This window comes from Chelonia mydas, chromosome 2 (genome assembly GCF_015237465.2).
Source record: "Chelonia mydas isolate rCheMyd1 chromosome 2, rCheMyd1.pri.v2, whole genome shotgun sequence".
Taxonomy (NCBI): Eukaryota; Metazoa; Chordata; order Testudines; family Cheloniidae; genus Chelonia; species Chelonia mydas.
Window position 1 is genome coordinate 180,565,970 of NC_057850.1, and position 72,089 is coordinate 180,638,058.

Genomic DNA, 72,089 nt, shown 5'->3' on the forward strand with positions numbered 1-72,089 from the left:
AATGCAAGCGCAGAGTGTGACAAGAATGTGAAAAGAGGGGCAGAGAGGGAACGGTGGTGGTGGGAAATAGGGTGTAAACTGAGCAGAGAGCTGGAAGAGCCAAAACCAAAAGGAGTAGAGGGTGGAGCAGGGGGGAGGAGGGGCCAGAGGTGGGAGATAGGGAGAAACTGTACTGGATAAAATACTGTACACAGGACACCTTCTTGTGCCAATCTGACTTTTGCAAGATTCTTCTTTCCCTACCATGGACTTCTCTATAGTTAGAAAGACATTGTTCTTTTTTTGTTTCAGAACTGAACCGCTCTGGAGGAGGGGAAATTTTGATTTAAATAACAAGGGGAGAAGTTAAAACCCTTACTGGGTCTACAAACTGAAAGTCTTTCAAGAGACTAGCAAATATCAAACACCAAAAGAGGTACCCACAATGCAGGTGATATTGGCCCTGGGGATAGGTACCATCCGCACAAGAATTATCAATACTGTCACTGCCTCAAATGTGCTACCTGATCATTAAATAAAGCTGTTTGGAGACAGAGCCAACATTTAACGATCAATGTGCAATAATTTCTTAATAAGACTAGAATTGTTTGAATAACATGCTTGATACAATGGAAATAAACAATACGCCTATACCCAAACAAAACTACATTTGATGTTTTAATGCGGCTGCCCCCTGCCCATTCCAGGGTATGGTCCCTTCTGGTAAGCCCCAGGTTTTGATTGTCTACGGTGAGATGCCCTTAAACTAGACTTCGGTGGTCGTGTTATCGTCACACAAGGTGGTGGTGCAAGCATTTCTCCTCTCCCAGAGCTGGTGTGGTTGCTGTTTCTTGCTGTACTTCCTCCTTTCTCTGCAGGGCTGTTTCTTCTGGTAGAGTCTGATTTGTTCTCTTGTATCAGGAAAAAAATAGATTTAAAAACAGGAGCCAAGGTGATCAAAATTATTTCATTTAAAACAAACACTCCTTCCTCACCTCCCTCCATAGTTGCTCCTGCCATCACCCTGTTTATATACAATAACCCTATCTGTATGTGTGTTCTTGTAGAAGTCTACACTAAGAAACCAAAAGTACAGATGTTAGCATCTGTATTCTGGCCAACATCCAGTTTAGGTATCTACAGCCTGTCTGCCTAAGTTCCCTTTGCAGTTTTATTTTGACAGATATAAAAGGCAATAGTTCCAGTGTCCTTCCTTAAGCACAAAGGTAGAGATGTATTATTTATGATGATTATGCATTTGTAATATTGGTTTTTATTATATATTTTTATTAACATCCACAATGTGCAAGGTGCTTTCCTAACCTAAATAAAGGCACAATCCCTACTATAAGGAAGGATGTATCACAAACTGATTTGAGAAATTTCAAATTCAGTAGGACAGAAGGGGGAAGATCCAAGAGATGCTAATGTGTCTAACTGTAACCACCAGCTAAAATTAAAATGATAAATAGCATCAACCTTCTTTATTCACTATCACTCCATTCAGTTTCATCAAGAGTTACTCAGCTTGGCACAGGGCCTTTTTTAGCAGTTTTAAAACATGTTTCCACTTCAAATTCTTGATACTCCCTAGCCCAGAATTCACTGTTTTTTTTTCAGAATATTTTCGAGGCAATTTCACCTGACACGATAAATAGAGATTGGGCCTGAATCAAAACCCTAGATGCAAACTCTCCAAAATGTTGGGCAACTTCAGATCAAAGTATTGCACAGGCCCATCCCCTGTTTTAAGATTCATTTGTACTTCTCCAGAATGAGCTGTGTTATGGCATGTGTAGGAATAGCTGGCTGTATGCATAGGCTTAAGGATGGCTTAGCGTACTCTGCTGGCACACCTCCAGGCACACCTCCAGGCAATGTGTTGGAGATTGGATGCTTTTCTAAAAGATATGCTCTAATTCAATGAGGAATTAACTCAAAGAATTCCTATGGCCTGTGTTATATAGGAGGTCAGACTATATGGTCACAATGGTCCCTTCTGGCTTTACGCTCTATATGTTTTAAGTCCTGAGTAAGTAATATTGCATTCAATGGTTCTATTACAGAAAGTAACTTCTTTTGCCAACAACCCACATTTGGATGATTGTTTTTAAAAAAAACCTGTTCTCACCCATCCAGATTTGATTCCTAATTCTGCTTTTACTCCCCAGTCTGAGAGGAGCTGGGGTTGCTGTTGAGTCAACAAACTGCTGCCCCATGGGAATATCTTGTATCAGTAGCATCTCTTAATAATAATTCCCTTTGGGAAGCTGTGTTGAAAGGATTCCTCTCCAGGCACTGGGTAAGGTGAGGGATTCCAAGACCTTTGCTAAGGCTTTCTCTACACTACCACTTTTGTCAGGAAAACGTGTGTCTGTCACGGATGTGAAAAACACACCACAGCCGACATAAGTTTCAACAGCAAAAGCGCTGGTGTAGACAACGCTATGTTGGCAGAAGAGCCTCTCCTGCTGACATAGCTACCGCTGCTTGTTGGGGGTGATTTAATTATGCTGACAGGAGAGTTCTTTCCCGCTGTCATAGAGTGGCTACATGGGAGACCTTTCAGCAGCACAGCTGTGCCACTGTAAGGTCTGTAGTGTAGACATAGTCTAAGGTTGCACAGGATATGCCCATTAAAAATATACTACTTGATTCCTCCAGTATTGCAGGGAAACTTAGTCAGACAAAATCTGCCCTTAGTTATGCTCATCCAATCCCCTTGCACTAGTGTGTCTGAGGACAGAATTCAGCTCAATTTCTTTATGTCCACAGCCATTCCATGGTAAAAACTGAGACCGATGTCAATTTCCAGCAATATCCTGGACAAACCTCACTGAATTAAGTAAGTATTTTAGGAGTCCATTGTATTAAAAATTACATGATGTGGCGTTGTAGGGTTCTATGTAATGTTTTGAGGAGACTGACTAATGTAAACCTTGGGAAAATGTTAGGGACAATACGTGTGAAGTAGAATTCCTAGGAAGTACTGGGGAGGAGGGGATTGCAACCTCCCACCAACTATCTCAGCCTTTGCAGCTTTACTTCCGGGGTGACATTTTGTCTGCTGATCACTTGTTACAGGAGGACAGTTCAAAAAGACAAACTAGATTCTCCAGGCCCCAACAGACACAGGAAGGACTTTTGAATCAATAGCCTGAGTTTAAACTAACACGGGACCGGCCCCAATCCTTAGGGAAGGGTTGGAAGGACGATGAAGATTGCGGGGGAGGGAGGCGATTTCTAGTACGGTGTGGTGTTTTTTCTTTTTCTTTAATGTTTTCTCTGTAACACACCTACCTTTGCAATGCTTCTACCTTGCTTAGAAAAAGCAGTGTGATAGCTTAACTGTGCGCAGTTACACTATCGGTCTCTGAAGAGAAAGCAAGCAGATCTGCTTAGGCAGTCTGTCTTTTGCTGGGAATAACACAGTGCAGGCAGCGAACGGTTCAGCTTAGAGATACCTGGTCACAAGGGGAGAGAGACGCATGTCTCACTCAAGAGAGGCAGCAGCCAGGGGAGCCTGAGAGTGGGTGTTCTTGCTGGACCACTGAGGGGAAATACAGGTGCAGTTGCCCTGAGCTGTGACAAAAATCTGTCTAATATGTTTTACCTTCTGCTGGTTTGGGCTGACTCACACTCTTTGCACTTGGATCCAGCAAGTCGTCTAAGTCTTGCATTGCAGAACTAGTCGTAGCTTTGTTGTTCCTCTTGTTTTTCTCCTCGTCACGTTGCTGCACAAATTAATACTGTTAGATTTCATTTGCAATTGGAGACATGATTTGTGAAATAGCGGCTTGGTGTCATGTGTTTTCTGAGGGGGAGTTACCTATGCACGAAGAGTCACAACATTTGATGAGGTCTCTGTCTCTGAGTAGCAAGGTCTTCTCTTTCGTGGCCCCTTCTGTACTGATTCATGATCACTTGTCCCACTATGGAGTTGATTTGTGTAGCTTTAAAGAGCTCATGTGCCTCTAAAGGCCACATACAGTGGATCTAAGGTTTGGTCCATATCATATTTGAGAAATTATATAGACACACACAGCTCATATTTTAAACTATGGGCAGAGCTGAAGTTGACAATTAGCCTTAATTTCTGGAGGCTGCTGACTCCTGAGTGCTCATTTTCTCACCCTTAATGTTACATCAATCCCTAGGTATATTTTGTGGAATATATTTTATGCGGCATCAATTTTTATTCTTCTTCTGACTAAGATCCTGTGTCATACCAGTAAAATGGCAGATGCAGCCTCTTGCAGGTCTAGACTCTCAAGAGACCTGGGGTCTATTCCTAGCTCTGCTCCTGGCCTGCTGGGTGACTATGGGCAAGTCACTTCACTGCTCTATACTTCAGTTTGTCTTTATGTAAAATGGTGACAATGATACTGATCTCCTTTGTAAAGTGCTTGAAGAGCAACTGGTCAAAGATGGTATATAACAAAGACCTAGGTGTCATTGTTCTTGTTAGCAAGGCTGTTTGCGTTGTAATTTTTATAAAGCCTACATGTTATGTTGGTAGCACTTTATCAACCCTGGCAAATCTCGGCCTCCTTTTGGCATTCACTATACTAACATTAATCACGCTGAATTATTTGGGCATGGAATTTGTTATGTGGGTATAAAATGCAGTTCTCGGGAAATTTCATTTTAATTTTAGCATGAGTTAATATCCACTTATTAGGAAGTGTTACTTAACAGTATTGTAATTAGATACTGAACACTGCCAAAGTGAAATGCACAATAAAGAAAATTCACTTTTTTATCATGCAGTTCCATAACATGGTTTAAAATGAAAAGCTATTTAAAAATAATACTCTAGGTCAAGATGCAAGTGCATGGTATTTTAGAAACATCTGTACTGGATAAATCACATACATACCATTTGCATTTTCTTCTTCAGTTCTGTGTTGGCGTGCTGATATGCTTCAGCCACAGCATTCAGATAGTAGATGGCTAGGCTACAAATATTTAAAAAAAAGATACACTGACAGGATAGTGGAGACATAGGCCCATCTTGGAAGGGAGGTGAGCAGAGAACTCCTCCACCTACTGCATGTGCATGAATCAAGGGATGTGATCAGATTAAAAAAACACTGAAAATTTTTTCAAAGGGGCTGAATTACACAGAGAACCTTCTAAATAAGCAATGCTGCATGAGTTTACTCTCATTTGACGTGTTGCTTGCCAATTTTGGAAAGTACAAGAGTTGTGTTAGAATCGGGGTGCTGTCTGATGCAAAGCACAAGCAGCAGGACCAGTGGGAACAGCTGGCATTATCTGTGAACTCGTAGAATGCTCATGGCCAAGTCACTGCTGTGTGTTTGTGGTTGGGTGGGAGTGGGCACTTACTAGACAGTGTTTCTCTAGTTAAAAACCTTTAAAGATATCCCTGGCTATGAATAGGAACAAAGGCTAACTCACTGGCAGCACCCTAAGTCTCAAAACCCCTTCCTCCCTATTCTACCTTCCACAAATGACCTTCAATCTATTTTCCCCCAACTCGCTCCATCATCCCTTCCCCAGTCACTGCACTCAGATGGTAGTTAAATTGGAGACTATTATACAAATTGCCTCTTCCCCCCATGCAATAAAGTAAGTCTCCCTGTTACAGACTGTGTGGGTTCCAAAAGCCTGTTTGTAAGCTTATTGTGCAAAAGTGATGGTGGGCCAGTAAAGACTGGGAAGATGATACTGAAGTTATCTAGTGATAAAGACCAACCCCCAAAGACTACATTTAAAGAGCCAAAGGACTCTCTGGTGTAGCTCTGCTAAGTTCATGAGAGTCACACTAGGGATGAACATGGCCTGTTTTGAGCAGTCATTACTTTCACAGCAGCCCCACACATACTGTAAGAGAGAACAACAGCATGCTGATGTGGATATTTATATGGCTTCTTTCACTGTAGTCCTGAGCATCTCACAATCTTTAACATCCCCATGAGCTAGGGCAGTGCAATTATCCCCATTTTACAGATGGGAAACGGAGACAGAGAGGCTAAGTGACTTGTCCAAGGTCACAGGAAGTCTGTGGCAGAGCAGGGAACTGAGCCAAGCTCTTCCAAGTTGAGGCTAATGATCTAGCCATGGAAGAGTCTTGCCTCTTCTACAGGGCACTGCTCCAGTCCACAGCCTGCAACTGAACTGTTACTTACTGGCAAAGGTTGGGAAACCAGTGTAAACCATAGCCAGTTTTGAGTGGAGTCGTGGGCTTTGGGCTTGATTCTTTCTCTCACAAAGAGGACAAGCCCCCAAAAATAAAAAATAAAACAAAGGTAGGAGCCACACTAGAGGGAATCAAAAGCCAAAGGGATCAGAGGAGATGTACTGGCAGTGGCAGGCAGGCTTTGGCTCACAGAGAGGTACATATTTTAAAACATGCTGAAGTGTCTGGGACTGTCTCATCCCCACTGCTGCCAGCCAGCCAGTAATATTTTGGTTGTCAAAAATGTCGTCTCCTGCTTTTGCAGAATGATTTTATTCCTTTAAAATCCAAACATCATCTGCTCAGTGACTCCAGACCATTCCTGGAAAAGCACCATCAATTTGCTGCTACTGCTTTAAAAAAAAAAATCTAGTATCTAACAAGGAATATTGGAACAGCAGAGCTTACTGACAGTTCATAATTTGACTGTGTAGCTATGGCTCAGATTCAGTGAGCTGGAAACCAAGTTAGAAGGCTGTTTGTAGGGTAGATTTAAAAAGAGTGAATCCAAACACTGCTAGACAGGGCAAGTCTGTCGAGGATGACTAGTTTCTTTTGAAGTCTTTTTTTTTTTTTTTTTTTATAGTATACTTCCTGGGTGGGTGGGTGAATAATGTGTATATAAAAGGTCTGTCTGGAAAGAACGTACTTAAGTTTGCAGAGCTCTCTCTCCTGCATAATCAAGACAAACCTCCATCTACTCTAGATAAGTGATGCAGATTTTTGAAAATGAATGTTTTCCTTGTGCTTATGGAAACATCTTTTGGTTATCTGTAAGCAGATAATAGTTTCCTATCTACATAACCGAATCTTATGATTAACCTAAGTCTGTTTTTTAAAATCTGTTGCTTTTGGTTCTAAGGCCCTCCATGCATGTCTGGTTTTGACCTGACTGCACTTAATTGCCTGAAGGAACCATGTTTTTGAAAAAGATCACTGGGATCTGCTCCTTCAGAGCCCTTGTGGTCTCCACTGGCTCTCTGTTTTCTCTGTCCCTTATTCTCCAGATCTTTGAGTTACTCTGAGTAAATCAATTTTCCTTTTTGCAGATTCCAGTTTCCTTTTCAGTCCTGTGGCAACCCTTCATTAATAGCGGTCACCATCTTCAAAGCTTGGAACTTCTCCCCATTTAGCAATTTATTTAACAGATGAATCAATAGATGTGAACTTGGTTAAATTTTTTTCCCATCAGGGCATTAATGCATTCCCACACTACTTGAGGCATTTTGTCAGCCTGCGTTCCCTCTCTCGCATATTTCTTGCAGTTGTTCTGGATTTGCTCCATTTCCTCACTGTACCTTATGGCTCTGAGTGAAATCACTGTGGGCATTTTAGGACTGATCTGCTCATACAGCTTCTGATCCTCACTTAAGGGGACTTCATGGAGGGAAGGAGAGGAGGGGGAACACCATGAAAAAGGGTGGTGGAGAAGGCTTTCTGAGCAGCTGCATCTTAAACATTATCATGTGATTCATCCCCCCAGTTGATTTTTGTGACAATGTAAGTAACTTGCGCTAGACGTGTGTGGACTGCTGTCCCAGGCTAGTGGCTGGTCCGCATACGAGGTTTGAGTTTGCTACCCCTTTCCATAAGGGGGTGAGTTCTTTAACTCCAGCAGTAAAGGTCAGATTTTCAGCTCTGTTGGTCCTGAGTTCAAATCCTACTATTGGCACACGTGAGGGTGGGTTACCTATTCATAAACCTTGTTTATGTAAAATAGCTTTCCCCAGAAAAATGAGGCAACTAGAAGTAGAGAGGAAACCGAGACAAAACAATTTCCCTTAAAGTGTAATATCTACAATGTACTCTCTGGCAATTGAGGCAAAGAGTGTAAATGAATTGGAGACATCTCAAATTGTTTTTGGAAAAGGAGGGGGAATTGTGAGAGTGGGTGGAGGGGGAACAAACTAATTCAGTTCTTAGAAAGGGAGAGCACATTTTATGAGTGGCTGCCTGCCACTGAAACCAAGCTAATATAAATTTATGATTCACCCGCCACAGTTTGCAGAGGTTATTTATTGTATTAAGGCTGCATTGCAGGTTGCCTTATCTGCTTTATTTAGGAGGGAGAGATGAAGTATCTTTCAGAGCTAAGTGAAATGCTGGCAGCTGCATTTTCTCTTTTTAATCTTGTTATAAATTGGAGCAGGATCAATGTAAGGGACTGGCCCCGGTTTGGATCTATCCAACTGTATGTACAATAGCAGGGGTGGTGCTAGCAGCTAATGGATTATAAGGAGGGAGGCAGGAAATCAGGGACTATAAATGATTCAAAGCTACCTAATTATTCCTGGAGAAAGAAGTGGATAAGACATAAAACCAAGGCTGTGGCCACTTGCAGCCATTAATTATGGCACAATCAACGGCGGTGATAGTTTTAGCTATGTAGATGCTTGTTCACACTACCCCTACTGAAAAATTTTCAGATGGTAGCTGTTATGTCTCTGAAAATCTGATAAACTGAAAGGCACAGTTGGCTTATCTGCCACTTTAATTGGCTCAGAAAAACACCAAAGAAATAAAGCAACAAAAAATAGACAAGTTAAAGCAGTGAGAGGGGTTCTTAGTTCCAGGCTACTTCATTCCTAAATTCCAACTGCAACCAACTCCGGCTGCTTTCAAGCAGCAAATCTTTTGAACTCTGCCATGCAGAATGTTCCAGACATTAAAAATGTAGAAACCACAAATAATCACAATAGTCCTTAAAGCTACATGGGTTAATCACAGCAGTGACTTTTAATCACTGCTGATCTAGGCTATCTAGTTGCAATCTAGAGATAAAAGGCTGTGTATCTCATTAAAACCTCATGATCTCTCAAGTCTCCCTTCCCTCCAAACCTGTATTATTGCAAATATAACTTACACCATAAGCAGAACTGCAGGTATAATCAGTCCCGGATTTGCCACATAACTGAAGATCTTGGCTATAAAAAGTGGAAAATCCTGCTTGATGGTCTCTTGGATGACATCATACATTCTTTTCTTTCCACTGGAAAGATAAAATGACCAATTACGCATTGTAGCTGGTTACTGAAAGGCCACAGTAGTGCCTTGTTAAACAACTTTAAAAGATTTTATAAAGAACAATACAATTATTTCATTGTCTGTCAACATGTTGTTTGCTACTAAGACTTTAGATATTAAAATACAGTTGAAGTGACTTACTTACAAATATCTTTCAGTCCAGCCACTCTTTCTTGAGTTCTAATGATCTGTCTTTAGTGGTATTGATTATGTGAATGACCTCTACAAAGGTAACTTGCTTCAAGCACTAATATATATGTGTATGTTACCGCTCCTAGTTACTTCATGAGCTCTACTTATTTATTTCCCTTGAATCCACACAAATCCTACAGACTTTAAAAAAAAATAATCTGAGATTTGTGACTTTCATATCACATTGAAGATGGTCTTTTTGTTGTGGAGATAGCTCTGCTTCTGCAAATCAGTGCTTTCTTAACTAATGAGCCAACTTCAAGAACAGCTAAGTAAGATCAAAAATAGCAAGCTGTGATTATCACTTAATAGGAAGCCCACTGAGTAATTTTAAAGTAGGAGTAATTTTAAACTACACTGAATAAAGCATTAGAGAATATGCTGTGTGCAAATGAAATAATCATACACAGGAAAGAGGATGGGCTAGATAAGCTAGGAGGTTTCTTTCATAGCATCCAACACTTACGATTCAGTGTTGGATTCAAAGAGTGACCATTTCTGTGGGTAGTATTAGCCCTACTCATAATCCTTAGACTCACTGTATTCTTGGTTATTTAGGATCTAAAATAATTATTCTGGACTCCAATTTGGAAGAAGTCACAGTCCATCCTCATGACAAGGGTCAACAGAGACAGACAGAGGCTGAACCAGTGCCACAATTTCACCCTTCTTCATTAGTCAAGTATGGTACATTACTAGCAAATCCTCAACATTATGGTGGGAGCTGTGCTGAGGGGATTGAACAAAGCAGATAAGAGTGGATTTTGAGAAAGAGGCTTCAAGGTTTGAAATAATTCTTTAATGCTTCAGACAGTGCTTGGGGATTGTTGTGAATTGATTTATGGACTTTGAAAGTCTCTTATGGTTCAGGTACACCACTCACAACTGCCTATATACAGATTCTGTCGTTGAGAATAGTGCATGACTGTGTGCAAGTACCATAGTTGGTGGTATTGGGCTTTTTACTTTCATGTGTCCAGGGCTGGCCTTATAGTTGATTGCGCTCAGTGCCAACTTTCATGGATGCCAACTCGGGGGCGGGGGCGAGTGCTGCTCATGGGGCATGAAAAATGTTTTCTACCTTGGGCAGCAAAACACCAAGGGCCAGCCCTGCATGTGACTGTAATGTCTGTGAAAGGTGTTGGCTCAGTGGCTCTGGAGATTGAAGTACTTGTGTCTTATAAACCAGGTACAGCATGAGGAATGAAATGTTTCCTGCATTGTTCCACTAACATACATCAGCCTAGGACGGGGTGGCCAACTTGTGGCTCCAGAGCCACATGCGGCTCTTCAGAAGTTAATATGCGGCTCCTTGTACAGGCACCAACTCTGGGGCTGGAGCTACAGGCGCCAACTTTCCAGTGTGCTACAGCGTGCTCACTGCTCAACTCCTGGCTCTGCCCCAGGCCCCAGCTCCACTACACTCCTTCCCCCTTAAGGCCCCCACCCCTTCCCCTGAGTCTGCTGTGTCCTTGCTCTTCCTCCCCCCCCCCCCCGCCCCCAAAAGCCTCCTGCACACCACAAAACAGCTGATCACGGTGGGCGAGAGGTGCAGGGATGGAGGGTTAGGTGCTGATCAGCGGTGCTGCTGGTGGGTGGGAGACACTGGGGGTGGGGCAGAGCTGATGTGAGGGGGCGGCACTGCTAATGTTTTACTGTGGCTCTTTGGCAATGCACATTGGTAAATTCTGGCTCTTTCTCAGGTGCAGGTTGGCCACCTCTGACCTAGGAAATAGAGGGCCCACTTCAGGGGGGTGGGTGGAGGCAAAAGGGGGAAAGTAGTTCAGTCATCTCTCCTGATCTGCCAAAAAGTTTCCAGATAGTCTGGTAGCTTTTGTGATATAGAACCCTGCAGTGGGAGGAGATTGCTAACTCATTTCAACATAACCACTCAACAATCATCAAATGGTAACAAGGCACAGTTGCTGGTTCCCTATGCTAGACTGAACTGGCAACCTCAACATGAAAGCTTCTGTATCTCCTCACTAGTTCCCCTGAGCCACCTAGTAGCTGATGATATACAAGTTACATAATAATGGGTGTTTGTGTATGTGAGGGCAGGATTGAGTACACAGGGCTGGATATTGTGATGTACTTTTAAAGGGCAAGATAATTAAATCCTGCTAGTCTGGTCTATAAATTAAGAACATCTTGGTATTTCCTCCCATTCTCCAACTCTCCATAGATTTCTACTGACATTCTCCATTAGCAATTGAAGAACCTAAGACAGTGCAACTAAAGAAACAATTTGTTCCAATCTGGCTCCTTGCTGAGTCAGACTCCGTGTGCACCAGGAAATAATGTTACTAAATCAAATCAGAGCTCATGGGCATATTAATCCAGTCCCTTGAACACTTTGTGTGGTGCTGGTTTGGAAACACAGGGAGAAATACCATTAATAAAGTAGCAACAGAGAAGTTCAGAACAATCTGGTTTCTGTTATTCCTCCACCAAATACAAAAATGATCACATGTTGTGGTAGCTATTGACTATAGAGAAGCCCTGGAAAGATGGCTTTTGGGACTCCTCTTTGTTTGTATAACATTGAAATGTGTGTCCGAGACTTTTTGTTCTAGGGCACCATATTCAGACACACATCCATCCTCCATGGATCTGCTCCAAAATCCTCTGGTTCCTACTGCACTTTATCAGGAGGAACTACAGGAATAGGTGTAGGGGTTTTATGGGATACTTTGGTTTTGGAGATGGCAGGAGACTTAGTGAATTCTGTTATCTGGAAGATAGCAGACGTGAACTAGGAGTAGGTTCGTCACCCCAGATGACAGTTTGTTTGCAACTCAGTATTGGTCATGATGCACTGGTGCATGTTCTAAAGAAGAATGTAACTAGACCAGAATAAAAGTATTATACAGTCCTTGTTGAGCGACATGCCTAACTTATTACAATATTTTGTACATACAATCAGAAGAAGAATTCAGGCTTGTGGTTATTTCATACCTGAATGGTCCACAGTCAAAGGAAGGAGGGAGGGACATGATGGTGTAGGCCACTGGCAGTAGGCTTAGGAACAGGATCAACAGCAAGAGTCCCATATAAAAATTATTGGATTTGGATGCTTTGAACACGCGTTCATGAGGGACATTGCTACTCATAACCGCCCAGCACTGAAAATACATGGAGGTTAGTAAGCGCAGCACGTTTATGCCAACCAGTCCAGGTGCATAAAAAGATCCCATCCTAAAAAAAACAAAACAAAAACCAGGAGCACTATTTACCTAGACTAGGGTTCTACTTCAGGATCAGCAAACACGTTAGCATAGGTGACGGGTATACATGGAACTGATTACGGCTAGGTCAGTTTATGCTGCTCTCCTTTCCCTTCCACCCTCCACATGCACACCGTTGAGGAGAAAATGACCACTCCTGAAAGAGCATCCTCCCACCGCCGGATTAAGCTGCACGAGGCACATGTGTAGAGACATGAGTGCATCAGAATCTAACCTTTAATTTAAAACAAAGTTTCTAGCCTCCATGGTTGGGAAAGAAAAGCATGAAAATGTGAACTGAGTATAACTAGTATAGGGACATCTGCCTAAATCTGCAGACTGCCTCCAGCAGAGGGGGCAGTAGTAACCACTAGAGCCAGCTATTCATCACCAGAGCAGACTAGGTTCCTGCTGCTTTGAGGGGACACCTGCCACTGCTCCCAACACTGTGGAGACAGAAAGGGGCCACTACTGGGTGATGGCTGTGCAGGTCCCCATGTTGGGCTGTGCCTCTGGCCCCTGATTACCTTATTCCAGCCCAATCTCCCACCCAATTAATGCATCTGTTAATGGTCAAACTTGTACCATCTGGTAACACGCTCAAAGCATGCAGATCTCCCTCCCCAACAGAAAAATCAAAAAGGCTTATAGTGTCATCCTTAAGAGATTTATAATCTGGGGGGAAAGGTCAATTTTATCATCCAAAAATAATCCTATAAAAGGAGTAGGTCAGGGTCTGCAGTACTAATTTGCATTTAAAATCGGCCAGATATTTTTGTGAGGATGAGGAATGGGCTGGGTTTTTTGTTTTGTTTTTAATAGCAAGGAACATAGAAGTCAAACTTTTTTAAAACAAAACAAACCCCCCCATGCAAATCAGTCCACCCAGTTTGGAAAGTCTAGGTGCATTACCAATCTCTTGAATTCTTAGTGCTGTTAAGGACTTTTCCATTCTAAGGGTCGGGGGGCGGGGGGAGAGAGTGGGAAAGCAAAGATATCTTACCAGATCATTCCTTGATTGAAGATCAAGCCCAACACGTTACCACTAATATCAAACTCCGCATAAGAGGGCTATATGAAACGAGAGGGGAAAATAATTTATGTATAAAGTATCTGCTCTTGCTTGGTCTGCCAAGGTATCAAGGTGCTCATTAAGTCCTAGTGTGTTAGGGGATTCCAAGTACAGCCTAGATTCCCTGTCTATTGAGTAGGTAACCTGTGCAGCTACGAAAACAAAGGGGCAGCTATGCACTGTGGGTCACCTCTCCTCTCTTGGCTTGCTGAAAGCTGGAAAGGCCTCTGGTGGCGGTTACCAAGTGTTTGGAGTTGCTTTGCTCTTGTTTTGAATCTTTGAATAATATAGTCAGCTATGAGGAAAAAGTCTACACCGTGCGAGTTTATTTTACTTCTCCAGCTGCTGTATCGACCCACTGGCCTAGTTACATCTTGGCAAGATGTTTGATGTTTGAGTGGTTATAACAAGGTTGAGAGTGAAAAATTTCCCAGAAGCAGGCTGTGAGGTGGGGGTTGGGGGGGGGGGGGAGAAGGGCTGGGGAGGGGGTAGTTCTGAGAGGACTTGTGGCTTGTCCAATATGTGGTATCATTTTGTACTGAACTACCTAAATACCAAAGTTGTCTGTAGTGTTGTTGTAGCCATGTTGATCGCAGGATATGAGAGACACAAGGCAGGTGAGGTAATGTCTTTTATTGGACCAACTTCTTTGCCAAAAGAGTAAAGCTTTCAAGCGCCACTGAGCTCTTCTTCAGGTCTTTCACAAACAGAAGTTGGTCCAATAGAAGATATTACGCCTCACCCATCCTGTCTCTCTCTAAATACAAAAGGGCAGAATTGCCTTGTGTGAAACGGAGTCTCTTGATGTTGTAGGAGCTGAAAGTGCTGTAGTATTCCTATAGTATAGATATGTATTTGATCTACCGGATGGTGGCATTCAACTCCAAGGGGAAATGGGGAAAGCCTGATTGCTCGGGAAATTAAACTGGACAGAGGAAACAATAGAGGAATATGCTCCAGAGTACAGTTCTGTCCTGGATTCAGAAAAGGGTGCTGGTAAAACAGACTAGACAAGCTAAAAGGTCTTTTCTCTCTCTAATGTTTGTGATTCTGTAAATTGTGTGTGTGAGAGACAGATTTTTATCTATTAAAATGCTACAGGCAGGTCAAGCATGATGCATAATTTTGTTTTGTCAGTAGAAATGCTACTCCCTGAGAGAACAGCATCTTGTTTCCGTGAGGCTGCCAAGGGAACAGTAGTCCTACAACAAAGTGTAATTCAAAATGCTCAGTCTAACGCCATGTCTAACTACAAAGTTTTGCCAACACAAGTTACGTTGACATACAGCTGCTGCAGTTAGTACACTACTTGTGTGTGTGTGTGTGTGTGTGTGTGTGTGCATACATGGCTCCTTGCATTGGTGCAGCATGTACTCACCAGCAGTGTTTGTGTTGATTCACAGTGCAGTGTACCCTGGACAGGTATCCAAGCTTGCAACTTGCCCCTGTTCATCACACTCTCTTCTGGGTAGTTTTGGCAATGCATAGTGGGACAGAAATGACTCACTCAGTGGTGAGTGGGAGTGAGGGGGTCAACTTCCCATAATGCAATATTCTCCATCCATAATATCATCTCTGTCCCATAATTTTCATGCCTATTTTAAATTTCCTCATGAACCTGCGCAGTGCTTATCACTGTCTGCCATCTCTGACAGAAGCATGGAGCCTGCATGGCTCTGCTCTGTTGTCATGAGTGTTGCAAGCACAGGATGCACGATCCTTCAGTATTTGTAGAACTGCAAGAACAACCATAGGGAACATGATGACTTCTAGGTAGTCAGTTTGCTGTGGGACATAGTGAGAACTAATTGAAGGCTGTTGGCAGTGTTCATGTTCCTTTTAATCAGAGTGAAATACCTCTCAATGGCTATGGCTAACAAACTAAAAGTAGGTTTCAAAGTAGCAGCCGTGTTAGTCTGTATCCGCAAAAAGAAAAGGAGGACTTGTGGCACCTGAAACCTGTCATTATGCAAGGCACTGAATTTAGCCGTATGGAGTGGAAATCTATCAACTTCATGAAAAAACTCGTACAGGTACAGACAGACATCATCTTCCTTTCCAAATGCAAACAGATGGACATCATACCAAAAGGACTGAAGGTAAAAAATCCATTACAATCTACATACTGCACAGACTATGCTGACAGCTTGTGCCACACACTCTCAAAGAAACTGCGGAACCACCTGATCAACATCCTCTACAGCAAACAGGGAAAGATTAAGAATGAGCTCTCAAAACTGGATACTCTCCTAAAAAACCAACCTTCCACACAAACTTCCTCGTGGCTGGACTAAACTAAAAGTAGAAGCTCCTAAGACAACGAACATATCGTCTTCTCTAGGAAACCAAATTGTGTAGGACAGGCTTAAAATTCTCTTTGCAGACATAAGAACATTTACTTTGTAAACTATTCCAGCTAACAGATCACAAAAAGTTAGATTGCCACTTTAAAAAAAACAACCACCCATCTACATATGGTTGTGAGATTAGCTATTTTTCCAACGGGCTCCCAATACCATCAAGTTCTTGTAGGCTACACCAGTGCTACTCAAAGTGGTGGTCCGCGGACTGGTGCCGGTCCGTGAGCCATCGGCTGCCGGTCTGCACGCACATTGGGGAAAAATATTTGCCGGTCCCCCACATCAGATAGTTTGAGAAGCACTGGGCTACACCACTACATATGAACAGAAATGCAATACTGGTTAAGTCTATGTGCCCAGTTGTCTGTATAATTATAAAAAGAAAAGGAGTACTTGTGGCACCTTAGAGACTAACCAATTTATTTGAGCATAAGCTTTCGTGAGCTAGAGCTCACTTCATCTGATGAAGTGAGCTGTAGCTCACGAAAGCTTATGCTCAAATAAATTGGTTAGTCTCTAAGGTGCCACAAGTACTCCTTTTCTTTTTGCGAATACAGACTAACACGGCTGTTACTCTGAAACCTGTATAATTATAATGTAGCACTCTCAGAGAATCAGCTTCTTCATTTCCTTCAGGGGTAAAATTAGGTGCTTCCATCGTTACTCATCAGACCTGATCGAATAGTTCATCCTCTGTCATACAACAGTTGCATGGTACTTTCTTTAGCCAATAGTTTGGGGCCAGCATTTCACAAGCCCATTAGCCTCCCTCCCTAGGTAAGGAGACACTTCTGTCTGTGTCACAGTAGGATGAGGGGTAAGTGGGGGGAGAGGAGAGATGCTGTCAAAATGGAAGTAGGTTGCACTCTTTGTTTTGTATTATTCTTGTTATTAGGTTAGTTTGTCATCAACAAAAGGCATGTGGACAGCCTATTCCTCTAAAAAAGGAGGAATATAGGCAGTACGGTACCGGGGCCATTGCAAAGTAGCCCAGAACCCCTCTTAAATCATGTCCTCTTCTACTTCAGTTGTGCCTTTTAAATTCCCCACAGGCCCTCTGCATTAGGGTGTTAGTCATCATGACACCTCTAGTTTCAGTAATTTCTGAGGTCTCTCATCTACTGTCTTGTATTTAATGCTGTAAAGCATCTGGGTTACAGCTTGTATACAAATAAAATATAAATTGTTGTATAAAAACAGAAAAATAATTCTCTAGGGCCCCTGGAATGTAATGATAAACAGATTTCTGCCTTCCATTAAACACATAGGCTTTAGGGTACACCCCACAGGTTTAAAACCCTGGCTCCTGACAGGAGGCAATTGTATCAGAAGCTGGTGGGAGTTGCCCAGGCTGCTTGGGCGCCTGACTCTCCATGCTGTGGGAGCTGGGGTGTTGGCTAGCTGCTCCCTGTGCTGGGCCACCCCTGCATGGCCAGGCACCCTCCAGGCAGGGTGGGCGGTACAGCTCTGAGCTGTGATCCTGACGCCCTCTTGCCTTTCCCGAAGGAGCCAGCTCCTGCCCGCAGAGCCCGACTGCCATGAGATGCTCCCCACGGCACTTGGTCACCACTGTGGAGCAGCAGCAGAGCCATGAGCACCAAGGCAGCAGTGAGCGAGCACTTTGGGGAGCATCTCATGGCGGTCAGGCTCTGTGGGCAGGGGGTGTCACCAGCCGGTGCCAGGCTCCTTCAGGGAAGAGGCAAGAGGGAGTCAGAGGTGCAGCTCGGAGTTGCCTGGGGAGTGCCTGGCTGTGCAGAGGCAGCCCGGCTTGGGGAGCAGGGTAGGGAGGGTGGATATAAATGGTGTGCATTACGCTCCTCCATGTACCTGAGGTTAATTCTTGCACTTACTATTTATTCAGCCTTGCACTTACTGTTTATTCATGCGTACATACAGCAGAAGGAACACTGTATTCAAGGGCAGATAATATTGCATAGGATTCATATTGTTACTTAAGGTATCCTGCCTCATCCATAGTGGGCCCTATAAATAGGGAGGTCCTGGGGCTTGAGAAGGAGACCTAAATGTGGAGGACTTGAAGGTTCAGCTAAGCAAATTTCAATCTGCAAGCAAACACATAATTGATTCCTTGTGAACTCAGTTGCATGGTTTAGTTCATGAACACCAAAAGGGACTGAATCTTGCAGGGTTCAGTCAGTCCTTATCTTAGTAGGACTAGAGCAAGGTGGGTTTTTCTTAAGTTTTTGTTGTGTTGTTTTTTTTAAGGTGAGCTTTATTGACCTGCAGAGAAATGTTGCATGGATACACTTCATGAATTAAAATATCAAATTAGATTGTAATAATGCTTGATGCATTAAAAAAAATCTATTATAAAATGGCTAAAAATTGCTTATATCCTTTCAGCTTTAAGACACTGACTTACAAATCCAGCCTCAAGGTCCCAGCACCAGCAGTAGTTCACAAATCTGACAAAGCAAGCACGCGTAAAATCTCCCACCAGGATGGTTACGTAGGTCACCAGAATATCAGACACCGTGAGTCTTACAAATTCCTGCAATTGAACACAAGGAAAGAGCAATTAGCTACTGTAATTTAAGTGGTGCATCGGAAGACTGTATCCTCCCTTAATCGGTCTCTCTCCACGAGTGCCCATTAAACAGAGTAGAAGTTGGGTCTTTTCCCTGTCTTCTGACTTTTGGTGATGCTCACCAGCTGTGTATTTCAAGAAGCACAGGCTGCATTACAGCCACCAACTATCAATTGCTGGCTGGCCGCCTTGATCTAATTTTGATTATTTAGGGCTAATGTCAGTCGTTTTGTTCTCATTTTGGTTGTTTGGCTTTACAGTGCAGATGCTGAGTGCCGTTGGCAGGCTGTGATATACAGGAGGTCCGACTAAGGCCAGAAGGGACCACCAGATCATCTAAATTCTATGGCAGTGTTGTTGTAACTGTGTTTGGCCCAGGATACGAGAGAGAAAATTTGGGTGAGGTATTATCTTTTTAGTGGAACAACTTCTGCTGGTGAAGGATACAAACTTTTGAGCTCCCCAGATCCTCTTCTGGAAGTCTGGGAAAGTTAATCAGATTGTCAGAGATAAATACAAGGTGGTACTGATTGTTAAGCATAAGGAGTTAACACACATTGCAAGAAACCATTCAAAATGAAGTGGGCAGGTAACACCTCTGCAGTCATAGCACAAAGGAGAGTTAGTGGATTACAGATTGTTGTAATGAGACATAAAATCAGTGTCTCTATTTAGTCCATTTTTTGTGTCTAGCAGAGTTTTTGTTTTTTTTTTAATTTTTTTATGAATTTGGGCTCCCTAGCTCTTTTTTTTTTTTTTTTTTTTTGCGAAGGTGTTGTGCAGGTTTCCTTTGAGGACTGAAAGGTCCAATATAGAGTGATTGTTTTGTGAAAGGTGTTCGCTCACAGGTGACATGCTGGTTTTGTCTTGCATTATTTTTCTGTGTGAGTTCATTTGAAAGTGTAGTGCTTCTCTCATTTCACCTACATAGTTGTTGGGGCATATGGTGCACTGGATGAGGTACACTATATATTGTCATAGGCTTTTGTAGGACCCATGAATCTTGAAAGGTGTGTTGTGGGGGTATTGATCATCATAGCGATGGAAATATGTCTGCAGGTTTTGCATGTGGTGTTATGACAGGGGCTAGTGGCACTTTGAGTTGGTGGGTCCTGGTCTATGGAGAGCTTGCTTCAGATGATGAGGTTGGGGGGTTGTTTTGAAGTCCAGGAGAGGAAGTTCAGGAAAGATTTCTTTCAGGATGTGGTCCCCATCAAGTATGTGTTGTAATTGTTCAATATCTTGTCTGAGCTCCAGTGTGGGGTGGGGGTTGATAACTAGGGATGTGTGGTCAGTGGCTTTTATGCTATTTTGAAGTAGGTTCTGTGGGGAATTAGTGCTCTGTTCCATGATGTGATCTACTTCTCTGGTGTACTGTCCTTGTTTTGGTGAAGGTGGTTTTAAGCCGATAGAAGTTGATCCAATAAAATATATTACCTCACCCACTTTGTCTCCCTTCTACATTGTGATCCCAGGAAATAGGAGCAGGTCCAGTGCTAATTTAAAACATACACATGCTGAGGTGGTTTTTTCTGATTTACCATATAGCATTCTGCAAATATGCTCACAGAAAACTCTGAATTAATGTGGCTTACCCCATAAACTGTTCTATTATGAATTTCATTTTTCTGAACAAGTTGTGCTAAAACTTCCTTGCAATTTGTTGGTTGGTTTCAGAATCTCCCTTTGCATATTACCTACTCTTTATATTAAATACTGGGTGAAAGGTGAAACATGGTGAATAATAATAAATTAGAAGCTACTCTTTAATGTATGACCAAATGGATAATACAGTCTACATCACCAATTGCAATAGCTTCCAGTTCTGGCTGCTCAGGTTTTCTGAAAACCAGCCTTCTTGAAAGTATCCCAAGTTGGATACTTGGTGGCCACTCCTGAAAATTTTGCCCCAAATGAGCTTCATCTGTGAGGGGAGGAATGCCTGTAATTTCCTCTGTCAGTGGTAGTTTGAGCGCTTCCATCAGCTATGAGGAGGTAGTTGGCTCTTTGCAGGCCCCTATGCTGTACAGCAGTGCTACTGCATGGAAGTTTTTTAAAGCACCCCATATTGGTCATTTGGGCATCAAACTTCAGACTCTGGTAAAATTAAAAACAACCAAAAAAAGTATCCGCTAAGAAACTTCTACATATTATCATAGCTGAGGTCCCCAAAACTGCTTACAATGCCCACAGTTGTCTCCCAGCAAGGACCTCGAGGCATGTCTGCGGGATCAATAGGAGGTGGAATAACCGCACTGTCATTCATTGCAGATGAGTTATAGTAGCTAAGCAGGGTCCAGTGTGTGATGTTCTTTATCACTACTTCTTCAGTCAGCTAAAACAGAAGAGACACATGCAGCTGAAAACCTCTAGTGTTGGGCCTAAACTAACACACCAGATCAGAGCACACCTACACGTAGGGCAAATTCAGGCTCCAACCCAAATCCAGATAGGCCCAAGCTGTATAGTTTTTAATCTATCTAATGTGGCCACCACCATGATATGTAGGTGCCATCTTTAATGTAAATAGTGACCTACAACAAATCACAGCCAGCGTTTCACCCTATCTGTGATTTGGGGGGGGCGTGTCATAAATATAAAGGGAAGGCTAACCACCTTTAAATCTGGGACCAGAGACCCCCCCCCCCCCCGCCCTCCACCACCCTCCAGCTTTGAAAGTATCTTGTCTCCTCATTGGTCATTTTGGTGAGGTGCCAGCGAGGTTGTCTTAGCTTCTTAACCCTTAACAGGTGAAAGGGTTTTTCCTCTGGCCAGGAGGGATTTAAAGGTGGTTAGCCTTCCCTTTATATTTATGACAGTACATATGAATGGAAAAAAATCAGTAATATCCTATAGCAAGGGAGTCTTTTGTTCATGTTAGCTTTAAGAATTATGATCACACATGTTGGATTCTAGAACATATTATGGTTCTTGTTTTCTCTTTCATTATAGTGCTGCTTACCTTTTCATTGACATCATCCATTAGGGCCAATAAAAAGGTATAGAGGTTTCCAAGAAACAGAGCAAAGATACGTCCCAGCTGCCATTTCAATCCAATGCGAGGATGGTACTCCTCTAAGGCAGCAATGGTTTCAAACAGTGGAGGACAAAACATTCCTAGCAAGGACATAACAATTTCAACCTGCCAAATGAGGATACTGCTGTTAATAATAACAATAATGATATTTTCAGCACTTATCAAAAGTAGGTCTTACAGTATTTCATATATGAAGGCCGCTTCACTTCCTATGAAGAGAAAGCTGACATCTCTTTTCAGAGTCTGCAATTTTCCGTTAATGCAGGTCAGGAAATGTATTGTGATAAAGTTCCTCCTCTACCTTGGTGGGTCCTGCGCTTATTGGTGGATTTGCTCGCCTCAGAGATTCACAGTAGCCCTCAGTTTGGCCACTTTCATGGCTCAAATCTGCCTTTCACTCAGATAACCTCATCACTGGCCAGCATGGGGAAAAAAGAGTGAGAACAATCCCCGCAGTCTCTGCTGATCCACCATGTGGGTCGGGGAACAGCCTAGAGACCTTCCCCTCCAGTGGAGCCTCCTGTGTTGGATCAGGAGTTGGGAGGTTTGGGGGGGAACCCAGGCCCGCCCTCAACCTGGGTTCCAGCCCAGGGCCCTGTGGACTGCAGCTGTGCAGAGTGCCTTCTGGAACAGCTGTGCGACAGCTACAATTTCCTGGGCTACTTCCCCATGGCCTCCTCCCAACACCTTCTTTGTTCTCACCACAGGACCTTCCTCCTGATGTCTGTTAACGCTTGTACTCCTGAGTCCTCCAGCAGCACGTCCTCTAGCTCCCAGCTCCTTACTCACCCCTCACTAACCAGTTGCCCTGATTAGCCTGCCTTAATTAATTCTGGCAGCTTCTTGATTGGCTGCAGGTGTTCTAATCAGCCTGTCTGCCTTAATTGTTTCCAGAAAGTTCCTGATTGTTCTGGAAATGGGACCTACTTAAACTGGGGTTAATATATCTGCCTTCTATCACTCTCCTGTAGCCATCTGGACTGACCCTGTCACATATCTTTTCCCCCCCACCGCTAAACACCACAGGGTTGGGCAACTTGGGACGTTAGGCAGTGTACCAGTGACAAGCCAACTGCATTGCCATGGTGGCTTCCAGCCTGGTATTGTATGGTGAACTGGAAAAGTTGTAGGGACAGGAACCATCTGGTCACCCTTGCGTTCTTCTCTTTATTTCGCTGCATCCATTGGAGGGGTGAATGGTCAGTCACAAGGGTAAACCATCGTCCCAGAAGGTAATAACGTAGTGTTTCCAGGGCCCATTTCACAGCTAGGCACTCTTTCAACCATGACATACTTCTGCTCTCTCGGGAGGAGTTTCTTGTTGAGGTAGAGGATTGGGTGTTCTTCATCTCTGACCATGTGCGATAGGACAGCTCCCTATCCTACTTCAGATGCATCTGTCTGTAAAATGAATTCTTTGTTGAAGTCTGGGACTATAAGCACAGGGTTACTGCAGAGGGCTGTCCGTAGATCCATGAATGCTTTCTCTGTGGCATCTGTCCACTTCACTATGTCTGGACCCTGGGCTTTTATCAGGTCTGTCAGGGGACTCGCTCTGGTAGCAAAATGGGGAATAAATTGTCGGTAGTACCCCACCGCACCCAGGAATGCCCGGACTTGCTTTTTCCGATTTGGCCAGGGCCAATTCTGGATAGCCTCTAGTTTGTTTAGTTGGTGCTTGACCATGCCCCTTCCTACAATGTAGCCAAGGTATTTAGTCTCAGCTAGCCCTACAGCACACTTGGCTGGGTTGGCTGTGAAGCCAGCCCGTCTTAGCGTGTCCAGAACCACTTCCACTTTTTCCAAGTAGGTTTCTCAGTTTAGGGGTGTGAATAATCCAGGTATGCCGCTGCATAACTCGTATGGGGCTGTAGGAGCTTGTCCATAAGATGCTGGAAGGTGGCAGGTGCCCCATGCAGTCCAAAAGGAAGAACAGTATATTGAAACAGACCCTCTGGGGTAGAGAATGCCGTCTTTTCTTTCGCATCTTTGGCAAGGGGAATCTGCCAGTATCCCTTTGTTAAATCAAGGGTGGTCAAAAATCGGGCATTGCCCAGGCAGTCAACTAACTCATCGATATGGGGTATGCATTGAATTTGGATATCTCATTCAGTTGGCAAAAGTCATTACAAAACCTAGTGGTTCCATTGGGTTTGGGCACCAACACAGTCGGGCTTGACCACTGACTGTGGGACTCTTCGATGACTCCCAGCTCCAACATCCTTTTTACCTCTGCCTTGATCTCCTCCCTTTTTGCTGCTGGGACCCGATAGGGCCTTAAAGTTACCTTTGCCCCAGGGTCTGTGATAATGTGGTGATATTCTTTGGTGGTCTGACCTGGTTTGGTTGAAAACACATCCTGGTATCGGTTGATCATCTCAGTTACCTCTTTCTTCTGGTTTGGTGTCAGATCAGTGGATATCCTGATCTGCTCCTGCATGTTATTTCCCTGGATCGGGGTGTCTTGGGCCACTACACACGCCTCCCATTTGTGCCAAGGCTTTAAGAGGTTAATGTGATAAATTTGTTCTTGTTTCCAGCATCCTGATTGCCACATCTTGTAGATTACTTCCCCCACAGGTTCAATCACCTCATAGGCCCCCTGCCATTGGGCCAAAAGCTTGCTTTCTGCCGTGGATACCAACACCATCACCTGATCCCCTGGTTGGAACTGTCAGACTTTTGCCTGGCAATTGTAATGGGTTTGCTGGGCCTCCTGCGCCTTTTCCAAATGTTCCCGTACAATAGGGCAAAAAGAAAAGGAGTACTTGTGGCACCTTAGAGACTAACCAATTTATTTGAGCATGAGCTTTCGTGAGCTACAGCTCACTTCATCGGATGCATACTGTGGAAACTGCAGAAGACATTATATACACAGAGACCATGAAACAATACCTCCTCCCACCCCACTCTCCTGCTGGTAATAGCTTATCTAAAGTGATCATCAGGTTGGGCTGGAAATGGCCCAACTTGATGATCACTTTAGATAAGCTATTACCAGCAGGAGAGTGGGGTGGGAGGAGGTATTGTTTCATGGTGTCTGTGTATATAATAATGTCTTCTGCAGTTTCCACAGTATGCATCCGATGAAGTGAGCTGTAGCTCACGAAAGCTCATGCTCAAATAAATTGGTTAGTCTCTAAGGTGCCACAAGTACTCCTTTTTCTTTTTGCGAATACAGACTAACACGGCTGTTACTCTGAAACCGTACAATAGGGGTGACCTGGGCTATCCATTCTCACATCTGCAACACATGGTCAATTATATTTCTCCCCTCATTGGGTTCCTCTTCCCAGATTTCTTTTGTGATATCTACTATGCCACGGGGGTGGTGTCCGTATAATAACTCAAAGAGGAAAACCCAGCTGAGGTACCTCCCAGATTGCAAAATTACTTCAGTTCCTGGCATATCTAATTACTGTACCTCCTACAGTCCCAAAGTCTGAATAATCTGGGATGATTTGTGCATTTTGCCAGAACACTTATGTTGTTATCGGAGGGATGAGGTCAACAGAAGATGCTCCTGTGATCCCAGTGCTTACTAACCACAACTCCCATTTACTTTAAAGAGAGCGGAGGCCTTTCAGAATGAGGTCCAATCTCCTATTTTAATGTAGCAAGAATATTATAGAAACTAAGCTGTCAGCCTGTGCGTAAAATAATCTTTATTTTTTAAAAAAATGAGTGTCTCCTTCACACTTTTAAGAATATGTTGCTGACTAGAATGGAAACATACCTGGAACTCAGTTGTCTTATGAACCCAGCAATGATGTACAGATTTTGCCCTTGGTCACACATGTACAACACCCACTGACTTTAGGGGGAGTTGCACTTGTGTAGTCCCTGATAGAATGTGTAGGTTTTTCTAGTACCTACCGTACTGAGGGAGGGAATGCTGGCCAGAAGTTGGACATCAGGAATATCCCTTTTTCTTTTGGGAAAAATGCCATGAGATCTTAAAATATCAGCAGAAAAGCCTCAGAGGTTACAGCTGGTTGAAATTTTTCTGAGGGAACGTTTTTCTGTTGGAAAATGCTGATTCTACTAAATTGAAATGTTTTGCAGGAATGTATCAATTTTGTCAAAATTCTCACAGGAAATTATCTAAACATTTAGTTTGGACTTCATCATTTCAACTTTTATATATTCTAAATATAACAGAAGTTGAAATTAAGTGGAAATGAAACATTTTGAGAAGGTCAAAACAAAACACATTCAGGAATACGTCATTCCTTGAAAGATTCCAAGATTTCAACTTTTTGCCTCAAAATGTAACAAAACCAAATGTCAAAATCTCAGCATTTCCCACGGGGTGGAGATTCTATTTTTCAACCAGCTCGATCAGCAGCGGACAGAAGGGAGCTCAGTTTAACCTTTTATCTGAGGGGAGGGCACCTCTAACAGTCAAGGGACCCTTCTTATACAATACCGCATCTCAACACCAAGTTTGAGACTTGGGATAAAATTTTCCAAAGCACCTAAATCACATAAGCCCCATTGAAAATTAATGGGACTTAAGGCTTGGCTACACTTGTGAGTTACAGCGCAATAAAGGAGCCCCGGGTGCAGGAGCTCACTACCTGTCCACACTAGCAAGACACGTAGAGCACTCTGACTCCACAGCTACAGCGCTGCTGGTACTCCACCTCGGCGAGTGGAATAACGTTCGCTGTGCCCTCGTGGAGCGCCGCAGCGCCAGTGTGAACGAGGTGTTGCATTACTGTGCTCTGATCAGCCTCCGGAAACGTCCCATAATCCCCTTAAGTCAAGTGGCCACTCTTGTCATTGTTTTTGAATCTCTGCAGGAATGCAGATATGCCCTTTGAAAGCTCCGTTTCTGACAGCCGGCTGCTCATCTGCTCCGAGACAAAGCAACCATTTGTGTGGAATGCTGTGTGTGAGAGAAAGAGAGGCGCGGGGGGAGGGGGGTCTGCTGCTGTCTGAACTTACAAGACAGCATGCTGACATGCTCTCAGCCCCCCAAAAACCCACTCTCTCTCCTCCACCCCCCTGCCCCATTTGAAAAGCATGTTGCAGACACTTGCATGCTGGGATAGCTGCCCATAATGCACTGCTCCCAGTGCTGCTGCAAGTGCCAAAAAGTGGCCACGCCGGTGCGCTTGAAGCTGTCAGTGTGGATAGACTGCAGCGCTTTCCCTACTGCGCTCTACGAAGGCTGGTTTAACTCAAAGCGCTCTACATCTGCAAGTGTAGCCATGCCCTTAGTTACTTAAGTCACTTCAGCTATGTCTACACTGGAGGTGGAGGGAGGGAACAACCTTGTGACAGAAAGTCTCAGAGCCTGGGTCAACTGACTCAGGCCTGCGTGGCTCAGGCTGTGGAGCTAAAAAACAGCAGTGTAGACGTTCCCGCTTGGGCTGGAATCTGGGCTCTGAAATCTGGCAAGGTGGATGGGTCTTAGTGCCTGGGCTCCAGCCCAAGCAGGGATGTCTACATAGCTATTTTTAGCCCTGTACCACAAGCCCAAGTCAGTTGATCCAAACTCTGAGACTCACTCCCTCTGCCCTGCCCCGTGTTAGATGTACACTTTGGTGCTTTTTAACATTTTAACCTTAATCCTGATGTGGGATTTGAACCCACAATCTTTTGTCTTAGCAGCTATCTTCATGCTAACAATTACTACACTTCTTTCCAAGGAAAGTTAATATTACAGAAAATCAGAAACAAACTCTTCTTACCTCATTTCTTTCATACCATCCAATGTTTTGCATTTTTGAAAAAGTCTGGGACCGTTTAACCACAAAATAAATGAGGTAGCCACTTCCACACAAGCAACATATGATAAGCACATTTGCCAGAACCCGAAGGAATCTTCTCAGATGGATGTTCTCATCTTTGTTACTTTCTTGCTCATCCACAATAGACTCCTTTATAAGTAGATACATTTAAAGAATTGTAGCAGATACATAGATTCATAGTTTAAAACCAGAAGGGACCATTAGATCATCTACTCTGACTTCCTGTATATAACAGGCTATAGAATATCATCCAGTTACACCATGCTGTTATTGAGGACAATGCCTTGTGTTTGACTAAAACATATCTTCCCAGAAAGGTATCCCATCTTCATTTGAAGACATCCAGAGACGGAGACTTCACTTTCCTGGGAAGTTTGTTCTAATATTCCAGAAGTTAATAATAACCCTTACTGTTAAACATCTATGCCTTCATCTTCCAGCCATTGGTTCTCATTATGTCTTTCTCTGCTAGATTAAAGAGCTGTTTAGCACCCTTTTCTCCCTGTAATCAAGCCACTTCTCAATCAGTTTTTTGAGAGCTATGACTGTGGAATCATGGCTTTTTGGACATCTAATAAACTCTTTTTAAAGCATTCCCCCAATTTTCATTCATGTTTTTATGTTTAAAGATTTCCTCTCAATTCCACTCAACGTTTTCCTCAGCTTTGGGAAAAATTTGGACTTTTTGAAGCATATATTTATTTCTGGTGGGGTTGCCTGGATTGAATGTAATCACATCATGATTAGTAGTCTCTAGGCAACCACCAACTTCCAGTCCAGGAATAAAATTGTCTGTCTTTGTTATAGTGAGGTCCATAATTAAGTTTCTTCATGTTGGGTACAATACTATCTGCATTGGAAAATTTTCTTATATATACAATTTTTTAGAAACTCTAAAAACCTCTACTATTGATCACACAGAACCTCCTGCATACATATCCCATAACACAATTTTTCTTTTCACACACGATAGCTGGGTGTTCAGGAGTAACTCATCCTGTTCTCTGGTTTGATTTGGTGGTCTGTAACAGGTCCCCACCAGTACCCACTCCTGTCCTCTGTTAGTGAGTTAGCATATTAATCCAAATGCATTCAAGATCCTGTCCTTCTGAGTTATCAGCTAAAAAGGTGTCATTAATATAGAGTGCTACCCACTTTTACCCACTCTGACCTTCCTAAACAGATTGTAACCAGTGATTTTAACATTCCAATTGTATCAAATTTCTTCTCATCAATGAGAAATTCCAATTCCTCTTGCTTGTTGTCCAGACTCCTAGCATTGGTATCTAAGCAACTGAAAAATGTTTTTCCTTCAGATTCTTTGTCACATTAGTTCAGCTTGTTCTCCACTCTGTGAGTTTGAGTTGTAGCACATTTGCCTTCTTAGCACCTTCCCCTTGCCTTGTTCATTTATTGCAATGTTTGCATGGGCACTTATCAGACCACTGGAGGAACAAATTTGTGCTTTCAAAACCAGGGAGATTTCTGTCCAAGATGTTTGCTTAGATTACAGCTGAGTAAAACCATTGTTTCAAAGCATTACGAGGGATTTTACCCACACTCAATCTTTTTATAAAAGCCATTTACCCCGGCTTGATGTCGCATTTTTCTGAATTGTTAGGATCCTAAATCTTCCCTACCTACCTGCTTACCCATACAATAAAGGAAATGGTCCAGGCTTTTCAGGATTGAGCCAAAAGAAATTAAAAACAAGAAAACCCACTACTTTGGCAGCCTGAGCCAGTAATTTTCTCTGGAGAGTTCCCAAAAGTTTTACCAGCTTCAAGGATGAACTTTTTAACAGCAAATATTAAAATAGAGAGGACTAAAATGACTAATGCAAGCACTCCAGATACTGTTTGCCTACTGTTAGACATTATAAGCCCTAAATCTAATATACCTTTAAAATTGGCTCTTCTGTTGTAGCAAAGATCCTTCTGTTTTTATCTATGCTTGATGCACATGTGACCTCCCTCGTTCTCCAAGGTCTGTCTTTGAGTGTGACAAATGCAGACAATTAAGTTCAAGGATTTTGTGATGTAGGATTCAGCTCAAGAATTTGTATCTTAGGAAATTGAACATAACCTTTAATTACTGACTTCTCCTTCCACAATGATCTATGCATTTGGTTTTCTCCGTGTGTAAAACCATTTTAGGTGTGCTGATACCTAAATTGCTCTTTGCTCCTCTCAAGAATTCTAGAAATGTTTTACCCAGTCCATTTTATATTGGGCTCTTCTATGCACAGAGTTCATCTCAGCTGGTTGACTTTTTAATTGAAACTTGTTTTTAATGAAAAAATGGCTTTTTGACCAAAATGTTAATGGAAATTTTCCATAACTCCAAAACTGAATGGGGGGAGGGGAACAATGTAAAGTTAAAAGTTATTCATTTTTTGTTTGGTTTTAAGTTAAAATGTTCAGTGTTTTGCTTTTCAAAACAAAAGATTGTTAGCAAAACCTGATATTTTTTTAAAATTGAAAATAGTTTTGAAAAATTAACAACTTTTTTCAATTTTTGGCTTATGGATTTTTATTGAAAATCCAAAACTTTTCATGGGATATTAATTTTTTTCTGCAAATAATTGCCATTTTTCAACCAGCTCCACAGTGGATCGTCTCAATAATTGCTTTCTCCATAACAATTTTCTTTGGAATTAATACAATATGGGCCAACCTTTTGTTCTCAACTAGACCAGTATAAATTTGCAATGATTCCATTAACATCAGTGGCATTATTGTGATTCACACCAGTATAACTGAAGCAGAATTTGGCTGGTATTGTGTAACATGGTAGTCAAGACCCAAATGCAAATGTACACACACTCCTTGTCTGTCCCCTCTTTTACATAAACATGTAATAAGCTAAACAAAGAATTTTTGGCAAAGAGACCTCCCCTCCCCCTCCGCCAAAATCCCCTTCATTCAAATTCAGCTTGTATACTGGCAGATTGGGTTCATTTTTATTTCTAATATAACTCTCACAACCTCTATATTGGAATTAGAGCTGGACTCCATACCAGATCCTTGGATCTGAATCCCATTGTATTTAAGAAAGTTCATATTAATGCATCATGGCTAGGGCTAATCTCTCTAATGAGCTCTGTGATAGAGTATCAAGACTTAGTACTTTGTGTGGATGTACAGCACAATTCCACAGACTCTCTTTGGCAGCCAGAGCAGCTGGATCTCATTTTAGCTCCGGAAGATAAGACCTTTGATTGGAGATGAGAGAGAGAGCAAGGAGGAGAGACGAGCCCTGTAGGCAAAAGCCCTGGGGATCACCATAGGTGCTGGAATTAGGGGTGCTGGGGGTGCTGCTGCACCCCCAGCTTAAAGTGATTTTCATCATATGCAGGGTTTACAGTTTGGTTCAATGGCTCTCACCATTCCCACTATACAAATTGTTCCAGCACTCCTCGGGATAACCAGCCTATGAAGGAGCTTGGATTAAGTTCAGTATAGAACTGTTTATAAGCAAAATCCTATTTCTTAAGCTGAGTCTCCAAGGCAGCAAGCTAAAGCAAATGCCAGCAAGGGCATGAGTTTGGACAAGAATCTATCGTGTGCATGCTGTGTTGGGAAGGAGTGGAGCATCCCATATTGTTCTTGAACTTGGGGGGAAATTAGCATCTGGATCCAAACTTCTCAGCTCTGCTGTATCTCTAACTGAAACACATCAGGGCATATCAGAAAGATCATGCTTCACAAGAGTATCTCAGTCCCTTGCAATTGAAAACCACTCACTTATTCCTCACTGACATCCCTACTCCATTCCCCAGAGGAAAGTTAAAACAGCTATAGTCTTCTTAACCCTAAATATGGAGCTCAGTTCATCACAGAACGTATGAACTAGAATCACCATGGTTAATCATTTTATCCCAGGGGACCCCTTAGGATGCTATATAGGTTTCCAGGTTATTGTCTAATTTTCCCCTTGAAATGCTACTAAGGTGGATTCTGGTAGCATCTCCAGAGGCAGAGAACTCCCTATAGAGAAAGTGTATGTCATTTGGATATTACCTTGAAGCTGGTTGTAATAGATGCAAATTTGTTGTCTGCAGTTTCTGGGTTGCCAATGAGGTAATCCCAGCTAGTGAACATTTTCCAGCTGAAAGTGAAATTGTTGTCATCCCCATCTCCTGTGTTTTCATTGGCATTTCTGGCCATCCTGTGCGATGACACAAATGGCAATGTGTTTACTTGCAGTATGTTATTCAGCCACTAGATGCCCCTGTGTGCTATATAGAAATTCAGACAAGTTGTGATTCCTGGTAAATAAGGAAAACAAAGCTGGGACTCAAGTTATGTGGCAGTATCTGGTTTGTGTCTGGTTGTAGCTGTTTTCTTTAAATAAATACCTCTGGTTTAAGAAGGACTAAGTCCATATATCATGATGCAGATCCACTATTCATTACAAAATGATAGCTATATTGGAGGATTTTTAATAACAGTAACATCAATGAAATTTAGGGGGATTCATAAATAGACCAGGAGCAGAATTATTTGTATAGTGCCTAGGACAATAGGGTTCTCGTCCATGCCTAGGCACTATGGCAATACAAATAAATGCCACCATCATCATCAAACTGTATCTGTACTATTTTGCATGCTATTTAGATTAAGGAAAACAAATTTCTGATGCTGTCAGATATACCAGCTACAGCATGATGTTCCAGAGAGATTTCAATGGTTACACAATGCTGGAGTAGAGTACTTGCAGTAAACCAATATGAGGAGGGGGCAGGGGGGGAAGCATACTTTTTAATCAACACAGGAGCAGATACGTCTTCAATTCTTTCTCTCTTTTATTTGATCCCTGAAATATTTTGTAATTCCTATTAGAGTTTCTAGCATAAATCCCTCCAGTATAGATGAGACAACAGATGTTGAGATTTATGGTAATAATGTAAATGTACAGCACATCTGAGTGTCTGGATATATTTCTGTGCTTCATTCCAACAAAGGACTCAAGATTTTGTGTGCACTGAATAGCAACACGCCTGTTTCAATAAACATAAAAATCCATTTGGCTTACACTTTCCTATGGGGAGGAAGGATAGTCTTGTGGTTAACTCACATGATGTGGAGTCAGCAAATTGTCTGTGCAAAAGCATGAATAGAACTTCTTTCTGTGTGACCACAGGCAAGTCACTTAACTCTGTGCCTGTATTTTTCCATCTGTGAAATGAGGTCAGTAACATCTATCTCCAGTGTTTTGGGAGGCTAAATTAAATCTTTCTGAGATCCTGGACTAGAAGGTGATAGATTAGTGCAAAACATTATTATTCTGCCCAGTGCAGATTGGTTTGGGTATGCATCTGCTTTACTCATTAGAGTTTGGTTCGAATGTGTACTCATTATGAACACCACACAGCTCCTATTGGCGTCAGTGTGAGGTTTTGGGGGTGCAAGGAATGTAAGAGTAGGCTCTTTGGTGAAGTAGGTCCTAAAAGTCTTCTGAAATTGTCACATGAATTCCAATCACCTGGGAACTGGACTGAAAGTGCTATGCCACGTCCCTAAATCTGCTATTTTAACAATAAGTGGAGGAGAAAGGTGAAATGCAATAGAGAGTAGTTTGAATTTCAGAGAAAGAGGCGGGAAAAACACTAAAACCAAAGAACTATACTTACGATCTTATAACAACCATCAGGCTGTAGCCAAATACACTAACTCCAACCATGAAATATGCCATTGGTAGCCTGTATTTCAACCAGCCAATTGTCCGTTGATTATTATAGTAGCCATAAAAAAGAGCAGAATATTTGATATAACCCTAAAGAAAAACAAAACAAACAAAATCCAACCAATAAGTTTGATTCCTTATCTGTTACATGGATTTCTCTTACAAGAGTGAAGGCCATTGCATTGTTTTAACCTTTCTTGTAAATGTTGCAAGTTAAAATAGTCATTTTAACGATGAAGTTTTTTAGTTCTACTCTTTTGGGTTAATCTTTGCTTTTTAGCGACTAGCTTCTGAAACACCACTCCATTGCTATCCTTATCAAATGCCTGTGATACACACACTCTGCCCCTCTACTGACCAGAAGAACCTGTCTAGGTGAGTGGAAGCAAGTCAGAGGGTGAAATTTGAGGTCTGAGCTGAACCTGTCCACCACTGAGGCCTTGTTCTCCCCCTGGGAATGACTCTCTTCTCCCTGTTTTACACGTCCCTTTGATGTAGTTGTTAATTTGTGCCACTCTTGGTTACTAACATAATCCTGGACCAAACATCCCAATTTTCTGAAAACTCTGAGGTGAATCCAAAACAATCGCATCTTCCCCTCCCCCAGGTCCCATCACACCCACTTGAAACCTTTTCTTCTAATTGGAAAATGATTGACTTTCACCCCAGAGCATCTGCTTTTATGGCTTAGTCTGCATTGCAAATTCACCTAAGTCTAAAATCAAAACGATCTTGACTCTTTTCCATGAAACCACTACTCCGATGGACCATCAGATCTCAGGAAATGTTCTTCTCGTTTCTGAAATGGAGCTGTGTTTTTATTACATACACAAGTAGATATTCACTGAGTTCCTAGAAAATCTTATTTCTTTGGGCATCAGCAGATTCTTCCCCACTTTTCTGTAATAGCCGATCCATGTTGACGAGTACTGTAGCATATTGTACATCTTGTCCATCTCTTCTGCTTTGGCTATTCTACCCTTTAACTGAATATTTACTGGATAGTAGAGACCTGGCTACAGGGCCGGATTAACTCTCCTGTGGGCTCGGGGCTGTTAGATTTTTGTGGGGCCCCTGAGGGTTTGGAGTAGGGGAGTGAACTCAGGCTGGGACAGGGGATTGCGGTGCAGGAGGGGGTGCAGCTCCAGCTTGGGGGGGTGGGCTCTGAGGTGGGCCAGGGATGGGACAGGGGTTTGGGATGCAGCAGGAGCTTCGGGGTGTGGGCTCTGGGTGGGAGTTTGGGAGCAGGAGGGGGCTCAGGGCTGGGACGGGGGTTGGCGTGCAGGTGGGGGTGTGGGGTCTGGGAGGGTGTTTGGGTGCAGGAGGGGGCTCCAGGCTGGGGTAGGGGGTGTGGGGTGTAGAGTCCGGCTGGGAGGTGCTTACATCAGGCGGCTCCTGGCTGGTGGCACAGCAGGGCTAAGGCAGGATCCCTGCCTGCCCTGGCTCTGCACTGCTCTGCTCCACGAGGTGGCTGACATGTCCGGCCCCTAGGCAGAGGGGCCAGACCATGCTGCATGGTGCATGCTGCCCGTGCCCACAGGCACCACCCCCGCAACTCGCATTGGCTGCAGTACCTGGCCTATGGGAGCTGCGGAGCTGGTGCTGTGGGCGGGGGCAATGCACAGAGATTCCCTGAACACCCCTTGCCTAGGGGCCGCAGGGACACATCAGTGAGCCAGTGCTCGCGGCTCCAGCCCTGGGGGAAGGCCGGGGGGGGCACTGAGACTTGGGGACCAGTGTCCGGCTCGCGGCGTGGAGACTTGCCGTGGGCCGGATGAAAAGAAGCAGCAGGCCGCATCCGGCCTGCGGTGCCCCCCTTAGCCCGAGGCCCTGGGCTGCAGCCCCTAAAGCCCCCACATTAATCCAGCCCTGCCTGGCTACAACATTCTGGAAAGCTCCCATCTGTGCTTCTGATCAGGACTTCGGAACAATGAAAGCAATATCCTAGGCTGTACACTTGACCCAGTTTAATCAGTTCTTTGTAAAATGATGGATGCATTCAGTAAAACTGTTAGTTATTCATGTGCTTATTAATGGGAGATTTCTAGTAATCCAGGCCACAACACTGGCTGCAGAGTTATTTCTTCCTGATTTCCAGCAGGTGGAGGGAACACTACAATTCGGAGTATAATGCCATAGGTACAGCATGACCTTTTGCATGTCTCTGCCATTACTGGGGAGTCTTTGAGAGCAGAGAGCAACACAGCAGCTGGTATGGCAGCAACACAGTCCCTTGGAAATGGTAGAAGATTAGATTATGGGGGAGAGATAGCTCAGTGGTTTGAGCATTGGCCTGCTAAACACAGGGTTGTGAGTTCAATCCTTGAGGAGGGCCATTTAGGGATCTGGGGCAAAAATTGGGGATTGGTCCTGCTTTGAGCAAAGGGGGTTGGACTAGATGACCTCCTGAGGTCCCTTCCAACCCTGATATTCTATGATTGTGTATGGTGGGGAGGAGTAAAGTAAAAAGCCTTGTAAAATAGAAAGAGGACCATTCTGGAGTTCATTAGTGCAGAGTGAAACTCAAGCCTGAAAATAATCTTCCTAATGTTTTAGCTTTCTGGTCTCTGGTCAAAAATTGTACGGAACATCACACCGCATGTTCGGGTTTTTTTAAAATTTTTTTTTCCTTCTGTGATACATGTAGTCTTATGTCCAAATGAGATCTATTCTTTTCTAATGCTGTCATCAATTATGCAACCCACTTGCTGCCAAAGTATTCCCTTATTCATTATTGTGTTGAAAAATATTTTTTCCAACGTTGTGTCTGTTAGAAATCTGTTTTACAGGGATTGGTGATGTTGACGCTTTTTCTCTTCATTTTAAATTTACTCAAGTTTTTTTTCCCCATTGCACCACACGTATGGTGCACACTGTAGTAATAAAGGGTGAGTCTCTGTGGATGTTAGTCACAGCTGCACAGTGTGGACGTGTGCCAAGCAAAAGGCAAAAATTTGGCAGCTAATTGTAGATCTGCTCTTTGCCCTAGCGTGGTCACACATGGCCCCATCTCAGAACAAATTTCCTTAGTTGTTATGTGCGGAATTTATAGACATTCAAATAAAAATACCAGCTGCAGGTCAGCAAAAAATTTCCCTCTGTCTTGCGGTGGGTTTTTTCCCCTAACAAGACAGACTAAAGATTGCTGCTACCTTCCTTTTTTAATTTTTAAAGATGCACTGCTCGTTCTACGCAAACATACTCAGATTACCGATAATTAGCATTGAGCTTCGGTAAGTTTTAAACACTAACAAGTCGGCTTAGGGAATGGGGAGAGTAAGTCTAAAACTCCAATAAGGTCCTCAATTAAAAATGAGTGGGACAATATCACCGCTGTATCAGGTTGTTCAAAACAGACATTTGAAGACCTGCTAATAAATTGACCTACTTTCAGATTAGTGGTTTTTAGAAAACATCGATGATGATGATCTTTCTGGAAGTACCACCTTCAACAGTAGTTCTCTGCAGCATTGGATAGTGTCTCAACAGCACTTCCAGAAATACCATCTTTTATTGTCCGACCTCAGGAGAGGTATCATACAGAACAGAACCTACTCACCCTCCTGCTAGTTTTCTCCGAGGGCTGATTTAGTAGCTTGAAGGTTTCACAACGGCACATAAGCATGGTGGCCTAAATTTTCAAGTGGGACTACTGATTTTTTGGTGGCACCTCAATTTTTGGCTGCCCAACTTCAAACTCCTTTCAAGGGACCTGATTTTCAGACAACCGGGGGGCTCAGAATTTCTGAAAACTAAATCCTTCAAGGTGCCTCAAGTTGGGCACCAAAAAGCGGAGGCATCATTTCACTAGACACACTTGGAAATTTAGGATAATGGAGATTTCATTTCCTAGTTTGCTCCACTTTGTCTATTCAGCAAACTCCTATAGTGCCTGCCACTTTATTTCTGATAAGTGGCAAGAGCACCTCACCAACCTTCTTCTGGCCCCTCATTTCATGGCTCGCTCTCTCCATTTATTGCCATTTATGTGAAGATGCTTTCTGCTTAGACATACCTAAATTTTAGAGGCAGTGCGCACATGAGTTTGACATTCTGGCCCCACTGGGAAAACCTGAGCTGCTGTAGGATGTGGTGCTGGTAACTAAGTGGAACTCTTCCCTCGGAATCAATACTGAACCTATGCACTAGTAATTAGTGAAGTGATTCTTGTTTGTACAGAAGTCCTGGATTTTTTTCAGGATGAAAGTCACTAGGTAAATGTAAATTGATGATGTGATACTTGGTCTATATTGACTTGCAGTGCAGCAGAGATGTAACTATTAAGCGGTCTTTATTTTTCCAGAATCTTTCCTTGCCAGTAAGTCTAAGTCACTTATGTGAACCTACGTCAGTAGTGCCAAAAGTCACTGCTATCTGATGATTTATTCAGTGGCATATGTGAAATGAGTTGCTTTCACTCCACTTAGTCGTGGACAGTTATCCTCGCTACAAAATTATTATTGCAAATCAAACTAATAGGCCTGCCTGTTGTAATTCTAATAAAAGAAGCCAAGGATTGAGATATATATAACTTCAGTCTCCCAGGGCTACAGATAATTTTGTTTTTTTAAGGTATAGAGAGAGCAGGTGTCTGATTCTGATTTCACTTCTCCCAATGAAAGACTGATGTAATTCCATTGATTTCAGTGGATTTATTTGTTTTATCTTTTTGTAAAATGAGTATTAAATCTACAACTTGAACAGCCACATGCTCTGTAATTGTGCATGTGCACCCATTTTTTAATAATAAAAAAAAAAGCAGCAGCTTTTTCATGCAGAACCAACAATTGCATATATATATGTGCAGTATGTGCATTCAAAACACATTTGTGTACGGAAATCCTCTAAATCCATATGCAAACAAATGCGCGCACACAATAGATTTTGGTCCAAAATGTTTTGGGGATCCAAAGCCCATTGATGTCAATGGGAGTCATTTCATGTCCCTGTCTGGGGAAAAATGTGTGTGTGTTAAAACTATAAAATAAAAAGATGTAATCAACATCTGGGACCAAATTAATCACTGTAAACCTGGCAATTTCAATGGAGTTACATCAGGGGTGAATTTTGTTCCTTTACATATTAACACATCTTATCTGCTTTGGAAGAGTACAATACATACCTCAAAATCCCAAAGGACAGAAAAATCCATAGCGGTAGCTTGTTCAGCTCTGGGTACAGTTTTTCTAGGTATACTTCCATATGGGATTCCCATCAAGATCTAGGTGAGGTTTATGAAGACATGTTTATAGTATAGCAGAGTGTATATCACCTTTAATTTTTCCACTAACTAAATATTTTCCTTGTAATAAGATACAACCAGACAAAGGGAAGTTTTTAAAATGTGGAGCAAATTCACACACAGGATTATTTAGCAAAAGTTATAGAACTCCGATTGCAAGAAGTGACTCAACCTGAATTAGCACATGCACATTTAATGATCCCCATAAGCTTCCTAATGCTTCCCAGGACTATCAAAAGTGCAGAAAATTCTGTTGTTTCATGATGTGTGTAGATTATGGCTCTGATTCACCACATTGTCTTAACATTATCTCAACTTCGGGCATGTGAATTGTGCCATTGAAGTCAAGTTAGCTGAACTTAAGTTCTTTGCTGAATTGGGATTTGACATGGTGAGAGTGTGTTTTCTGTTGCCATGTTACAATGACTTGCTGCAAATTGCTCTGAGAATTTGGGAGATTTTAGAATGATTTCTTCTACAATTTAAAAATTAGTAGTAAAAAAAGAGAATCTCTCGACCAGTAGGTTGAAGTTTTACCGGCCCTGATGTTGCTAGTTCTTGTGGGAAGGGTACAAACTTCCAGATCTGGAATCAACTGTGAATGACATGAGTGAAGAAGATGGTTATCTAATAGAGAACACTTTCACAAGAATGCCGAGAGACACAATGAAGTCCTAGTCCTACTGAGGTCAATGGGAGTTTTGCCATTGACTTCACTGGGGCCAGGATTTCATCTAGAGCCTGATTGTGATCTCAGACTGGTGTAAATGAGGAGTAACTCCTAGAACTAGACCAGTGAAAAACTTGCGTGAAATGAGAATTGGGCCCTATATTGTTTAACCACCACCCTTTTACTGCTACTACTTTGATGTTCATATACCATGTATATCGTAAAGTCCATAAAATGTGATTGTAGTTGTGATGGGTACATTGTTAAAAATGAAGAAAAAACCCAAACCAAACCACCCACCACCCCTAAATAAAAGGGGAAAGTCTTAAAAAGGGCTGAGAGATGGATTTGGAGACTCTGGCAAGTAAGATCTATTCTGCAGGAATAAACATAGGATGGAGGAATCTAAATTAACTTGCAACCAATTCATGTCTTCTCTGGACCAGATTCTATTCTTGCTTACTCTGGCATAAGTCCAGAGCAATTCCAATTATTTTAATGGAGTTACTTCAGTGTCTGAGAGAGCAGAATTTTCCCTCCCCCTCTGTCTCCTCTGTTTTCTCTTAGTAATCTAGTGGTGATGCTGTTGATAAAATGTTTTCTATGTAACCTGAACTAGACTTATTCAAGAAGAGCCATTGGCTGCCATGCAGATGGCTCATGGATAATCAAATGCTCCTGGGCGGTCAAAACTTGATCTGAGTACATGCAGGATTCCAGATACTCCTTTGTTTTCATTGTTCAGAGATACTGATGTTGTTGGCACTTCTCTGTACATGAACACTGGTAACCCGGAGTTGGTTTAGGGCTACAGTGAAAATGGCTTAATGCTTTATGAACATATAGATTATGAAATGCAGCAACTAATAATGGGATGGTTTAACTTCTTGCCTCCTTTTATTGTTTTCATCTGTTACTAAACTGGTGATGTAAAGTGCAACCCGAGGATAGATGATGTTTCTTCATATTGTTTGGATATATTTGGTGTCATTCAGCTCCCTCTTCAGTGTGGTGTTGTAAATAAGGAAAAGTGCTTGTGATCTGGGTCTTTAGTGATCCAGAATTCCAGAACTGCCTTCTCTAGATTCTGATGGTGGAATGGAAGGAATGGCCATGTTTGGGGGCAGGGGGATGTGATGGATCCTTTCATCTAACTTTTCTCTTTTGATGCCCCTTTAAAAGGGTTTGCCCTGATCTAAAGCAAAATTGTTCTATGATGTAGTGGTGGAATGGCACACAAATCAATTGTTAGAGGAGGATGAAGCAGAGCATTGCTGGGGTTGGGCTTGGACTTTGACATTTTTATGGTCATATTTTCAAAATGCTCAGCATTGGTCTAGCTCTATTCCCAGTGATGTTGGAGTTGAGACTAATTATGAGTGCTTCATAAAATCCCACCAATAGTATATACTGTACCTTTTAGAATAATTTATTTTTCTTCTCCATGTCACAGCACCATCTGAAAACATTCCGAGTGAATTTTCCCAAGAGTTATTGGAATAGTCTCTCTGGCTAAATACTGCCTGGGAAATGGACGCTGCTAGAGAGAGGAGCATGTCTGCACAGCAACAGCTTCAATTTAAACTTCACTTATTTGGATAGAAGGCTCCTTTGCCTTGAATTTCATGGGTTATCTCTCTCTAATGCAACAAAGGGATTAGTTTTATCCGTTGATGAAGTATTCTTCCCTCAAGAGAAGCCAAGATCAGCTGAGGGGCATTTGTTCATGCTTACAGATAGCTTTATACAGTACTTGAGTTATGAAATAATCTCAACATTAAGCAGTTGTAAATGGCAGGGGTCAGGAGGGCAGCTGGTATCAGGAAGGTGACATGAGAACAGACTAATGCCATGGCATCTCCCAATAGCATTGTGCAGGGTAGGACTTACAGCAAGACCAAGATTTATCAGAATTGATTGGTAACCCTTTAATTTAAGGGTTGTCTATGAAGGAGTCATAAAGAGTTAATATATTTATAAGTAGGCTATGGTCAGTGCACAGCAAAGTCTAAGTGGCTCATAAATAGTTTAGAATACATTTGCAGCCTGAAGCAGACAGAGCACGTCCATCGCTTCTAATGCATTTGTTTTGCAAGGGTTATATACTTAGTTTTAAAGCCATTTATAATTAAATGGTTATTGCCCAGCTCCTGTATACATTGTAATAGTTTAATGCACCATGAATAATATACATACTGTATAGACAAAACAGGCACAACTACTTCATCATACAGAAATGTACAATTCGTAAATAAAGAAAATGCATTTGTACTGTTCACTTTTAGTGGTTATGCCTGTCCATGCTCAGAGGATACTTTCAATTTGAATGGCTTTTATTTTAGATAAAGCAAACAACAAAATTAAAGAAGGGGAAAAAATTGCAATCTCTATCAGAGACCACACACTGTCTTTCCTCTGTAATAACCTGCATTGAACAAGAACATCTGGCAGTCTTGGTGGATAGCAGAGCCCTTAGACACAGCACACAGAAACTGAGCCATAGTATTCTATAGCTAAATACACACATCTATTTTTAAAAGGGGCATAACTAAGTATTTCCATGATACTCTTCTTTGGCCAAGCCTCCTCCAATAACAATGGAAAAGAGTAACAAGAAAACCCTTTCTCGTGAAGAAACAACTGGCTGACTTAAGATGTGGAAAATGGGGGTATTTTGGAAACCAACAATTATTGGTTGTTAGAGGATTTGGCAACTCTTATTTATTTTATGCGTCCTCTTAATTTGAAACAACCTGAGAAACTATGCAAACCTTAGTCAGACTTACCACTTACTAGTCAAGCAGCGATGTCAAATTAACACCAATAAGAACATTAGCACCAGTAAGAACTTTTAAACCACATCATTAAGTATTTTGTACGTACATTTTATAACTCCTCAATAGGCAATCGTGTAATTAAATATTACCAGTATGTTACCTTTACTATGAGATATATATTTTACAAGAATGTCGGGATTAAGAAATGTGTTTGACAGTGTCATATTGTCACTATGGTTTTCTTAATCACTTTTGGAAAAGTACATCCTGGATTTCTTATAGATATGATGGCCTATACTTGAAGCCAATAGAATTCTTGAGTTCTGTTTTTCACTCAGCCCAAAATTTTCAGCAATATGAGCCTAAAATTAGGCTTCCAAATCCATGTTTAGTTGCTTAAGAGTGGGATTTTTCAAAGGTATTCACCCTACACTTGCCCTGAAAGGGTTAATGCAGACTGAGAAGGGGGTTAATTAACCCAACAAGTCATAGCTAAGGGGAATCCAGTGGCTAAGCAATCCCCTGATTGAATGAGGAAGCCCAGCTGAGGAGAAATGAGTTGGGTTGGGGATTATAAAGGCAGGAAATCGGCCACAGAAAAGGGGTTTCTGGGAAAGCCTGCAGTCACTCCCTGGGAGAAGGGAGGTACATTTGGGCTGGCAAACCTGGGGGCGGGAGAGTAAGAAAGGTAGCAGAGGAGTCAGGGAAAAGCAGCAAGGTCGAAATGGAACAGGCCTTAACTGCTGGCTAGAGGGTCCCTATGCCAGAACGCAGAGTTAGAGGGTGGGCCCAGTTTCCCATGCCAGCCACTGAGGGAGTGGCATGACAAATCAGTGAATGGGAAGGCTGCCTGAGCCTGTTTGTGGGAAGAGACTTTCCAATCCCAGAAGGGGAAACGTTTGGTGACCTGGCTGGAGGGTCAAGTCACAAAGAGGCAGCAGCTTGTGGAGTGAAAGAGGGGCTGCTGACCCAGAAAGAGAGACTGAGAGACAGTGTACAACCACAAGAAGGGGTGATGGGAAGGGGGGAGGAATAGCTCAGTGGTTTGAGCATTGGCCTGCTAAACCAAGGGTTCTGAGTTTAATCCTTGAGGGGGCCATTTAGGGATCTGGGGCAAAAATTGGGGATTGGTGCTTCCAACCCTGATATTCTATATTCTATGATTCTATGAACTCATGAGCTGTTCCAGGAGGAGGTGCCATCCTGGCGGTGAGTGGAGGACTTTAAGTGATTATCAGGCATTGACTTCAGTGGGGCTTCTGGTCTTAAGTCTCCAAGATGCTTTAGAAAATCTCTTCCATTGGTGATAAATATGGATTTAGGGACAGTCACAAAAGCCACATTTTCAAAAACAGGAGCCAAACTTGCTACTATAAATCCAAATAGGTGCATAAGGTGTATCTTCTACCATATTTTAACTAAGGCTAAGTAAAACTGAAGTTTATTCTGTCATTCCAGGAAGATAGAGCATCATGAAGTGACATTATCCACAGATCTATCAGTAAGGCAGCCCAAGGTCTCTGTGCCTGCATGAGCAGTATCTTGCTCCTAGTGAATGTCAAAATGAGACGGATGCAGAAGATAAGAAATTGATCATGAGTTAAGATAAGGATGATGACGTGACTGGATGTGACATTACCAGATGTAATAACACTGGAAGTAACAAAGTACAATTGGAAATAAGTAACAATATGCCATCAATCTCATTTTGACATTTATTATGGACAAGATACTATTTGCATGAACCTGAATGCAGGATTGGGGCCTAAACTCTTACCTCTGGAATTATAACCAATCCAAATATTAAACCGAAAAGGACCAGATTTACTCCATACATCCATCGCAGAAATATGAAATAAGAAGCTACTGAGGAACCAAAGTGACCTTAAACAAAAAGAGACAGTGGTTAGTACTGTGGGCGGGTAAGATTCTCAGTGACCAAGAGATTATTTGAAGTAACACAAAACAGTATAACAAAATATCTTAGTCATGTCTCAGTCTAAATGGAAGTTGCACTTACTCTCTACTTCTTTTATCTTCATTTCCCAAGGTATACACTGTGTCTTAAAATTGTCAAAGTCTCTCTTAAATTTCACCCATTTCTGAAACAAGAAAACAGTGTTGCAAATAGAGATATAATGTTAAACTGGTCATGGAGAGGATTCTGGGGTTGCTTTGTCTAAGGAGCTCCTAAAGTTAATGCTTAGTTGAGTTATTAAAATTTGATAGCAAACTTTAAAGCCAGAGGTGAGCCTGAACCAAATCCTGGAGTTTTCCATCTGGGTCTGACCTTTTTTACTTCTGTAACAGTCCACATCAAAACCCTGAATCCAAACACTTCCAAACTCAGGTGTTCAAATTCAGGTCCTGAATCCTAACTTTGCTAGGTTTCTGCGGGATCAGAGTTAGTGTTGGGATTTAACCCACTGATAGAGAGAGAGGTTGAAGCTGCAGACCCAGATCTGTGCGTGAGGCTTTGATTTGGACCCATTTCTATTTAAAAGAAGGATTCATTTGACAAATAGCAACCCTGATTCTTTTCTCACGGAGGTCAATGGGAACAGGACATGATCTATTTTTTTTTTTTTAAGTCTCAAATCAGTGGAATCTCCATGAAAGCAATAACTTAATTACTGACTCTAGTCTTGCAATGAGAAGTCACAATTCTCCAGGTTCATCTTCCCATTCAGTGGTCCAATTTATAAACTGGCGCAATTCCACTGAAGCGAAGGGTACTATGCCTGGATTTGGCTGTCTCTCCAATCCTTAGTGCAATCAATACTTTTATAACTTTGTAACCTGTGAGAGACCACACCCAGAGACCCTCATTCTCCCCTGATTTTACATGCTCTGCAACCTCCTGTACTGTAGGGAGGCTGTATGAGGTAAAGTTGGGCAGAATTTGGCTCATATCCTGCATATAATCGTAAACATGAATTTGGTTAGGAACCATGGAAACATGCAGCTATTCAGAGAATTAAAATACATACAGGGAGTGCTATCTCGGCTTCTGTAATGGTGGCTATTTTGCCCAATGTGAGTTTATTGCTTGTAGCCAAAATACACTGTGTTAGTGACCAAGCATCCACTCTTCTATTTGTCATTACGGCAGCACTTACCTTTGCCATCATCATCTTGTATGCGTAGAATTTTTTCCCTTTTCCCTTTCCCAATGCTCCTTCAAACTGCTCTACAAAAGCTTGTGCCTCCCTAATTCAAAAATATAAAGGTGATTATGTTTACATTAAAACATTGAAAGAATCTTCCCCAAGAAGGCACTGGGTGCAGAGAATGTTGTACAGTAACTTAATTTCTGTGAATTGTGCTGTTAGCAAAGGGAGGAAGACAGTGAGAGTCAGGTGACCTGGATTCTATTTCCAGCTCTGTCAAACATTTCTGGTGTGATTTTTGGAACAAGTAACTTAATATCCCTCTGTTTGAGTTTCCTCATACGTAGACCTAAGGTCACCTGGTTCCCTTTCCAACAGCATTCATATTCTGAGTCTTCCTTCCATACTGATGGGAGAAGTCTGGTTCTTCCTTCTATACTTTCTTAACAGTGCAGCTGTTCAGAAGGAAGAAAGGAAGGAAAGATGATCTTGTAGTTAACGCATATGCCGGGGAGGTAGGAGGTCTAGGTTCTGTTCCTGAATTTCTTAATGTGTAGCCTTGGTCCAGTCATTTGTGGATATGTTTCAAAACTTGGATGCCTAAAGAGAGGCCCCCAAATTTGTATTTAGGTACCCATGTTTGAAAATGTTGACTTTATTTTCTTTTTGCTCTAGTTCCTCATCTGTAAAATGGGATTAATACTTACCTAGCTCACAGCAGCTGTGTTTATAAGTCCCAATTAACTGATTGTAAAGCATTCTGAGATCCTTGGATAGACTAGTATTATTGTTATGTACTCCAACCTATTCATTAAATATTCTTGCACAGCCAAGGTAATGGAGCAGTTTGATTAAGTAAATTAGAGTGGGTATATGTGCCCTCCTTCACTCTCAGTTGTTCTTTGCAGTTCTTTTGGGGACAAAGAGGTGAGTGTGTAGTCAAACATGATCCCAGGCAACCTCTCAGCTGCTAGGACTCTATATAAAAATGTAATACTTTATGCCTTTTTGTAACACCTTTCACACTGAGGGTCTCCAAGGTCTTTACAACTAACAACAGACTGACCTTCCCAACCCACCTGGGAGATCAAAAATGATTAGTTGCCTTTTACAGATGAGGAAATTTAGGTACAGAGAGCTGAAGTCCCCTTCCCGCCTCCTCCAAGGACCCAGGTCAGGAGAGGCAAAGGGAAGGACCAGGCTGCTGTAACTAATCTGTGGGAATCAAACTGCATGCTGCTGATGTGAGAGGGGCCAGGTGTCTGAAGTTCAGATTGGCTCTTCAGAGTGAAAGAGAAGAGCAGATGAGGGGAGGTGCCGCAGCTACTGCCTGCTTTGGCAACATGGGTGGCTGGTGCTGTGAATAGCCTCTAGGCAAACACAAAACAGTGAACCCATTTCTCCCCCTCACCCTCCAGTGGGTTCATGGGACTTTTTGCAAGGTTATGTTGAGGAGTGAAATTCTCTCTCCTTGGAAGTGGACTTTAGGTTTGGTTAAAACCGCTCTCTACCATCGTCAGTGCTGGTCCCTCAGCCAATTATCAAGGGGTTCTGAGCCATTCCTTCATTGACATTGACTGGGGGGACCCAAAATCCGTCTTACAAGTCTCACAGTTTGCTCATTGCATTCACTGTAAACATCTGCATTGCTCACCCGTACAGTGTGGGATGGCAGGCAATGTTATCTTGGCTGTAAACAATACTGTATTTTTTTCCAAGTCACCTGCAAGCAGCAATGCTCCAGGAAGTGTAAAGTAAGATGGAGACATGCTGCTCTGATTGCTATATAACAGTAGGCATGAGTAAGCAAAGAAGGGCACAGAGTTAGCTTTAACAGGGAGTCTGAAAGTCATTCTCTGCCTTTAAATAAAAAGGCAGAATGATCCCAGCCTGGGTATCAGTTGAACAGATTTTGCTTATCATCTGTTCTCTAGTTACAGAGACAGACAACAGAATCCTGCCTCTAAGCCCTTCTCATTTAAACCAAATCATGCTGGTTAAATTCCATTGGTTGCTTTTCCAAGACTGGGTTCTTGGGATGATGACAGCATGATTTAATCCTAAAATGTTATGTGCATCAACAATTATTAAACACAAGATCTAGCTTCAGTGGTTCCTATTGTGAAAACTACAAATAGCTGGGAATGGACTGGGCTACCTGAGCAATGCTAATTTCTTCACCATACGCCAAGGTTTGTTCCTCATGGTAGATATTAGTTTTTTCTTTTCCTCCACCTGTTCCTTTAGCCTTGTCAGCTCTTCCTCTGACAGAGACTCTTCATCAGATGAGTTGGAAGCAGATGAGGAAGAAGAGCTAGGACGGGAGTAGAGTAAAATCAGGGGGGAAAAAATCATACACACAATGTAATAAAATGTAGTTGTATATAGCACCTTATATACTTCAGGGATTATAAAGCACTTTGCAGACCAGTGAGTTAGACACAGGCAGTGTTCAGTACCTGAACAAAAAATGGAGCAGCCATTATGTACTCCACAATAACAGAGAGAACTTTGTATGCCATACCATGTTTGGGAGTGGGGGAGAATGTTGGTCACGACTAGAGCTGGTTGGTAATTGTTTGATGAAATGTAATTTTTTTGTTTTTGTTTTTTTCAGAAAATGCAGATTGAAAACTTTCAGGAAAGCGGCGTTTTTGACAAATTTCCTGTTTCAAATTTTTTTAAAAAAATATTTTGAAATTGCTGAAATGCCCCATGGTGCTACCTTTTTCCAAAGCAGGAGTTCCATTTCTTTTGGGTTCAAAACAACTTTTCATTTTGAAATGTAAGTTAATTTAGAGTAAGTTTATTTAATAAACATTTTAAAAAAGAAAGATAGAAATTGAAATCAATCACTTTGAAATTATCGAAACAAAACATTTTGAATTCCCTGATCCAAATTTGGTTTTGATTTTTGTTTCCTGTGAAATTTTCGAAATCTGAAATTTTCACGGAGGAAAACTCTACTTAAGACACTGATTTTTTTCTGTCGCTCTTTGAAAAATTCTCTGGGATCTTTAACTTTAATCTTGGTATTTACTAGAGAGGGTTCACATGATATTTTCCCCACTTGGTGCTGTCCTTCAGTATCGACACTGCATGTGATGAATCCAAACCAAGGGAGGAAATTTGAGCATACGCCTTTCTGGCCCAAATGTGACCGTGCTACCAACTAAATTGACACAGTGATGGGGTAGTCAAAATGATCCAGTTTCTTTAAGATGCTCAAGTCAAGGAGAAGATTTTGGGCAAATGCTTCAGGTTACAGAATACCAGATGAAAGACATTGCCTGGCACATTTCAATTATAAAAATAGTTACCTTCACCCAGGACACAAGTCCTCTCAGAACGGTGGCCTAGGAGGGAGGGGTGTGTGCTTTATATAAATACCAGACCTTGATCAGTCCCAGACCAGCTTCTCAGCTATAAATCAGCATAGTTCCAGTGACTTTGGTGGAGTTATGCTGATTTACATCAGCTGAAAATCTGGCACATGTATTTTGTCTTGACCTTCACTTATAAAAGGCTCAATTCTGGAGCCTTGATGTTGAGTTGTCCTATTGACGCTCCTTGCCTAAGAACTGCCCAAAGTAAGTGTTGCAAAATTAGACCTTTAAATGAATTGTTTTATTGTCACCTAACTTAAGTTTCACTGGCATCACATGAGCTGACACTAACAAACACTTAGTGGAAACAGGTGTCGTTTTGGGGATTCAACCATAACTCCAATTCAGTCTTGCAGATCTTTTCTTGTTCTTATTATTGTAAAGTAACTCAACCGTCTTCATAAGTATCATGTGACCTCTTTGACTGCCAGTGGGGTTGTTACAGTTAACCAGATATGATCGCTGTGAGAAACATGATAGCCAGGCGACACAGCAAATAAAAAGTCTGGGTGAAGAAGAAAAGGAAAGGACAAAGGAACGAAGGAAAACTACAGGGGAATAGTCTGTAAAACCTAAGAGATCCATTCTAACCTTTTAGGATTATCATGTGTCCAGCCAAAGGAAGGTGCCTTATTCTGGCTTACTTTCAGTTACCTTCCTTAAAAGGACTTTTTTTTCTAGCTCCAGTACTTACACATTAGGAATCCATTACATACTTAATTCTATGATCGTATTTGGGGTAGAAGAAGATTCTAGCTTGCATTTTAACCAGAAAAACAACTCTCTTGTTTCTCAGGGTTAAATTTTTGTTACAAGTAATAATTTACTGTAATATGTTATAGTAACCCGCACCACTACGTCACAGGTTCATGAACCTGCTACCCAGGAAGCTGGCATTCAACAAAAATGAGATTCTACTATGTAGGTTTCTGTCTGGGGATTGTTAGAGTACCTCTCTGCCGGGTTTTTCTTCTGTTTCTTATCCTGCTCCTTCCTGTTCTTGTTTGTTTGCTTTTCTTTATTTTCTGCTTCCTTTTGGTCTTTGCCAGAAGCCTTTTTCTCTCTCTTTTTCTTCCCACTTGCTGCTTCCCCTGCTTCACTTTCCCCATCACTGTCATTCATTTTGTGACTTTTCTTCTTAGTAGTTCTTTTTTGCCTTGGGGCTTCAGTTTTCTCTTCAAGCTCAGCTTCTTCCCCATTCTTATTTTGCTTTTTCCTTTCATGTCCACTTGACTTGATGGCTTCGTTGGAGTGCTGCTTTCTGGTTGCCTTTTCCCCCTCTTCATCCTCTGCAATTGATGAAAACAAGTATTTTTGGCAACAGCCTATATTGGTGCAATAAAGATTTGCCCTTTGTTCAAAAAGTACAGACAGAATGCCAAATCCAAACCCCGCTGGTGTCTGAACAAGCTACCATTGACCTCCACAGACTTTGGATGACAAGCAGGCTGAGAACTGCATTTAGCTTTGGTAATGTGCACACAGTGTCCACTGATGATCGTGAAACTCATGTTTGTGTGTCAATGGATCCTAGGAGCTGAAAGCTAGAAATCATTTCCAGACCCTGTTCTTTCAAAGTTAGTGGGAGAGCGCTCGGGGCAAAACACCTAACTGACTTCAAGACTAAGCTTGATAAGTTTATGGAGGGGATGGTATAATGAGACTGGCTACATGCCACTGTAGGCAAGCTGTGACTGCTAGCAGCAAATATCTCCAACCACTGGAGATGGGGCACTAGATGGGAGGTCTCTGAGTTACTACAGAGAATTCTTTCCCAGGTGTCTGGCTCGTGGGTCTTGTCCACATGCTCAGGGTCTAACTGATTGCCATATTTGGTGGTCAGGAAGGAATTTCCCCCTGGGTCAGATTGGCAGAGACCCTGGTTTTTTTCCCCCTTCCTCTGCAGCATAGGGCATGGGTCACTTGCAGATTTAAACTAGAGTAAATGGAAGATTCTCTCTAACTTGAAGTCTTGAAATCACGATTTGAGGACTTCAGTAACTCAGCCAGAGGTTGGGGTCTATTACAGGAGTGAGTAGGAGAGGTTCTGTGGCCTGCAGCGTACAGGAAGTCAGACTACATGATCATGATAATCCCTTCTGACCTTAGTCTGAATTTGACCTTTAAATATATGCCAGAATTGTGAAAGCAAATTGTTTAATTTACTCTACTTTTCTTGTAAAAAATTGCATTGTTAGCCAACACCTATGTTACAGATTACGCCCCCCCTCCCATGTTAATAGGTATTATGTGCATGGTACTAATATTGTATATGTTATTGTTAAATATGAGTGCTGGGTCATTATGCTAACTGACTTGTATCATGTTCTTCCAGTAATTCTGTTCATCCATGCCAAGTATCCCACAGCACTTTGCAAAGCTGAACTTAGCTTTGGCAAATATGAAACTTATCAAACACAAGATACATTCATTCTATGTCCTGGTGCAGGTAAGGAGTGCCTTCACCACTCTAACCTTTGGATATGGTTTCCAAAACAGAAAATGAGAAGAGTACAGCATGGTACCTAAAAACAAAGTAAAAGCTGATTGGTGAATTTTGGTCTTGTGTGAATTATAAAGCGCTTTTTAATTTGTAAACAACCTCACAATATATGTGACTGGTTTTGAAAGCATATTTCTATATAAGGTGGAGTGCATGCTGTGAAAACTGCTTCTTGGAAGCATTGGTAACATATTAACTCTTTCTTTTGTGTATTGTACTGCTCTGTTTCTAGACAATAAGTTGGCTAGGCTTGGTGATTTGGTCTCTAGAACATTTTTAATATTGAATCTCAAGTGTGGTCAACCAATTGGCTATACGTTAGACAACAGCATGTTAATTTAATGTGCATGAAAGTGGCTTGATTCTTAGCCCTGGAGACTGAGGTCCCTTGTCAGTGCAGAACAAGTAGACAGCAATAATCTTCTCTGTGCTCTGCCTTCAATAAGCTGTAATCATTACCTGGAGGGGAATGATGTAGGGAGGAAAAGGTAGACCAGTTTCTATGTACATTCATTTTCTTGTTCCTGTTGTCAACAGAGACACTAATTTGTAACGGTTGTGATGTGGATACTAGAGCTGATCAAAACATTATTTTGCAAAAAAGAAAAAAATATAATTTCAAAGTTTTTTCCATTTTGCAGCATTTGAAATGGAACGTGTGTTTCTACCTTTTTTAATATTACAACATATTTTCCCCAAAATGTTGTTAATTTTCTTCCTCCACCCCCATTTTAACTATGTGGCAAAAAGAGGATTAAAACAAACCCTCTCTAAGGCTTCATTCACTTTCATTTTTGCTTTCTGCCACTAATTTTCCAAATGTCTCCAACTTTGGAAATGTTACACAGTGGCAAAAGGAAGAATGAAAAGTCTGTAACTCTGCCTCTCTAGAATGTTTCCAAAGGTGGAAACACTCTGAAAAATTAGAGTGGCAGAAGGGAAAATGGGGGGGAGGGGAGGGAGAGGAAGAAAAGATTAAGTGGTAAAACAAAACTCCACAGATCACCTGTTTTGCTGCATTCAGTGGCACACACAAAAATTAAAATAAAAAAATAAAATAGTGGGGAGAAAGGGTTTTAAAAAAAACCCAGTTCAAAATATTGACATTTTTGGTTTAGATGAAAAACAGGGAAATTGTGAAACTACCAAAAACTATTCTCAAAAGGCTTCTTGCTTCTAATGGAAAAAACTTAACCAGCTCTAGTGGGTTCCCTTGTCCACTGGAAACTAGACTAAGACTATCAATTGATTTCACAGAGGCCATCAGATGATGATTTTCAGTTACTATTTACCTAAGCTGGATTTGAACTGTGGTCTAGAGGGTCTGTCTATCACCAAAAACCATCCACTACCCCAGCAATCCTAGCCCTTAGCAATGTCTCTTTATTTACTGTATTTGTGAGAGTATTTTTAAAAATTTTAAATCCGGTCTATGGCTTTTCCTGATTTTTGCCATGAGTTGCTAGTCTGTCCTAAATCTATCTTGGCTTTACCTCTCTCTCCTCATAGTCATATGTAACGAACACTCACCCTTACTGTAATGACAAGAATTACATAAAAAGCAGTGAAAGGTGACAGTTTCTAGGTGTTTGCATTATCCTATAAATTCACTCACATCACACCACACATGGAACACAGTGCGGCCTGCTTTACTGTGGCAGACCAAGGAAAGCTTCATTTTGGGTTCCATCCCTTCTCAGTGACACAGAGAGAAGGGGACAGCCAGGTTTAGGAGCGTTCTCCTGCACAACATCATCATCAAAATCAACTACCCAGGTAGGAAATCTAACTATGCATAGTAGAGAGGCAACATGGGTGAGGTAATATCTTTTTATTGGACCAGTTTCTGTTGGTGAGAGAGAAGCTTTCACTCCACTAAAATATATTACATCACCCACCTTGTCTTGTTAATACCCTGGGACCAACAGGGCAACAACAGCACTGCATATAACCATGCATACCTCATTAGACTATTACCACTGTGTAGCAAGTCAAATCACAAAATAAAGCTCTGGAGAAAAAAGATCTCTCGTGTATTTCCAAATAAGACAGCAGCTATTATTCTCCACTCTACCTTCGCTCTCTGAGTCACTTTCCACTTGTCCATCAATCTCCATTCCAACTGCAAGACAAAGCATGTTGAATAATTGAATTTGTTGTTGGGATTTTCACATACGATGTTTTACACTTGTCGTTCTGAAGTACTGGCTGAGGACCGCAGAGTGCCCTGTTTAATAATATGCTACTGTATCTTTATGCTATGAAGTCCTTAATATTTCTTAGCTCTTTGCAAGTGAATTAATAAAAAGTTCCCAACACAAAAGAATATCAAATGTATTAACACGCACAAAGTGGAGCCCTAAGACACATTTTTACAAATATTTGGTAAAACTGGTACAATATATCAAAACTGAAATGGTTGTTTGTTCATACTAACCATCTTCCATGATGACCTGTAATGCACATTTCTTTTTCCTCCCCATGATTTTTTCCCCCAGAAACACTGTAGCCCTTGTACGGTGCACACACCAATTATCAGTAGGTTATTATTTCCCCTCTTTCAGAGTCCAATTATTTTTCTCCATGCTGCTGTGCAGTAAAGCGAGCAGTCCAAGAAGCTGTATCTAGTTCACTTTGACATCAGTTGCATGCTAGTCAGCAACTTCAGGGTCTGAACTTGGGGGAAGGGGAGACACGCACTCTACAACAATCCAATCTAAACCCTTTCTGCTCCGATCCTTTTTCAGTGTGGAAAGCACCTGTCAGTGTTACATTACATCACATTATTTAAACATGAAGGAAAGCCCTTTGATGGATACTCAGCAGTATCCTACGACATGCAGACACAAGTCATGTCCATTTTTGACCTAAGCATGTACACTAAAGCTTTGGGAGTACCTAGTTCCATACCGTAATATCTTTCTTATCTGCATCGATTTATGTAACCCTACTGATAAGGGAGAAACATCAAATGACCATCTTAACCCAGTCGATGTTTTGCTTCTCAGGCACAGATCTTTGGGTCCTCTATTGTAGTCCGTGTACATTCCTACAGAGGACACGTAGTCTAATAACTGAAGCACAGGACTGAGTGTTAGGGCAGTGGGGCTCCATGTATGCCTCTCAGAGCTATTGTTCCAGGCTCTCTGCAGGTGCTGCGTCAGTTACCTCAAAAATGTGAACCTAGTGTCTTCTTTCCAACCCTAACAACCAGCGACTTTTTTTTTTTTTAAATGAAAGTGGAGATTCTGAAGAACAAGATGGTGCCAATATGAGTGCCTACCTGCTACGTTCAAGCACAGATCCCACATATATTCCTCTGTGTGCATCACTGGTTCTGCCTAATGGTGGTGGTCTTGATCATTGAGTGTATAGCTGCTGAGAGCAGGGTCAGATGACCACTTCACTGTTGGGCTAAGCATCAAGATTTCCACCTAATCACATAGCTAGTAACTGATCATTCATTCATCCTCTAAAATGTAGCTGCAGGCTCAAGCCCTGTTTTGGTACACTCACAGCTAATTATATAATTTTCAAAAGTGCCTTGGAATAAATGGCATGGAGGGTTCACTAGAAATGCAGTTTAATTTGATGTCTTCAGGGCTTGTCTGTATAACCTTTTCCTGAGAAAGAGGTTGTCTTTCACAGAAGCAGCAATTCAAGGCCTCACTCTCTTGCCCATAGATGGCCCCTGCTGCTTTTCTTTCTCTCTCTCTCTCTCTGTGCACACGTACCATCTTCACTCATTAAGCCAAAGACGTGCAAATGTATTAAACTATGAAGTTCAGTAATTCCACAGTCTCATGCTGTGAGGAGGAAAGAGGCTTAGCCTAGGTGCATGTCATCTGATGATTTTATAAACTGAAATAATACCAGAATCCAATTCACATCAACAGTAATCACACATTAGAAATGGCAGTCTTGTCCTCCTCAAAGCTAGTGATCATCATATATTGCAGTATCTGCCTCATTAAACTTGTTAGCGTGTATGTAGGAAGGCATATGCAATGGCACACAATTATTTTTTTATCAAAGGGATTTATTAATAGCTATCTGAGTGATTACCCTTGCCTCAGTCTTGCAGCCCTTTCAGATTAACTGCGTTCCCATCCATGATTTTGCCTAATGTGTCACAATGACCCTTTCACCTCATCTTCTACTTCGTTTGCTTTAGCCGTGTTAGATCAGATTTGCATGAACAAAATAATTGTGTCCTGATCAGCATTATCCTCCTCGCAAATTAGAGCAAGCTTTTTTCTAAGGCTGAAATGCAGGGACAAGAGCATGGTAAAAATGGAAGAGTTCTGTTCCTTTTGGGGTGTGAGCACAATTTTTAATCTCCTGGGAGCATTGCTGGTTTTGTCCTCCATGAAGCCATTGAGTAACACACACAAGCTCTCAGTCCAGCTGCACCTGCTGGGTTAGTGATCACACATCTCCAGGGTCTGACACATCTCCAGGGTTACCTGGAGAAAATCTATAACTGCTTCACATACAAAAATCACTTGACAGACTACTTGATATCCAGGGGTTCCCTCTTGCTAGTACATAAGTACTAGCGATATCTTTTTCCTATTAGTGTGACGGGGGAAGTGGTCTGAGTATCTTCAGAGTAGGCACATGGATGCAAAGGCATCACAAGGTTAGCGGTCAAAGACCATGCGACAGGAAGGATTAATTTATCTTAGCAGTATGAAGTGGCATGAATCAGGGAAAGAAAGGTCTGGCACACTGCATACCAGGACTCCCTTTACAGCGGTGTGCATGCATCACAGAATCAGAGTAGAGAACAGACCACGAAATAGTCTATGTATATTTGACATGGATTTATATACTTGTATAATGTGGCTAATTTATTTCACATTTGTTTAGCAATGAGGATTTGAATCCTCTATTTTTCTTGGTATATGGGGTTGGTTTACCTAGGAGGATAAAATGTCTTGCATGCTTTATTTCTTCCTTAGAATTATGGGCTGGGAAAAGAAAGGATTGCTCTTTTACCTCTAAGTTTGCTCCACACAAGGTATAAATTAGTAATGCACAATCAAGAACCTAAACAATTATTTATGTAATTGTCAGACTTGTGAATGGAGCATGAACAATTCATAGAACTCTAATTTTTCTGCTTGATATTACTTAGGTGTCTCTCTCCTTTTTCATGACTAATAGTGTCTATCTTGTGACATTACAGTTTTAATATACTGGGATATTAGACTTTGCACCCACATCCAAGTTTTTAAATTAAAAACAGTTTGTGTTTTGAAGAAAGTGTAACTGGATCCTGGAAGCACATGTAACATGCCTCTTAATATTTAATGAGATAGAATTTCCTTTCTGTCTGGTAAACATAGAGCTTTAGCTAATTAATCCCTTAATTAATGAATTCATCTCATTCATAAGTGATCTGTGCTTGAGAAGGTTTCCCAGTAATACTTGATTTGTGCCTACTATTATTCTGGTGAGGCACTGAAGTTGTAAATTGCAAAAGCAAGCATTAATTCCATGTTAAGTTTGAGAAATCAAGCTCTCCGAAGTCCAGATATTTCAAAAGTTAGGAGTGCTTCCTCAACATTAACTCAACCATATTGCACATGCATATATATTATGCCCATCTCCAAACACATGTATATTTAATAGATGTTCAGTAATATGTTACAGTTTACATGCAACAAGGGAAACAGTCCCTTGTTGCTTGTAAACTGTAACGTATTACTGAACATCTATTAAATATACATGTGTTTGGAGATGGGCATAATCATGTATCCAAATGTCCCTTAACTTTATTTGGATAAAATGAGATTCAGATTTGATCAGGCCCTGTTTGGATTTTGCAGAACAAATCTTGACTGAGTCTTGCAAAACCAGCCTTGGGGTGCATGTGATTGTGCACATGTACAGATATTCACAGTGGCTATCACCAAAAAGTCATTATTTGCCAACTTCACATACAGTAATGTCTGATATGCTGTTATATTTCTCTTACTTAATTTCAGGGTCATTTCTAATTCTATTTCAGAAACAACAGTATGGTAACTCTTAGTAACAGTTGACTTTTTAATGGCATTCATTGTATACGTGGAGGTAGAGAGTCACATTAAGTTAGCAGAAGATGACAAAGAAATTTCTGAGCACTTAACTTTTTCCTTTTGGAGACTCCTGAATTCATTGCCTATTAACAATTGACTTGCATTGTGGAGGGAGGCGGGGGGAGGGGGGAAGCTTTGTAGAAAGGGTATACTCAAAATTCTCTTATAAATGATATATGTTTGTATATTGTGGGCATTAAATTACCTCTATGGATTGCACAGTGAGTTAAACTGAGAGGATTAAGAGCAGCTGGTATAACTGTTAAAAATGCTGCATTCTGAATAACAGCGGCGTTCCCAATCCCCACTTACTTTTGCCATATGTCTCTGTGGAAACAATCTAGTCACATAATTCTAGGAATGATGAGAAGGGGCAGAGAACAGACAAGGGGAACCATCAAATACTTCCTTTCTCTTCTGTTAGCATTTCCTGTTCTTATTCCTGTCAATAGCTCATCTCATCCAGAGAGCAGCTGAGAACCTCCTAGGAATGAAAACAATAAAAGGAAAGTGAGCTCCAGTATAATCTATTACTATCTATTTTATCTGAATAACAATTACAGTTAGAAAGATGTCAATACAGATAGTCTGGCAGAATTCAAACAAACACAAAAAAGAAGCTGGGGGTAGGTGCATGCACTAGAATAGTAGGAGGAGAAAGAGAAATCATTTGTTAAATGTAACCCAATGAAATTATACAAAACCCTACTTTATTACATGTGGAAAGTTGTGATAACGTTATTTTTTTAAAAAAACCCACTTTTATTGCCAATATTGCTGTCTGTCTGAAATGACATAACTACATGAAGAGATGCCTTTAGATTTCACTTCACACCCATTTGGAAGATGTTAGCCTCCTTCAGGCCCTGATTCAGAGCAAACCTAAGTACGTGTTTAAACGCATGATTAAGAGCTGTCCTGAATCAGTATGGGCTTAAGTGCTCTCCTGAATTAAGACTTAAATGAATATAAGTCATGGTCTGGATATATTGGGTGGGGAAGAGATTTTGTGCTCAGGGAGCTGTATTCAACTGCAAAGCACTCTCCATTATTGGTCTGTGATACCATGCCATAGTTAGTTAACTGGAGTTGGTACGACCATTTCCATTCTCAGCCTGATACTGTATTGACACCCATGCGTCCATCCATCACTACCATCCTCCCCTCTAACTTTGTAAGAAGATCCTGTTTTGGCCTGAAGTGTCCCTTTATCTCCCTTTTGAAGAATTTATAGGCTCCACTGATGAAGCCCCGAAGTACCTCCTTCCTTAGAAGTTTTTTAAGGTCAGGCTTGACAAAGCCCTGGCTGGGATGATTTAATTGGGGATTGGTCCTGCTTTGAGCAGGGGGTTGGACTAGGTCCAACTTCCTGAGGTCCCTTCCAACCCTGATATTCTATGATTCTATGATACCAGGAGAGAGAAAAGAGAGGAATTATGAAAACCATTCAGACTGCTCCCCCCGATCTCCTAGTAAATGAAAAGAAACCCCTGTGTGTGAGAGACTTGACTGTAGACAATCTCTGTCGAGGAAACTGTACTCAGGCTGTATGAAGAGTCAGACTCATGTGGAAAGGTTTTGGTGCAGAACACTTTCCATGTGAGGGATTTACATGTAGAAAACATAATATGCAGAAATCTCTTGTGTAGAAAACGTACATAGAAACACCTGAATTAGACACTTTTTTCTGTATGAGAACTTCCCATTAGAAAGTACCCTACTAGAGGAATTCTTATACTGGGGCTCCTCCTTAATTTGCACAAGATCTCTTGGGGAATGAAGGAAACCTCCAGTGTTAGGGCTCACTGGGTCTCCCAGGAGAGAGTTTGTTTCATTCTGTTAATTCTTGGGAGGTGCTCAGCTGGCTGATGATGGATGCTGTAGGGACAGAGCAAGAGCCCCACTTCACCTCCTTCCTGAGCTTTCCTGGAACAGTAGCTGAACCCCACCACTCCAGTTCTCCCAGGAAGTGAAGAGCCCTGCTGCTATAGTTCCCTGCTTTCTCCTAAGGAAGGAAGAGGAGGCTGGCTGCTCTTGCCTCATTTAAGTATGCTGCTGCATTTTTTTTTTAAATATGAAAACAAACAGTAATTTTCTTCATTTTTCTCTAAAGCTTTTTTCCTCAGGAAAATTAATACTTCTACGTAGCAAGGCATAGGGCAAGCTTACTGACCGGGGGAATGGCGGGGATTAGGGGTTCAAAAGAAGAAGCACACTCTGCACCTCTGCCAAGAGTAGCCCTGCAGCTGTGTTTCCCTAGGGCTCCTGAAGGCATAATGCCTGCCTGAGGCTCTGGTGTAAACTGACAAAGCTTTATTGACTTCAAGGGGGATTTTACAACTTACACTAGCTGAGGATCTGCCCCAAGAATCCTAAAGATCCTGCGGGAGCACGGTGCTGTCACTCTACCTTGTCTGTAGGCTGTAACTTGATGCAAAGGAGTCCATGACTGTCTGTGTATGTGTATCCGTCCCCATCAGGATGTATGTAATGCATGTTTTCTCTAGGATTGCAGGGATTTCTGGCACATATTTGTTGGGATTCCCTTTGCGACCTCTTTCCACTTGGCCTTCAAAAACTCAGTTCACCTCCAGATTTCATCGCTTATGTATCTTTATTTGGCAGACAGCAAAGCTATACTGAGTTGATCAGACTGAAACGTAGGGGGTGGGTATAGAGCGTGCCACACATCCAAAGTTACACAGAAAACCTCTTCCTTGATATACATTTACACACTATATTGCATTTGCTACACACTGCATTGCACATTTTGGGATTGGCTTGGTTACTTTGTAGGAACAAATCCCTGTACAACATGCTCTACACATGCACTGTTCATGGAGAACCTGATCTTTACACTCTAGTTTGGGAACATGACAGAGAGAAGGCTGCCTGGCTACTGTACCTATTTCACAGAGAGAGGACTTCAGCCTTCAGGGCTGTCAGTCTGTTATAAGCCTTTAACTCACATGTGGAAAAGGCCTAAGATACAGAAAGGGGAGGAATGTGATACTCGTGTTTGTTCTATACCATTTTAGAGTCTGTTCTAGCACTTTATGCAGCTGGGTCTGGTCAATGCTAACCATATAGTGAACCCTGTAATAATGCAATAAGAGTTCCCTCTTGTGGCAGTAAATTTACATGGCAGGTTACTCAATTTGGAGAGATTTGTCACGTGTTCTGAGAGCTGGGGCCCTGTTTTTAAAGGAATGTGGGGTTTTTTTTAAAGTGCAAAAGATATATTTATTTCTCCCCATAAGCTCTGCCCACTTGCTGCATCACTTCTAACTTACTGATGGGGGTATTTCAATAGCAACTGATTTAGAAATAAGGTAGACCAACATAAGGAGGAGAAATAAGGGAGACCAAAGATGGTGTTAACGACTTAGAACATTAATTTAGAAACAAAAGGTTGCTGTTCAAGCTCAACATAATCTCTGTGGAGCTCCTAGAGAAGCTGAGGATCAGAGTCAGGGATATTTTGAATGTTTCTTTGTAAAGGACCACTATTTAAGTGCTAAAACTCACACGCAACCCTCTAGTGGCTACAGTGATTTCAGACCTCTAGCTTATTTGGAAACTTGTTCTTTGAATGTATTTTTTGAATGCAACTAGCAACTACGCTCAGACCTCAGCATAAGCAGCTGGGCTCCACCTATCTACAGGGAGCAGTTGTGAGCTGCTCAAAGATTTTTCTCCACCCTTTTTCTTGTTTTGAAACTAACAGAACTCGAGGGTACTCCAAAGCATAATCCCGCTGCCTGAGGTAATTGGGAATGGGAAAGTGGGCCAGTAAATTTGTTCTGCAGCTAAGGCCCAAAAATACTATGGCAAGTTCTGATAGTACCAGTGAAATGCAGCCACCACAGAGGTGGAGAGTAGGAGTAAATGGAATATAGTGCACTGAACAACAGTGGGCAGTCTGGGGAAAACTTTGGCCAAAGAGGCACAAAATCTCTTCAAAAACTACCACAGGAAAGATCCAGTCAGAGCAGACAGTACCTTCTTTTTTAAGATTTCATCTTAAATCAACCCTGCCAGGATTTGAACCCCTGGCTCTCGGAAGTCTAAATATATAGAACCTGAAACAACTACACCCTCCCTTCTTTATTTTGTTTCTTAACTTCTGATGTGATTTTGTTCCTTAAAGCTAACTTGTTCTTTCAGGAAAAGTGTGTCATCTTTGCAAAACAACCGAAACTCTGCTGCTTTGCAGGAGTAAAATGGCAGTGACTCAAAGGCCTTATCTACACTAGGGACATGCTCTGAAAATTTTCCACACAGCCCTAATGTAGACATGCTGGCAGGTGCCACTAGCATTATTAACACTTAGTTAGACCTCCTCTAAGCAGGGCTAAATGATAGTGTTAAAATTGCTGCTGTGCTTGGCGCACCATTCACACCAGGGATCCCACTGTTGCTAGTACTAGGGGAACTGAGCTGGTGTTAGCAATGGCAGGGCATTCGTAGATAATTTCCTTAGTGTACGCAAAGCCAAAGATATGACTGAAGGGAATTTCGTCTAAAACTCTTACTCCTCTTAGTTTACCTTCACATTTCAAAATGAGCTGTCCTGCTGTTTTTCTTTTTTTGCTAGCCATCCGTTCTCGGCCCATTAGTTCTAAACAAGCCTCTCCTCTTCCATAATCCATCCTCTCACACCTATTATTTCCGTCAGAGTCTGGCAGTTCCTCAAGTGCCTGGTGTTTTGTACATAGCACTTTGGGTTCTATTGATTTTTATAAACCTATTTATTCATCCCTTTAAAGCAGTGTTGTTTTCACCCCGCTGATTTTAAGGAATTACAAAATTTATCAGTAATAGCAGAGTCTGCACAACGCAAAAGGGCAGAACTGAGAAAAAAATCCCTGGCTTTTTTTCCTCCATTACTAAAACATGCAGTAGAAGGAATCTGAAAACCTGCGCAAGACAGTGAATGTTTCATTTTGGCTACTGATGAGGTAACGCTGGCAACTGGCACGCTTCCCATTCCCCAGCCTTAGAGAGATTTTTGCATTCCATTGCGTTAGTTTCTTCAGATTAATTAGCCAACTCTGCCAACGGCCAGAAACCTCCGGCTAACCGTCTTGTTCTGGTGCTCCAGAGACAACTTTTTTTGGTGATTACTCTATATCCCCTCTACTCCTAAAACTGACATGGGGAGTGGAACTGGGGGACACTGATCTGCCCGCGGGGGAAGCAGCACATAACCGGCATGGACCGGTCGTGCTGTGCTCTCGCCCTGTCTCTGATGGAGTGTCTGACACATCGCCAGTTGGGGAATGTTTTGTGACTGTGGAAGCCCAGTCAGGCCACGTAAGGCTAGTTGAGGGCAGCTGGGCTTAAATCAACAAAGAAATCGAGCCTCTAAGCAGTGCACACTCTGACAGGAAAGTGGCTTGTCTCCCTGTTGACATTGGGTCAGGGATGGCCAGCACTACACCCTCCAGTTAGATTCAGTACCAAGATGATTAACTCATGGACAATTCCCAAACAGAGCGAGGCAAAATTCATCAGACAATCTTTATTATTTATTCATCTCTTACTGAGCCAATTCACTTTTAAAACACACATCTCTGAGCAACATATGTTACAGAACTATGCACTACCAATTCTCTGACTCCCTGTTTCCACCCATTATTGTCAAAAACACAACATAAACCAGACCAGATTAAGGCAATCTGGGGCTCTAGGCCTGCCATAACTAGGGGGCTCCCATGGCATGCCCCTCATTTGGAGTGGTAAGTGCTATCCACGCAACAACTGTCTGCTGGAAACACCCCCCATCCACCACACTTATTTGGGCAGGCTAAGGCTCTCTTCCCCACTGGACAGGTAGAGTAGCGGCAGCAGTAGGAGGCAGGGTGCCTCACCCCAGAGTGGGGTGGGTGGGTGACTTGGAATTAACAACACAGAGAAGCATGGGGCATTTGCCCCTTTCTGAGCTGTTGTTTCAGGCTGTCTGCAGACTCAGGAAGATGTTACTGAATTTGTTACATTCAGGTCACATTTTCAACCTTTTCTTAAGGGGGCAAAACTTTTTCTCTGTGTGTGTAAACAAAAGCTGAAACCCTGATGGAATCACATGACTCCAGGGTTCCTCGACATGGGTCTATAGTGCTTATGCCTTAATCAAGCCCTGACTGACTGACTGAAATGTAGTTTTATCATTTAGAATAGGCCCTAAGCAAAGAATATCCTTGACTGCTGCTCCCTAGGATAACTGCTGATGCTTCCTTGTCCCGCTAGACCATTCTCCTCTGGCATATGCAGTTGTCTGCACACACATTGAAAGGTTGGGTGAGGCCCTTTTAAAATATAGGGATCTTTATAATTTAATATGTAAGTATATGAATTAATAGATTCTCTTTGCAAAAACACTTTTAACAAAATCTCACTATCTCAGGCTATATTTCTCCCCCCTCTCCCCCACAACTGCATCTTGCCTCCATTGTGTTTAACAAAATACAGGCAAGGCCTGCATTCTATTTCAGCATCAAGCGAGAGAGGAGATGAAGTTCCCGCTGAATGCTGAAATATATAAAAACAATCCATTTTCTGGAGAGTCCCTATTTGCTCAGTGAATTTGTACAGAGGGAACATTGGGAATGGGGTTAGTGGGAAGAGCCCCATTTTCTTTGTCTCCTGACTGAGCTGAGTAAGAAATCACTACTGAATGCTGCAAATGTGGGATTTTTAGGGGGAAGGAAGCCATACAGAGGCACTGAAGCTGTGAACTGAGGTCAGTAATGCAGCATAGCCATCAAATGATAAAAATACAACAAACAAGGGGAGAGAACAGTCCGTGAGTGGAAAGTTTGGCCATAGTTCAGCAAGCTATTTAGGGCACAGGCTTAAAGTTAGGCCCATGCTTAACTTTAAGCAATTGAGTAGTTCAACTGATTTCAGTGAGGCTATTAAAATGCTTCAAGTTAGGCATGGGCTTAAGTATCTTGCTGACTCAGGGCCCAAAGGAACACTTAGGAACAGGTGACAAACCAGAAATGAATTTGACACTAACTCCATTGCAGTCATGGGGTTAATTGAGCCCAGAGAGGTTAGAGGGCAATGTTCTAAATTGCCTCTAAACTGGTTTCCTTTGTCATCATCCGCTCCCTTTCCTTCATTAAATGTGCTAATACTGAGCTGTGGTATCAGATCTCAAGGCAACAGACCAGCATGTCTGCTTGCCTGAGCACTCTTCCAAGATCGTTTGATATCCATAGAAATGACTTGCAGTTAATACAGTTCAGTGGGAATTTTGCTGCCGTGATTCAGCAGCAGATCAAATATCTATGAAATGTCCGATGGAAAAATCTTTCCCTGAAAGGCTATGCATCTACCTGCTTTTGAGCAGTCATTTCATTTTGTGCATATGAACCAAAAATGCCTGCGGAGATTTTATGATAAGAGAGATACCAATTTTCACAACTCTTGAGGGGTGCTGCTGTCTGTGGATGTGACTAGATTATGAAAAGCCCTCGCTCTATATGGACGTTATGCAGGGAAGCTGAATATATCTTACTGTGTTCATTATCCTTTTGATTCTTTTTTTCAATCAAAAAGCTTTCTATTTATAGGCCCAAGAATAGTTTGTTACTAGTATTAATAATTTGTGCTTGTATAGCATCTTTTGTTCAAAAACCTCAAATCATGTGCACAGTAAGCCTTGCAATGACCCGGCGGAGATATGCAGTAAATATTAGCCCTATGTTATAAATATACTGAAGTGCAGAGACACTGACTTGCCCAAAGATCACACAGTGAGTAGGTGACAGAGCTGATAGAACTCAGGATTCCAGCCCCCAAATTCTTTTGTCTAACCAGTAGAATGCACTGGATTGTAGGGGAAATTAATAGATTTGATCATTTCCCTTCCATATTAATTTCAGCAAATCATACTGGAATACATGTGTATAATTAATGCAATGTTCATGTCGCACATTTAAAAATCACAAAAAAAATTAACAATCAGGAAATGCAAAAGTGAGGGTTCATCAGCAACATTATCTTGATTGTATTGCACAGCCTGGTTTTTTATTTTTAAAATATAAACAGTACTATATTACGCTGCACATTTTAACCAGAAATGCAGGAATACAGAAGTACGACGTGCACAGCAGTTGATTTTATATCACTCTTGGAACTCTTGCATTCCCTGACTTTTTGTGATTTTTTTTTAAATGTACAACCTAGACACCATATTAACCTATTTTTAAAATTTAATTACAGTTTTTGGGCAGAGGGAAGGGGTATCTATATTGTGGATGTGGTTGAGGTAATACAGAGAAGGTGAAATCCTGCTTGTAGTTGTCCGGGTTGGATGAGAACTAAAGTAGGGATTTCCTGGTTTTGTTTTTTGTTGATGGCATATGCATGTAAGTGGTTTCTAACAGTTTGTGGGACTATATGTGTACGTGTGTATTGAAGTCCATAGTTTAATAGTGAGACATGTTCATACAGTTATTTTTCACAGGCAGAAACAAAGCACTGGTTTCCAGTTTGAACTATAGACAATGGACACTGCCATGCATCTGCTATACTAGATCTTTGCAAACTTTGTGACTAGGAAAGTAGTAAACTCAGAAATTTTGCTTTTTGTGAATAATTTTTTTGGGGGGGAGGGGTTCATCGTCAAGGGTTTGCACCCAAAGTTTCACTTTGAATTTCAGGTTTGAATGAACCTAACATCTAAAGCAAATAGCCATTACTTAGTTACTCAGGATATGAAGGTGAATTTTGCACAATTTTGATATAAGACAATGAATCAGGTCAGGTTTGCTTGAGAGGCTGGTGAATCTCTACAAATCTTTTTTATGAATTTTGGGTCAGGTAACAATTTGTAACAAAACATGAAATTAAATCCGTTTCAAGCAGCTTGTGGTTGTGTTGTGAATCCCTCGCTTAGCTCTGTGTCTGACAGTTTTTCGCTAAATGTATTGCAGAATGATGGGGCAGATTGTGATTTAATTTCCACTGCCGAAACCCACTTTGTAGTAATAGATTAATCTAGCCCCATGTTTTACATGTTACCTGTATGAAGTTGTCACGTACGCTCAGTTTGTAGGGCAATTGGCTGCACGTTCTCCATTGGAGATTTATGCTGCAGGCACTTCCATTTGTAGCACAGTTCCATTTGTTGTGTCTCTGTCCAGTGGGTTAGAGAATAGCTGAGGTAAATTATGAAGATCTGGAAGGTAAAAGAGGAGGAGGTGGTTTGAGACATGACACAGGTCACTTTAGAAAACCGGTTACCCCAGATGCCATCTTTTATATTTTGCATTGAATGCATGGAGAGCTTCCGCCCCGCTGTCCCCCCCCGCCATTTATACTCTCAATGCATTGGCTTGCTCTTGGTGCAATATGTTAGCAAACAATTGTTTGCAGTGAGATTGTTCAATTACACTTTTATCTTTATAATATGCCTGTGGTTTTTTTGTTAGTATAAGGATTGTTGTGAATACAGGCCTCTCTTATCAAAACCAGTCTGAGCTAGTTTTAGTCATTAAACTGAGAGAGCAGTCCAGGCAGGCAGAGTTGGTGAAAACAGCTATAATCAGACAGCACTGCTGTGAGCTCTTAGAATCCTCCTGTACAGCTCGGCAAAAGGGGTTAAGCACTCTAAATGAGGGTTCTGAGATCCTTCCGTTAAACTCTCTCCCTTTTGGCAGGGAGTTTCCATTCTCTCCCTGCAACAGGATGAGAAATTCTGGTAGCTCTGGTTAGAAGAAGCTTTGCTATTAAAGTACATTCTCTCTTCCACAGACACCAGAGCAGTTTGTTTTATTTGGCTTTATGGAATTGTAAAGAGTTTTCTCCGAGGCATGTACCTCTATGCGCACACAAGGAGCTTGAAATGAATTAGTGTTCCTTTTGGGCTTAGCGAAGACTTCAGATTTTACTCGTTAAATTGTGCTAAAATAGTTTCTAATAGGTGATATTTTATGTTATTAAAATACTGCTGTTACTACTTTACATGTGTGAAACACATGAATTTAGTCTAACATCACTAAATATATCAGAGGGATAAATACCAGAGAGGGAGAGGAATTATTTAAGCTCAGTACCAATGTGGACACAAGAACAAATGGATATAAACTGGTCATTGGGAAGTTTAGACTTGAAATTAGATGAAGGTTTCTAACCATCAGAGGAGTGAAGTTTTGGAATAGCCTTCCAAAGGAAGCAGTGGGGGCAAAAGATCTATCTGGCTTTAAGATTAAACTCGATAAGTTTATGGAGGAAATGGTATGATGGGATAACATGGTTTTGGTAATTAAATATTCATGGTAAATAGGCCCAATGGCCTGTGATGGGATATTAGATGGGATGGGATCTGAGTTACCCAGGAAAGAATTTTCTGTAGTATCTGTCTGGTGAATCTTGCCCATATGCTCAGGGTTTAGCGGATCGCCATCTTTGGGGTCGGGAAGGAATTTTCCTCCAGGGCAGATTGGAAGAGGCCCTGGAGGTTTTTCGCCTTCCTCTGTAGCATGGGGCATGGGTCACTTGCTGGAGGATTCTCTGCTCCTTGGAGTCTTTAAACCACGATTTGAGGACTTCAATAGGTCAGACATAGGTGTGAGGTTTTTTGCAGGAGTGGTGGGTGAAATTCTGTGGCCTGCGTTGTGCAGGAGGTCAGACTAGATGATCATAATGGTCCTTTCTGACCTAAATATCTATGAATCACATCTGATGAGGAACCTGTTGTTATCCCTATTTTGATAGGGAAACTGAGGTACAGGGCAATGAAATGAGTTACTCTGGAAGGTCAGTGCTGAGATGAGGACTTCGATCTCTTGGTTCCCCGTCTTGTGCCATAGTCACAGTACTATACCTACTGCGATCAGCAATTTTTTACCTCCCACATTAGTGATTTAATAAAGCTGTTTTTATATGCTTCAGAACATTCTTACAAAAGGCAATTTTCTGTGTTTGACCAGTCATATATTTTCTGTTCCCACTGATGATGTGATTTGAATAAGAACTTCTTTCTTCTGCTTGAGCACCTGCAACAGAGCCAAACTCCTGTTTTTATGAAATTGCAATCTGTCACTCCAGGAATGTATAACAGCATTAAAGACCAAGTTGGAAGAGAACATGAACTAGAAAGAATCAAAACTTTAAGACAAACAAACAAACAAACAACAAAAACCAACACACAAATACTCTTAATAATTAGTGAACATGGCAAGAAAAATTATGAAAAACTTAAGGTCCTGTTTTTTGTACCTCAGTGGAGGCAACCCTCAGTGGGTCACGCATTTCCTTTAGACAGAGGAAGTGCATCTGAAGACCCCAGCAATTCAAATCCTAGAGGAGACCCTGCTTACGTGATGTCTGCCATCTTGGCTGGCACTGGCTATTGAACTGGGGATCTCCCTAACTAAATGCAGATTGACCTAAACAGTGAGACTCTATAGCTAGGGACTATAATAGATTCACGTTGTTTGTGATTTGGGCACAGAGGGGAAGATGTAATATATGCTGACCAGTGGATTATGCTTGTGCTGGTTACTTAACCACTCTCTGCCTCAGTTTCTCCTCTGTAAAATGGGGAGAGTACTAATCTACCTCACAAGCATGTTGCGAAGCTCAGTTCATTGTTTGTACAAGTCTTTAAGATCTTTGGATGAAAGGTACAATGTAAGTGTGAAATATTGTTATCTGAAACATTTTCCCTGAATCAAAGTGCTCCTTTTCAAGGGACACTGTCAAATACCTTAGCTCACATATTTGTTCTATTCTGAAATGACATCCACTGAATGCATCCGATGAAGTGAGCTGTAGCTCATGAAAGCTTATGCTCAAATAAATTTGTTAGTCTCTAAGGTGCCACAAGTCTTCCTTTTCTTTTTTCTGAAATGACTGTAATCCAACAGGAAATACCCAGTGGGCTCATTTAAATAAATATCTAAATCCAACATTAAAATAGGCAAGAATTATTTTAAAGATAGGTACAATGGGGCCAGATCATCAGATGGTGTAAATCAATGTATCTCCTTTTCAAGTCAATGGAGCTACATTGACTTACACACCTGAGGATCAGGCCCTATATTTTGCTGGGCATCAGTAAAATAATGTTTTCTGTTCTTGCTTCTTGTGTCTTCTCTGAAGTATCAGTTAATTAACACACATTATTCCCTGCACTATGCAGGCTCCTGCTCACACAGCCGATGAAGCTGGAGCCCCAAGGCATCAATAAATAAAACGGAGCCATATTTGATTGTTCTCTTAAAAGGCGGGGGAAAAAAATCAAGGTGTGTGAAATAACTTGCAATCAACAGGGAAATAACATGGATTCAAAAGTCTTTCAGAATTTATAAACAATGGTCTAATTGGCTACTTGATCCGAGCGTACATTAAGCTTTTCTGTGTCACCCCTTATTTCCAATGCACTGGATGGCTTTTCATCTTTGCATCTGCAATCTGAGTACATTGATAAAAATTTCAAGAAGCAGCAGCACACACATTTCAAATACTCACGGAGGAAGACTACGAAACCTTTTAAAAATGTTATCAGTTTTAACCATCTTTTGTCTTTTGAGAGAATAGTTTTTCCTGGCATTGGTGTGTATACTTGCAATTAGTGATATTTTACTGTTATCAGACACCTGTCTAATCGCCTGCAAAAGCTGCATATCCCAGTGGCATGGGAGGTTGTATGATCTAGTGATTGGAGTTGGGGACCAAACCTTGGGTTCTATTCACAGCTCTTCCAAAGATCTTTGTGTGGGCTTCAGCAAATTTACCCATTTTGAAAATTGGTATAAACTTATCCCCCTTACAATTTTGTGAAGCACTCTTTAAAATTTTTCCCCGTACCAGGGAAGCCATCTCCTGAGCACCCCCTCGTGGCCGGAGGTCACTCTGTGGCACTCTGTCTGTTTCCCCTCGTCAGGGCCCCTTAACAACTCCACAGAGCCTGTCTCATTTGATCACAATCCATCTGGCAGTCTGAGTTTATTAACAGTTTCAAAAGCAAACAGCAAAACTCTTCCACCAAGCCTTAAATTGGGCACAGTCCCTCATTTCTAAGGTACTGTCCTGCTGTCTGAGCACTGGAGAAGATGCAGGGCCTGGTCTATCTTCTTTGCTTTCTTCCCAATAGAAAAACACAACTTTAAGCTGGGTCTTCTTACCTAGCCCCAACTCCCTTCCTCGGGGACCACAATAGGAGATTCTCTCTGCAGAGCCCTTTCCTGCTCCAGGTGCAGTCCCACCCCCTTAATTGGCCCAATTGGGATTATCTGTTCTGGCACAGGGGAACTGCACCTACTTGAATTGCAGAGGCCTGCCACCCTGTGACATTCCCAATTGCTACTTAAACACACAATAGCAATATTCTTCTTTTGCCATGAATATTACCCCCTAAATGCACTGCATCTATAAACTGAAGATTTAAAAGAGCCACTTTCAATTGCTGTTCAGTCCCACCAAACCTGGCTGCCCATACATACACACACTGCTATGCTTTGACATCCCCAGGCAGTTAGCATGTAAAGGCAATAGTACTTGTAGCACTCTGGAAGCTGCACTGATCCCAAAAAGGAGCATTTTTCTAGAGCTTTTGGGACAGAGTCAGATCTGTTACGCTGGTGTAAATTGCGAGTAACTCTGCTTAGTGTAATACAATTACTCCAGAATTGCAACCATGTAACGGAGCACAGAATTTGGCTGCTTGTTTCTTTAATCACCAAAGAAACCAATGGCCAAACCTCCAAAGATGGATTGAAAGACAGAAGTATTGAAAACATACTTGCTACTTGAGTGTCTAGACACTCCTTTGCTCCCTATCACAGTAGTGTCTGAGCGCCTCACAAATGTTAATGAGTTTATTCTCACAGTTAGGGTGACCAGACAGCAAGTGTAAAAAATCAGGACAGGTGGGAGGTAATACGTGCCTATATAAGAAAAAGCCCCCAAAATGGGACTGTCCCTATAAAATCATGACATCTGGTCACCCTACTCACAATGCTCCTGTGAGGCAGGGAAGTCGTCTTATCTGAATTTTATAAATAGGAGAACTAAGGCACAAAAAGACGGAGGGACAGATTCTGGCACCCTTGCTCACTTTGAGTAGCAAAGGCTACCTATTGGCTATGGCTGTGGGATGCAAGCCCCAGCAATGAGGACTGGGATTCTTGTGTGTGACTACAACCTGAGAATAACAGAGTCCATTATATTTACTTCTCATAAACTGACTTGTCAGTTACCTGCTTTCTTTTGAGATTGTTAGCAGTAATTCAAAGCCTCTTCTCTCAGAACTGGCTGCACTGCTTTTGGCTGTTGTGTTGAAGGTTAAATTAGCCACACAGCTCTGTTTCCAATGCACTGTTAAGGAACATTTATTTTAATGTTGCTTTGACTATGAGATGTTATGAGCTTTAAGAATCAGAAGAGATAACTATGTTACTGTATCCTATTCTTCAAAATAAGCCAAGTATGCCCATTAAAAAGTAAACTTTTTTGACATGAATTCTTCCTTTCAGTACCACAAATTTTAAACTTGTGATGGCTGTTGTACTAGGATGTATCTATTACAGATGCATCTTTTTGTCCCAGGAGAATCTCAAATGACACTTGAATTTCTTTTTAGTCGACTTACAGAGGTAATTTCAGTTTGAGAGGGAAGAGATGAAATCGGTGAACAGGTGTGCAGGTTCTGTATGGATTTTAAAAATGTCTCAGGGCACAATTTATGGGGTGGAAAGTCACAAGACCTTTTTTGTATGAGGTTTCTGTATCTGAATGGTACAAATACCATAAGAAGACGGATCTAGCATTTAACTTAGCCCTATAAATGGCATCTTAAAACACACACCCACAAGCCTATGAAATACACAAATAGAAAAGCTGTGATATTTAGATTCTCATTGAACCTTAATGCACAGACCACTTTTTTATTTTATTATTATTTAACATCTATATTGTGGTTGAACCTGAAGGCCAAAAGGGTTGATACTCCTACAAACATCAAGACAATGGCAGACCTTGCTCCAAAGAGCATACAGCCCAAAAGGCAAGATGTAATATGTGGATGAGACAAACAAGCAGGTTGGGGGAAGAGGCGTGCAGGGAAGGTAAGAAAAATGTGCACAATTTGTAGCCAGTTGGCAGTCGTGATCACAGCCCTCTTCCCACCTTGCCATTATCAGGTTGTACTTTGCAGTAGCATTACTGCTGAGATGAGCTGGAGGAGGGGCTTGGACTTGAAAAAGGACAAG

The 72,089-nt window shown here is 41.8% G+C and overlaps 1 protein-coding gene across 1 annotated transcript; it reads right to left on the minus strand.

Moving 5' to 3' along the window:
- Positions 1–332: 332 nt before the first annotated feature.
- TMC2 (transmembrane channel like 2) lies at positions 333–52,914 on the minus strand. Its single transcript, XM_043538835.1, has 19 exons — positions 52,851–52,914; positions 49,226–49,667; positions 47,046–47,201; positions 44,897–44,987; positions 43,798–43,879; positions 43,555–43,661; positions 38,211–38,309; positions 33,036–33,178; positions 31,423–31,570; positions 27,341–27,529; positions 21,567–21,746; positions 20,787–20,939; positions 18,440–18,568; positions 13,628–13,695; positions 12,356–12,595; positions 9,045–9,170; positions 4,859–4,937; positions 3,593–3,713; positions 333–890 (listed from the first exon to the last, which is right to left on the minus strand). Exons 1-19 carry the CDS (start codon positions 52,912–52,914, stop codon positions 658–660), a joined length of 2,850 nt encoding a protein of 949 aa, XP_043394770.1. The 3' UTR covers positions 333–657.
- Positions 52,915–72,089: the final 19,175 nt, after the last annotated feature.

Coding starts and splice junctions, on each gene's coding strand:
- TMC2 (XM_043538835.1), bottom strand. CDS start 52,914: ATGCTTTGTCTTGCAGTTGGAATGGAGATTGATGGACAAGTGGAAAGT. Junction 20,940..21,566: donor TGGATGATGTCAATGAAAAG/GTAAGCAGCACT, acceptor CTTCTGTTTTAG/CTGACTGAAGAAGTAGTGAT. Junction 891..3,592: donor TCAGCCCAAACCAGCAGAAG/GTAAAACATATT, acceptor TCCTGATACAAG/AGAACAAATCAGACTCTACC.